The 51,523-nt window shown below is 37.9% G+C and overlaps 5 protein-coding genes across 11 annotated transcripts; 2 read left to right on the forward strand and 3 right to left on the reverse strand.

Annotated features, from left to right (window-relative positions):
- Window positions 1–8,587: 8,587 nt before the first annotated feature.
- Window positions 8,588–11,941, reverse strand: LOC127413274 (NF-kappa-B-activating protein-like). The gene is made up of 8 exons (XM_051650268.1): window positions 11,244–11,941; window positions 11,019–11,099; window positions 10,165–10,229; window positions 9,930–10,028; window positions 9,803–9,842; window positions 9,525–9,713; window positions 9,273–9,422; window positions 8,588–9,149 (listed from the first exon to the last, which is right to left on the reverse strand). Exons 1-8 carry the CDS (start codon window positions 11,567–11,569, stop codon window positions 8,975–8,977), a joined length of 1,125 nt encoding a protein of 374 aa, XP_051506228.1. The 5' UTR covers window positions 11,570–11,941; the 3' UTR covers window positions 8,588–8,974.
- Window positions 11,942–14,263: 2,322 nt separating this feature from the next.
- On the forward strand, window positions 14,264–18,129 carry LOC127413269 (transcriptional regulator Kaiso-like). Of its 2 annotated transcripts, none has more exons than XM_051650258.1 (2): window positions 14,264–14,948; window positions 15,640–18,129. In XM_051650258.1, exon 2 carries the CDS (start codon window positions 15,642–15,644, stop codon window positions 17,583–17,585), a length of 1,944 nt encoding a protein of 647 aa, XP_051506218.1. In that variant the 5' UTR covers window positions 14,264–14,948; window positions 15,640–15,641; the 3' UTR covers window positions 17,586–18,129. The 2 variants fall into 2 exon arrangements, with proteins under 2 accessions (XP_051506218.1, XP_051506220.1); XM_051650260.1 differs by lacking the exon at window positions 14,264–14,948 and adding an exon at window positions 14,958–15,463.
- A 593-nt stretch (window positions 18,130–18,722) lies between these two features.
- Window positions 18,723–33,208, reverse strand: LOC127413275 (transmembrane protein 255A-like). Of its 4 annotated transcripts, none has more exons than XM_051650272.1 (11): window positions 32,976–33,208; window positions 31,343–31,688; window positions 30,676–30,818; window positions 30,043–30,105; window positions 24,818–24,907; window positions 24,659–24,724; window positions 24,433–24,521; window positions 24,164–24,235; window positions 23,556–23,718; window positions 20,890–21,033; window positions 18,723–20,542 (listed from the first exon to the last, which is right to left on the reverse strand). In XM_051650272.1, exons 2-11 carry the CDS (start codon window positions 31,395–31,397, stop codon window positions 20,399–20,401), a joined length of 1,029 nt encoding a protein of 342 aa, XP_051506232.1. In that variant the 5' UTR covers window positions 31,398–31,688; window positions 32,976–33,208; the 3' UTR covers window positions 18,723–20,398. The 4 variants fall into 4 exon arrangements, with proteins under 4 accessions (XP_051506232.1, XP_051506230.1, XP_051506229.1 ...); XM_051650270.1 differs by having other exon boundaries at window positions 18,723–20,554; XM_051650269.1 differs by lacking the exons at window positions 31,343–31,688; window positions 32,976–33,208 and having other exon boundaries at window positions 18,723–20,554; window positions 30,676–31,329.
- A 1,807-nt stretch (window positions 33,209–35,015) lies between these two features.
- Window positions 35,016–42,402, forward strand: LOC127412783 (protein ATP1B4-like). Its single transcript, XM_051649420.1, has 8 exons — window positions 35,016–35,515; window positions 36,413–36,635; window positions 38,723–38,851; window positions 39,065–39,178; window positions 39,518–39,717; window positions 39,944–40,000; window positions 40,159–40,251; window positions 40,345–42,402. Exons 1-8 carry the CDS (start codon window positions 35,450–35,452, stop codon window positions 40,504–40,506), a joined length of 1,044 nt encoding a protein of 347 aa, XP_051505380.1. The 5' UTR covers window positions 35,016–35,449; the 3' UTR covers window positions 40,507–42,402.
- Window positions 42,066–50,562, reverse strand: LOC127412784 (lysosome-associated membrane glycoprotein 2-like). 3 transcript variants are annotated; one of them, XM_051649422.1, is made up of 6 exons: window positions 50,300–50,561; window positions 48,496–48,914; window positions 48,227–48,358; window positions 48,055–48,109; window positions 47,787–47,957; window positions 42,066–43,209 (listed from the first exon to the last, which is right to left on the reverse strand). In XM_051649422.1, the coding sequence occupies exons 1-6, from the start codon at window positions 50,343–50,345 to the stop codon at window positions 43,067–43,069; spliced, it is 966 nt and encodes a 321-aa protein (XP_051505382.1). In that variant the 5' UTR covers window positions 50,346–50,561; the 3' UTR covers window positions 42,066–43,066. The 3 variants fall into 3 exon arrangements, with proteins under 3 accessions (XP_051505382.1, XP_051505381.1, XP_051505383.1); XM_051649421.1 differs by lacking the exon at window positions 42,066–43,209 and adding an exon at window positions 43,371–43,766 and having other exon boundaries at window positions 50,300–50,562; XM_051649423.1 differs by lacking the exon at window positions 42,066–43,209 and adding an exon at window positions 43,970–45,857 and having other exon boundaries at window positions 50,300–50,554.
- Window positions 50,563–51,523: the final 961 nt, after the last annotated feature.

A 51,523-nucleotide genomic window follows, 5' to 3' on the forward strand; every position in this document is an offset into this window, starting at 1 on the left:
GATGGGGGCCAGCTGGTTAGCACAGGATCTAAGACATGCAGGTGAAATGCCATCTGGGCCCTGTGCTTTCCTTTTCCTTATTTTTCGAAAGCCGTGGCTCACATCATCTTCACAGATCTTAAGTGCAGGTTGAGTAGCAGGAGGGGGGAGGAGGGGGGGTTGCAGGAGGTGTTGGTGTTTGTGTGAAGTGAAGGTCAGAGTGGGTGTGGGGTGTGAGATTGGGCCTTTCAAATCTACAGTAGAACACATTCAGGTCATCAGCCAGTTGTTGGTCCACCACAGGGTTGGGGGTTGGAGTCCTGTAATTCGTAAGTTGTTTCATGCCACTCTACACTGATGCAGGGTCGTTAGCTGAAAACTTGTTTTTCAGCTTCTCAGAGTTTCTTCTTTTAGTCACTCTGATTCCCTTATTCAGTGTGTTCCTGGCCTGATTGTACAAGACTTTATCCCCAACTCTGTAAGCATCCTCTTTGGCCTGACGAAGCTGCCTGAGTTCCGCTGTAAACCACGGTTTGTCGTTGTTAAATGTTAAATAGGTCCTAGCAGGAATGCACATATCCTCACAGAAACTGATATAATGATATTACTGATGTAACAGTATCTGTGAGCTCGTCCAGGTCTGTGGCTGCAGCCTAAAAAACACTCCAATCAGTGAAGTCAAAGCAGGCTTGTAGTTCCAGCTCTGCTTCGTTGGTCCATCTCTTTACAGTCCTTACTACAGGCTTAGCAGATTTTAATTTCTGTCTGTAGGTTGGAAGAAGATGAAACAGACAGTGATCAGATAGTCCCAAAGCTGCTCTAGGAACAGAGCGATATGCATCCTTTATTGTTGTGTAGCAGTGATCCAGTATATTTCTGTCTCTGGTTGGGCATGTAATGTGCTGCTTGTATTTGGGCAGTTTACATGTGAGATTTGCTTTGTTAAAATCCCCAAGAATAATAATAACTGAGTCTGGGTATTGTTGTTCCGTGTCTGTGATTTGATCAGCCAGCTGTTGCAGCGTGGCATTCAAACGCGTTTGGCGCGATATACACACTCACCAGAATAAACGAGGAAAACTCCCGCAGCGAGTAGAAAGGCTTACAGTTAATAAAGAGTGCTTCAAAATTAGGACAGCACATCTTCTTTAACATTATTACATCTGTACACCAACTTTCATTGATGTAAAAACTTTCCTCTCGTTTTCCCCGTTATAGTCTCTATTGTTTTTGTAATCAAAATTAGCCTACATTTATTTATAATAGTTTTGAATGATATATAAAGTTTTCAATTCAAATAAATATAAAAGCTTTTATATTTTAAATAAATGTAGGCTTTTAAAATTAATAAGCTTATGTGTGTTCTTGTTGTGTTAGATGAACCGGCAAATCTCACCGATCTGCAAAATCGAGATGCAGTTCACACGAGAAGTCGAACACACCTAATCATAAACTCGGGATCAAACTCTGAATTGATAGAGAAAGTTGGTAACAAGCGTCTTGATGCCACAGTAACCCTAATGAAGTCTGCTTGGATTTGGTCAGTTTTGTCAAACTAAAACCAATCCTGGAATCCAGAATTTGTTCAGCTTTTTTTGTGATACATGGCACAGCTTTCCGAATACACCCTTCATCTACAATTGGTCAAATAAAGAGATAGTCCCGCCCCCAACTCACGCCATTGGTTGAGTAATGTTGTTGGGGCGGGTCTAGTCTAAGCTTGTCTAAGCACAGGAATTTTGTTGTTACTGTTTACAGTTTCCAAAAAAATTTACCTACTTATGGCTTGCTTATAGTTGTATCTTCATTTTAAACTGGGATAGGAGAAAGTATTTTAACACCGAAAAAAGTTAAAACTTCAGTTTGTTATTTTTCTCACATTTTCTCCCCATTTTGGAATACCCAATTTCCAATGCCCTCTAAATCCTCGTGGTGGCGTAGTGAATCGCCTCAATCCGGGTGGCGGAGGACAAATCTCAGTTGCCTCTGGGTCTGAAACCATCAATCAGCGCATCTTATCATGTGGCTTGTTGAGCGCATTACCACTGAGACATAGGACATGAGGAGGCTTTTAGCTATTCTCCAATCATCCATGCACAACTCACCACACGTCCCACCGAGAGCGAAAACCACACATTATAGCAACCACGAGGAGGTTAACCCAACGTGACTCTACCCTCCCTAGCAACCGGGCCAATTTGGTTGCTTAGGAGACCTGGCTGGAGTCACTCAGCACCCTCTGGATTCCAACTTGCGACTCCAGGAGTGGTATTCAGCGTCAATACTCGCTGACATACTTCAGTTTTAACCAAACTGGACGTGCTAAAGTAGCAGTATAAAACGTATCCTCCTAAGAGCCACAAGGCGGCACTGCAATATCAGAGGCGAAGTTTTCAGATAAGGAATTGAATTATGCAAGTTGTTGGAACTTGATTTTGTGACAGATTAATGTCACATTGAGTAAATCAGAAGTTAAAGGCTTAATTAAAGGAGTGGTAAAAGGGAAATGGAATAAGGAAGTTAAGGGATGACATCTGTACAATATTCAAAGTCAAGTTGGATATGAGAGGATTATATATGGAAATAGACCTTTTTCACACTGGGGGTTTTGGAATGCGGAAGTAAACGATTGCAGGGTAAACTTCGACAGCGGTGAATGGGAGTGAATTGGAGATCACAACAAATATTATTTTCACTTACCCATTTGCTCCAATACAAAAAATAAAATTCCATTAATACGTTTGAATGATTTCCAGAAGACGAATAAAATAGAGAGCGATGGATTAAGACTGTAAAATGGGAGAAGATGCCACATTTACTGTCATTCAGCAGCTGTAATCGAAACCCCCTCGCAGCTGTGGTAATGAGATTTTTGTGGTAAAACTAATTCCAGGGTAATGTAACACAAAGCATAATGTTAAACATTTACACTCAATATTTTTAAAATTGACGCTGCTAAATAAGGCGGAAACGCGTCATCACAGTCCGTGAAAAAGGTTTATAGAAGGGACTACACAATATTAACAAGACTCCGGATTGGACACTCTGCTCTCAAGCAATCATTGTATAACATTGTTAAACTTCAATCTGATTGCTGCAATAAATGTGGTCTTTCTGAAACAGTTGAACATGTGCTGTTAAATTGTGTTGATATGACAGAGAAAGATTTCAGCTAATAAGAATTAAAGTCAGTGGGTATTAAATGTGAGTCTGTTCAGAATCTGCTGAATAATTCTTCAAAAGTGTATAATGCTCTTTTAATTTATCTTAAGAAAACAAATTTGTATGGTAGGATTTAGTCGATTGGGTGTTTTTTCTCCCTTAGGCCTACATCAATGCTCCACACTCAACCTAGATGTCGGAAATGCACCAAAATCTGGTTTGCTAACCGCCATAAAACCAGAAGATGATTTCGTGACCGTCCTCCTAATGGCAGACATTTTGGCCCATATAGACGTCAATTTTGGAAGAATTTGTGCGAACCTTTAAGTAACCCCTGTCACCTGTCACCGCAGTTTCTCTCTGTTTTTATGCTCATATATATCAGCACAATTATGTGGTATGAAATATTGCCCGGTTTCGCTATTATGACAGTTTGTCTGATCATTCCTTGTGTCGCGACTGCTCAGATACAGAAGTTCACACACGGTGGGAAGGTGATTGAAGATGATTATCGTTGATTTAGGCTGACTTTTCTCTCTTATGTCACGGAGCTTGTGTTTTTCTGAATCGTTCAATAGTTAGAAAGTTTGGAATTACATCAAACGTGTCTGACTCCTCTGCATGCCCCTGTTCACTGTATCTGCAATGCACCTACTCCTTTTTCTATCAGGAAAAGAGGATTGCACGGATCCCTTATCACTGGTATTTGATGGAGAGGTACAAAAGCGTGTCTGGGTCTGGCGTATATTACCAATCCAAGGTAGAAACTTGCATTTATCGGTATTGACAATATTCGAACTAAAATAGGTGTTTTAATATGCCTTTTTTACAGGGACTTGGAAACATCAAGTGAAGATCCATCCAGTTTCCCGTGCAAAATTGATTTGAAATGTACATTTTGTTCAGCAGTCTATTAAAATGTCTTTAAATGATACATTTGCTAACTGTAGTCAGTCATCTTAGTTAACATTTTCAAGATTCTTTATACAATCATTACTTTGTACTGTTTTGATCAGCGTAATCCATAATGGTAGTTTCCATAACTTGACACTTTTGATACTCAGTAGAGCAGAACAATTCATTTTCTGAACAGTCCTAAAATCAAATCAATTCACTTTATCGTCACTGCACCATATACACATAAATATGGAAGCCCATTTCTGCCACATGCTAAATCATAATGAGATTAAAGTCAAAATTATGATATAAAAGACAAAATTATGTGATGCTAAATCACAATGAGATAAATCAAAATTATAAGATGCTAACTCATATTTATGAGATACAAAATCATAATTATGAGATTAAAAAGTCAAAATTATCAGAAGAATCAAAATGAGCTTTATTGCCAAGTATGCTCTCTCTCTCACTCTCTCTCTCTCTCTCTCACACACACACACACAAGGAATTTGTCATGGTGACAGAAGCTACCAGTGCAAAGAGAATGCAACCATATATACAGTACATACATACAAACATATACATTTAAACATATATCCATATAGTGACATAAAAACAGATAAATGAAAAGAGAAATATACACTAGAGCAATAATGTTGTTCGAATACATACAGTTATATGCAGGTGATGTATTGAAGAAGAGGTATGATATGTTAAAAAAATATAAATGAAAGATAGCTATAAGTTGGAATGGATGGAATGAATATTGCACATGGTTATACCGACAAAAGGAAAGTATCTGGGGGCAGTTTTAACTGTTCATTAGGGGGATGGCCTAAAGGAAAAAACTGTTCCTGTGCCTGGCTGTTCTGGTGCTCAGTGCTCTGTAGCGCCGGACAGAGGGCAACAGTTCGAAAAGGAAGTGTGCTGGGTGAATGGGGTCAAGAGTGATTTTACTTACTCTGGATGTGTACAGTTCTAGCAGGGTCGGTAGGGGAGCGCCAATAATCCTCCCAGCAGCCTGAACTGTGCTTTGAGTTCTTTTGATGTCTGACTTGGTAAATGAACCAAACCAAACAGTTATAGAAGTGCAGAGGACAGACTCTATGACTGCTGAGTAGAACTGTATCAGCAGTGCCTATGGCAGGTTGAACTTCCTCAGCTGGCAAAGGAAGTACAACCTCTGCTGGGCCTTTTTCAAAATTGAGCTGGTGATCCACTGACAGATAGAGGTGGGAACAGAGAGCTGGGTTAATTATTATATAAAAAGTCAAATTTATGAGATACAAAGTAATAATTTTGAGATAAAAAGTCAATTATTATATAAAGTCATACTTATGAGATAATAAAAACTGTTCCAGGCACAGGAACAGTTTTTTCCTTCTCATCAAAATTATGAGATAAAAAATATAAATTATGAGAAAAAAAATATCAAAGTGATTTAGTATTTCATAATCATGATTTAGTAACTCATAATTATGACTGAGTATATCAATATCATGACTTAGCATCTCATAATTATGATTTATTATCTCATATTTATGATTTATTATCTCATAATTATGACTCAATAATAATGACTAATCAAATCACTTTTTTTTTTTATGTGGCAGAAATGGGCTTCTTTATAAACAAATGGTGAAAATCTCCACTACACTGCAGTCATGTAAAGACAGAAGAAAGTGAAATACACGCAATGTCCATAGTACAACATATACACGTTATGTACAAGTTAAACATTCAAATAATACCGGTACATTGACAATGGACAACTGAAGTGAGATAATGGAATGCTTTAAATTATACGCAGTATACATATAACATGCAGTTGACCATTTCCTGTGACAGTAGGATTCTATAACCATGCATTTTGTACTGAAGTAAAAACACTCTTTATTTTACAGAGAATCCTTCTTTGAATGCACCAAGTAAGAAGTAATCATGGACAAAAAGAAAAATTTTGCATCTAGTCACAGGACCCATTAATTTGTAAAAATCAATGACCTAGATCTTTTATTCAAAGCACAATGCTTACAACACACATATTAAATGGACATCTTGAGTTATGTGCCATGCATGGCATGTTCCTTGCAGGGCTCAAATCAGCTCATTTCTACTTTCTGGGCCTGAGTTTCAACCACTGTGGCACACTACCAGCATACAAGGTGGTTTTAAGGTTGAAACATTTCAGCACTGTTATTCATGTACTTGTGATATTACTTTTTCTTGAGAAGCCTTACCAGCAAGCTAACAGGCTGAGATTTGGATGCAGTGATTTCAGAGCAGCCCCATTTAAGTACTTCAGTGGTGTAAAGTAACGAATTACAAATACTTCGTTACTGTGCTTAAGTATCTTTTTTCAGCATTTTTACTTTCTTGAGTATTTAAATTTGTTGCAACTTTTACTTCTACATTTTTTAGCCAAATAAAATGTTTTACTCTAATACAGAACCTCTCGTTACTCGTTACCCGAATTTAAAAAAGTTTGTTTCATTATTTGCAAAAAGAGAGCAGAGAGCAGCTAATAAACAGAGAGCAGCTAATAAACAGAGCGCAGTGTGTTTGATTGACAGCAGCCAGCGCGAGCATACAGACACTCAGCGCATGCGCTCATGATGGAGTCTATGTCAGACCAGCGAGGCGCGCTTTTATGCAGGACTTTAGCAAATGTCTGAACTTAAATAAACCTAAACACACTTCTAAACGCACAGATACGATGTAATGTACGCTAGCTGTGTACAAACATTACGGTCTAAATGTATTAATCGCTGTATATAAGCCACAGAATACGAGGAACACAGAAACAATGGAGGACTCTTCTAAGATGTTGTGGAATAATGACAACAGGTGCTGCTTTCAAACTCGCACATGATGTGTGCTTATTATTGCGTGTGATGTAAAGAGCGCTCATGTCGAGTTGCACCCGTCCATGATTTCCCGGGATCGTCCCGGTTTTTGGCCGTCTGTCCTGAAAAATATAAATTCCAATCACGATGTCCCGAAATTTGACAAATTACCTGACACGTTTACCCTTATGAACACTTGTTGTTTATGTGCACAGTATTCAAGAAGACTGGTCAAACGTGTTCTGCTAAACCGCTCTCTCAGACGAATCTTTAGAAAGTCCGATTCATTTCAGTAAGTCGGTTCGTTTGGACAATTCATGTGTATGAAGGTCACCAAAACCTTCTCTCCCTCTCATATGAAGTATTGGGAAGTTCGATTCATTTTAGTGAATCGGTTTGTTCGGATGATTCATTTACATTAACCGTATTAAAGGACGATTCATTTGAGTTTCACGCAGAATACCCTATTTTTACGTTTACTTATTTGCTAAGAATATTTCGTTAAATTCTGCTGTTCACCACTGTTTTCGACTCATTTATATAAATGGATGTGTTTACATGATCTCTTCATATACTGTTTATTACTGATGGAACTTGACTGGTCTGCAAATGCCCAGACCTGAAACCAACTGAACATATTTGGGGTGAATTGGAACGCCGGCTGTGTCAGCACCCATCAACCAACATGCCTGACATCACTGACGCTCGTGTCTTAATGGAAGTAAATCTCTGCAGCCATGTTATTACAGATAGTATAGTAGAAAGCCTTCCCAGAAGAGTGAAAGCTGCAATTGCAACCAAGGAGTTGATGCCTATGATTTTAAAATTAAATGTTCAAGCACATTTGGTGGCCACATAGTATATATATATCAGGCCAAGTACTTACTTGGCTAAATTTGTTACAATACTACTGATTTCAGTAGGCAGTGTCCATGTTGTGACTTAAGCATGCTGAGAGATTAAAATGAGTTCAAATTAAAATGAGTAAAAACTTGTTTTAGTGTGAGCTGCTGTTGTACTATTTGTGGTTTTAAACAACATTTAGTAAAAAATAGAAGTATAAATGTAATTACCTTTAAGAAATAGTTCACAAAAAAATGAAAATTCTCTCATCGTTTACTCACCCTCATGCCATCTCAGATGTGTATGACTTTCTTTCTTCTGCAGAACACAAATTAAGATTTTTGTAAGAAAATCTCAGATCTTTATGTCCTCACGATGCAAGTGAATGGTGGCCAGAACTTCTAAGATCCAAAAAACACAAAGGCAGCATAAAAGTAATACATAAAACCAGTGGTTTTGTCAGTCTTCTGAAGTAATCTAATCTGTTTTGGGTGAGAACAGACCAAAATAAAACTCCTTTTTCCTTTTCCATGTGTAATCAATCTGTAAATCACGATCGTGCCTAGAGACTGCAATAGCAAGATGTACAGTAAAAAAGAAGCTACATTTTGGTCTGGTCTCACCCAAAATTAATTAGATCACTTCAGAAGACATTGATTAAACCACTGGAGTTTTATGGATTACCTTTTTTCTGCCTTTATGAGCTTTTTGGACCTTAAAAGTTTTGGTCACCATTCACTTGCATTGTAAGGACCTACAGATCTGAAATATTTTCTAAAAATCTTTGTGTTCTGCAGAAGACATCTGGGATGGCATGACGGTGAGTAAATGATGAAAGAATTTTCATTTTTGGGTGAACTAACCATTTTAATAAATTACACAGTTTATTCAAAACAATGGAGGTAAATTCAAACATTTAATAAAAGCACCAGCATGACAGAAAAAGAGGATCACATGACAACTGTTTAATTAAATGCAAAAAAAAAAAAAAAAAAAAAACACATACCATTGTAAGTACTGCAATGGTAAATTTTAGTTTTACTGAATTCTACTGATTACAATCAATTCCCTTTTTTCTGAAATGTACACAACAACTATAGTTCACAAACCCCTCAGTGTACATTATACAGCATGATGTACCAAGCAGATAAAACTGAATACAGTCTGTCTCTTAACTATATTTTATAGTTGTCTTCTGCATCTTAAAGAAAAACAGATTAGTAATTACAATTAGGCAGGACCGTCTACTTCTCATCTTTGCCTTTAGTCTTTCTGTACACCATTTCCCTGAAGCTGGAAAGGATTTTACTCTCCCTCTTTCTCCTTTCCTCCTGGTTGAAAGATGCAAGTGCTCTCTTCTCATCAGCACTGTAGATCTGGTTTTCCTTTCTCAAACGCACAGCCTCCATACGTCGATGCCTGAGGGTGTAAAACATTTAATAAGCATAGCACACAAATATGTACATGATCTACCTGGTCTTTTATAAAACTGGTCTTCTTCTGAAAGATTAATTTGTATATATGCAAAAAACAACTTCACACCTGCTTCCACTCATGACAAAGCCAGACTTCTCAAACTCTGCAATCTCATTGCTAGTCAGACCGATTTCACCTCTTCTTGGAATACGTTTCCCAGCTTTGACAAACTCTGCCATGGCTGCACCTTCACCTGGAAGCAAAGCGTGGCCAAAACTAAGGAAAAAATGAGAGGGGAGAATGTTTTACAGTTAAGAAAAACACTTTTAAATGACCATTAACATCAAGTAGCAGAGTGGAGGAAGACAAAATACTCACTCTAAAGGTTTATCATCTTGGGATAGGTGAGTGAGAGGAGCTTCAGGTCCAACAACATGTTCTCCAACACCAGTTTTCTCCACCCATGAGACTTCATTGATGTCTTCTTCCTCTTCATCTGACTGTTCACTGCTGGAGCTACTGGACTCCTTGTGACTCTTCTTCATCTTCTTCTTCTTTGATTTCCTTCTGTGAGGACAAAATTATGACATGTTCCAGGACTTCTAATTCAATGGAGTACGCTTACTGCAGATGAAGGAAAAAAAAAAGATTAATACTTTTTACTTTTCTTCCTTCTTTTCTTCTTTTTCATCTCTTCTGCAAAACAAACAGGTAAACTCTTTATAGCTTTTTACATCTCGTGAAAATACAATTACATCTTGGGACAAAAGAAATAACCCAAACCTTCAGAATCACTTTCGGACTCGCTGTCCTCTGAATGTTTCCTGTGTTTCCGCTTCTTTGATTTCTTTTTCTTCTTCTTCTTCTTTTTCTTCTTTTCCTCTGTGACCATAAAATCAATCATTTGGATTATTAATTGATCAAACTCAAGTTATGTTCAATAAACAGTGTGTGTCTGTGTGCATTTTAATGTGTGATTGAGATACAAGCATGACATTGATATTAAAGAATAATTTACCCTCTGAACTTGAAACAGATCTCCCATTCTTCACGTCCCCTTCAACAGGAGTGTGTTCATCTGAGCTATTGAGAGATTAGATAAAAAAAAACATTTAAGCAATACACATAAAACAATGAATGCATTACTAAAGACTTTTCTAGGTCATTGTACATGTACAATATAAAATGATTTTGTGACTCATGGTTTAAAAATAAATTCACCCAAAAATGAAAATTCTCCCATCATCTACTTACCCTCATCCCACCCAAGATGTGTATGACTTTCTTTCTTCTACAAAACACAAACAAAGATTTTTAGAAGAATATCTCATCCCTGTAGGTCCTCACAATTCAAGTGAATGGTGATGAGACCTTTGAAACTCCAAAAATCAGATAAAGGCAGCATAAAAGTAATCCATATGACTCAAGTGGTTCAATTTATGTCTTCAGTAGCAATATAGTAGGTGTGGGGGAGAAACAGATCAAAATTTAAGTCCTTTTTGACCATGAATGTGAAAGTAGAGATTTATAGTAAAAAAAAAAAAAAAAAAGGACTTAAATATTGATCTGCTTCTCACCCAGAGTGATTGCATCATTTCAGAAGACATATATTAAACCACTGGAGTCATATGGATTACTTTTATGCTGCCTTTATCTGATTTCTGGAGCTTCAAAGGTCTGATCACCATTCACTTGTATTGTGAGGACATACAGAGATGGAATATTCTTCTAAAAATCTTCATTTGTGGTCTGCAGAAGAAAGAAAGTCATACACATCTGACTGGGATGACATGAAAGTGAGTAAATGATGAGAGAAATTTCATTTTCTGGTGAACTATCCCTTTAATATACACATTGGATTGTTTAACTTACTCAGGTTCTCTGACTCTTGGAGAATACCCCCAGACCTCAGGACATCCCAGTTCACCAATTCTCTCACGTTCTTGCAGGCGCCTTAATAGAGAAAATAGAAAGATAATATTTTTTATTATTATTAATTTATAAGCACTGTCCTACCTCATACCACATCAAATATCATGTATCATGAGGATCATGTATGCATTCACATGATGACCCTCCAGAAACCAAAGAACTCACCTCGCGATGAAGGCGTCTTGCCTCTGTCTTTGGGCATCATCTCTCTTCTCAAAGTAATCAGACCTTGAACCTGCACCGTGTTCTCTGTCTCTCTGATCAAACCAATTTAACCGATCTCGTTCCCTGGACCTCGACCGACTACGGGAATTCCCCATATGGAATCGGTTTCGGTTCCTCTCTTTGTCCGAGTATCGCGCTTTGTGGTCATCATCGTGTTCGTATCTGGAGTTTTTCAGCTCGCGGTCCGGTGAGTGGCTGCTGGAACGACTGTGGCGGCGTCTCTTCGGGCTCGCGTTGTTTGAATATTTATCTTCCAACTCGGGCATTCTCACAGACAGTCTAATTAACTATAAAGCTTACATTTAAAGCAGTTCACCTTTCCTATACCTTGTAAACACACAAAACGACGTGTGTTATTTACATGTTGTGGGTAATGTCGCAGTTCCCCAAAAGGGACACTAGCGAGATGTCATCTAGAGAACTATGATTTCGAAAGAGTCAAAAATGGTCCTTTATGTTGAGACTCACCACGACCGAATTAAACAATACATGCAGGTCATAGAAACTAAATCTAAATCCAACTTGGGTTTACGTTTCCAGAACCCCTCTGATCTCAGACGTTTCATCTAGGTCTGTTCTTCTATTGTAGCTAAAAATGAGACATTGTGAGAAAAGCGACCTCTGGAGACCAGGGGTAAACTTACGTTAAAATATGTACGAAATATTTGTCACCAAAATGGAACACTAAATATTATTAAGTGCGTGATCAATATTTTAATGTAAGAAAAAAAGAAAATATTACCTATGATCATAGATTAATAGACAACATACACTCACTAAGCACTTTATCAGGAACACAATGGTCCTAATAAAATGCCTGACATGGTTTTCTGCTGTTGTAGCCCATCCGCCTCAAGATTCGTTGTGTTGTACATTCTGAGATGCTATTCTGCTCACTACAATTGTACAGAGTGGTTATCTGAGTTACCGTAGCCTTTCTGTCAGCTCGAACCAGTCTGGCCATTCTCCGTTGACCTCTCTCATCAACAAGACGTTTCTGTCCACAGAACTGCCCTTCACTGGATGTTTTTTGTATTTGACACCATTAGAGCCACAAGTGGCTCTTTGTTAAAAATCAAGTGGCTAGCTATGATCGTTTAAAACTTTCTAGTGATAATTTTCCAACAGAAAGTGTGGGTGCGATTGCAAAGCTTGAAGTGATATATTACAAGAAATTAGACACAAAGACGCGCGTTTGATGAAACGTGATTATATTTTTAAGAATAGACAAAAGAAAAGCCGTCAGTGCTTGAGTCTGATTCACTTTCTGTTCAGGAGCATGCAGCGGGACCCTGTGTCGTGGAACAAGCGCATGTAAAGAGTTATCACTCCCTTTTCTCTGTTTCATTCAACTGAAAACTGTTTGCAAGAATAATGTAGTCTATGAGAATGCTGCAAATGATCTCCGATCATCTCGTGAGGTGCTGTGAGTTTCGCTTTATATCCACGGAGCGGTTCGCTCTTACACATTGTGAACGCAACTCTGCAGGTTCAGGCATTTATAGGCTACAGGTATCTTTGTATTAAAAAAACAAAGACGAAAGTGATTAAATTATAAAGTAATACAAGACAATTCACCTTGAACCTAAAATTGAGTTCTATTTTCTTTTCTTTAGGCAGCATTAACTGTATTAACAAATGCAATACAAACACATTCGATAAGAACACATTGGGCAGCATTTTTGGGAACACAAGGGAATTTATTAGGCTGATTTGTTATTATGATGATTATTATAATTATCTTTACATTTATAATTGTCTTTAGTTCTTAATTTGTAGGCTATAACTTTTCACCTGTTGCCGCCTACTGATGCTTGCGTGATGGCAAATGGGGCTGTTGGAGACAGTAAATGTTTGGATTTGGGGAGGTGGTTATATATAAGATTTTTTTAATCACTTCGTTATTTTAATTGCTTTTTTCGTTTCGTTTAAAGTGCAATTTGAATTTAGAAATGTCTTTTAAGTTTTTCGTGTTTCCATAAATTAATTAAATTTTTAAAGCAAAATCAATAAAGCAAAAATATTCACCGACCTTTAGTTTGACCATATAATCGGATATCGCAATATTTTAAATGCGATTATCATTAAAATATTTTTTTACATATCCCCCAGCCCAAAAGGGAAGTGAACTTTTTCATGAACAATTGTAAAAAGTAATTTTATGGAGACCTGCACAAACACGTGTACTCAATTCCATATTGCAACATGTTACCAATTAATTTTTGCATATTTGTTTGTTTTTGAGTAGTTTGTGGGCAATATAAACATTTTATTTGATTGGAAAAACTTTTGAAAATAGTAAATCATTCGTTTGTGGTATGGCTCATTCGAAATGCATCAACCAATAATAATAATAATAGAAAAAAACAAACAAACAAAACAAAAAAAAATTGGCTCCTTAGTGAAAAAAGTTCCAGACCACTACTCTAGAGACTGTTGTGTGAAAATCCCAGGAGATTACAGAAATACTCAAACCAGCCCATTTGGCAAACATGCCACAGTCGAAATCACTGAGATAAAATGTTTTCCCCATTTTGATGGTTGATGTGAACATTAACTGAAGCGCCTGACCTGTATCTGCATGATTTTATGCATTGCACTGCTGGCTAAAATGTCCATACATTTGGGGTAAAAAGGCCCCCAGGGGGATTAAAGTGATATCGTGCAAATATAGGGACAGAAGTTATAGGGCAAAATTTGTCGAGGATTAACCATTTCCTGTTAATTTCAATCACATTTGGCATTTCATAAAATCTCATTCAATAATTTTATAAACAAATGAATCTCCATTGTGATTGGATCACTCAATGTGAGCCCATATTCGCCACACTTAAGATTTTTTTATTATTATTGATTGGTTGGTGGGTGATGGGGCTTTAACCGCTGTAATAGGGGGGCTTTTTACCACAAATAATATACTTTCACTTATTAGACAGTTATTAAAACTTTTGATTTAATCACCTTGAACAATACTGAAAATTTTAAGTATTTTGTCCAAAAATCAATGTGATCATTTCAGGGATTCTCATTAGGAACATACATTTGCAACATTTGAAAAATATTAGACCAAATTACCTCAAATTCAAACTTGATCTCATGGATCAAGAATATTTTGCAGTGTATAGTGACAAACAGGTGTTAAGGAGGTTTTTTGTTGCAGTTTAGAGTTTTAGGAGAAAATAAAATAAAAGTGCCTTTTACCGCGGGGGCCTTTAGCCCCGTTGTACCCCTACATACTATATACTGCGACAAAATGTTAATAATGAATAAATTCATTATTTATACATTTCTGATTTTACAGTACACGTCTAAAATGTAATATGTTGCTGTAGCAACTATGAGACTGTTTATATTTACTATCTGAAATAACCAGCGAACTAATGTGAACAAACAGACGTTTGGCATCACGGAGCTCTAAAGGTTGGCATTGTTGGTTTGTCAATTGGTATTCATCACACGTACTCACTGGCAGACTGTTGTTTTGCGACTCCTGTCGGCTGGTGCGCGAGGCGCAGCGCGAGACTCTTCCATCTCACACAAGGAACTCTAACTCGTTGTGTTGTCCACTGCAACCGACACACATTATCGCTGTCATTATTGCCTTTCAGCAAAGTGAATCGTGGATTTTAACGGGTCGCTCTGCAGGTATATGACTCCGGGAATTAAATTCCAATAATGGAGGATATTAACAATTAAATACATTCTTTTGAACCAACATATGCGTTGCTGTGCATCACATAGTCAGATAGGCCGCGACCTGCCGCCAAACCAGGAAGGAGAGTTGAATTGAGCCATTTGTTTTTGTTTTTAGACTGGCCGCTGCCCATCGTGTCCTAACAGTTCTGATTGGCATCATCAATAATCTGTTTCCCCACAGAAATAGCATTTGGTTCATGACGCCAAACTAGACTAACAGCATTATCTTTATGCCACTTTGCAAGCTGCATAGCCTCTTTTGAATATCTTTTGTTATTGCAAAGCTAGCTAGCTAGCGTGCTTTTGATTCCCGTGTTCATGCGGTTTCCAGATTTTGTTGCTCTGAATTTAGAACGATTTAGAAACTGGGAACGACATATCAACATTTGTGTCTTTTTCTCGCAAACAACTGTACATCTTATCCCAAAAGCAGAGAATCAGCCTTTTATATCATTGCTTGACAGGTAGACAGCTAAAAGTTTGTAACAGCAATATTTATGTAAAAAGCTTTGTATGATGTGAAGTAATAGCCCAAATGTTCATTATATTTGAAAGCATTGTTTCTTAATAGATTTTTTTATTTTTATTTTTATTAATGCAAATATGGGGAAATCATTTAAGACTTCCCTTTTCTCCACAGGGATGTCGAAACTAAAGCTGATATCTGCAGAGGACACTCAATACACCACATCACTTTTGAAGTCCATCAATGAGCAGCGAAACAGTGGTTTATTTTGTGATGTCACCATAATTGTGCAGGAACGCAAGTTCAGGGCACACAAAGTTGTGCTGTCTGCTTCGAGCACCTATTTTCGCCAACTTTTCTCAGTTGCTGGACAACTTATAGAGTTAAACTTCATCAAGGCAGACATATTTGAGGTCATCTTGAATTACATATACACATCTAAAATATGCAGAGTTAGATCGGACAGACTTCAGGATCTCATTAGTGCCGGTCAGAATTTGGGTGTGAATTTTCTCTCCAATTTAGGAACGCCACTTGCACAAGTCAAGGGATTACCTGGCTTGTCCAAAGAAGGAGACAACAGTGTTAACTGCACTGAGAAAAATGGTTCTGAAACAGAGAATATGCCAATCATTACTGAGACATTCTCACTTTCTGCTGAAGAGTTCAACATGGCAAGCAGTAATGCAGAAAAGGAAGTGGACTCGGACAATGATGACATTCTTTTCGTCTCAAAAACAGAAGCCTCACAAGCTCAGAAGATCAAGATATCAGAAGTTAATGAGGGAGAGCCAGAGGCTAAAAAACAAAAAGTCACAAATGAAGAAGTAATTGGCTCAAAAGATTCAGCAGACCAAGAGAGAAAAGACAAGCCTCCCTCTGAATGTACAGGACCAAAAAATATGTCACTCCAAAACAACCTTCAGCCCCAGCCAGACATAGTGCTTCTCTCAAGCCCTGTGATGTCCCCAGATGCCAGTAGCAATGTTCTCACTTCACCTGTAAGAACCAGCTCAACCAGTGAACCCACAACCCCTGCATGCATGAACAGCCTCACTCCAGAGCCTCACAACACCTCACTGCCTCTAGAAAACAATGAGGTGCTTGGTGTGCAAAAGAAAGCAATTCTTCTAGAGCCGTCGCCAGACAAAATCAGACTGTCGGATGTGAGATCAACCTATAGCACAAATAATGGAACAGGAACCGGAATAAACGTGGTCCAAGCAGTTTCAGCAAAAACGACAATAACTTCAGACAAAGCCTCAGAAATCGATTCGTTATCAACGGGGTGTAAAGTGTATGCCAACATAGGTGAGAACACCTATGACATCGTCCCACTAAAGGATGACCCAGGGGAGGGAGCTGCTCCTGGTCGAAAATCGCAGATACCACCTAGTGCCAGCAATGCGTCCGGTAACTCGCCTCAAGGGAAGAAGAGATTAAAGCTGGATCAGGAGGATCACTACGAAATTGTCATGGATGGAAAAACTTTCTATGTGTGCATTGTGTGTAAGCGTCCCTATGTGTGCCGGACAAGTCTCAAGCGTCACTTTAACACTCACTCGTGGGAAAGAAAGTATCCGTGCCATTACTGCAGCAAGGTTTTTGCCCTGGCAGAATACAGAACCAAACATGAAATCAGTCACACAGGGGAAAGACGGTACCAGTGTTTACTGTGCAATGAAATGTTTCTCAATTATCAGGTTTTGTCAGGTCACTGCAAGCAAGTTCACAACCAAGACCCTTCAGGACGGAAGCAGAAAGATGACACGGGCAACAACTTGTATCGGCTACTGCCTTGTAAAACAGTGCAGTTCAAACCGTATTCCTTTGTATCTGAGGAATCGGTGGGGATTCCAGTGATCAACGAGGATGGAACTGTTCAACATTTAAACCCCAATGAAGAGCACTTTACAAGTGAGGAGCTTCCAGCTAGCCAAAGCAAGGCACTGGCCTGGAGTGACATCTTTGCAGAACCTGAGGCAACTACCAGGCCAGAAGCTCTTGCTCAGACACCTCCACGAGGACCACCACCGCAAAGAGCACTGCCACAACCGGTCAACCAAATAAATGCTGAAGGCACGACAGAATTTGAGTTTGTTATACCAGAGATGTACTGAGCAAGCTTGTTTGCTGCTCTGGCTCAGGTGCCTTGTTTGGGGAGGGGGGGGGTTGATTCTCTGGACCAGTTGATTGAAGACTAAACTCCAGTATCCCATCAACTCAAAAAAGTAGTTTCAAAGTGCTTTTTGTTCTTGTTAATGTACATTTAGAATCATGTAATACTTAGCATTGCAGTTCAGTTTCAACTCAGCTCGAATCTTAATAATGCTTGGTCAGATAACACATGGTTAATTAAATAGATATAGGTTAATACATATTTTATGTACAGCTACATTAGACCTGTTGAGCTAATTTAGCATTTTCTGTTCCGTTCTGAGAACAGTACAACAATGTTGTTTGTTAATAGTAGGGAACAAGTACAGACAATTTGCAAATACAGTTTGTTATATTTTTTTTTACAGTTACGTAACTTTAATGTGTAAATGGTTTTTGGGAGAGTGTTACGTAAATAAGCCCAAGTCCAAAAGTAACAGTGTTATACCTAAATCATCATACTGACAAAAAGAGATGGAAATTATTTTTTTTTTCTAGTCTACTTCTTATCGTAGTTATTAATGATTGTTTGGCATTAGACGGATACATGTTAATGGCAGGTTTTTGGTCCTGCAGTAAGAAAGAGTTTGAATGTTCGTATTTATAGTTTTTGCTGATTGTTATTAAGTTTTAAGAAGGATGGAGTAAATATGTGAAATGCTTTTTTCATTTGTTTATTAATTATGTTTTAAAATGTATATGCTGGCCATATATTCTCACAAAATTTCTCTGACAGCATAAACATGGGGACCTGAGGAAAATAATTTGTCTCTCCTCTGATCATGTCTAGACAAAAGCAGAAATGTTCAAGCTAATCAAATATTGGTAGCACATAGGACCTCTCCTTTTCAATTAAATATTTTGTACATATATTTTTTATTATTATTTTTTCAGCATAGTTTTGTCAGATCATAGCTTAGCTGTGTGAAAAATCTTGGAAGACAATTAAGATTCCTTCGGTTTGTCAGAACACAAGTGCTCTAACACTGTAATCATGTACATAATAGGACTAAAGACCTTCATTTTAACCATTTCTCCATTTCTTGAAACCTATTTATTATTAGGTCTTAGTGTGATATAGAATGAAATAAAACTTTAAAGAAAGTACACGTGTATTTCTTTTATTTGTAGAAGCATCATGTTAATGATTATTATTTTTCAGTGTCAGTCTCCTACTTTGATGATGACCACCCATTAATCATATAAACATTCCTGCTCAAGTCCCCTCCATATCAGTGTGGATTTAGTAAAGCAACATATTGTAATGCAGCAGTTCATGAATATAATTCGTTTTGTGCGGATTCTACACGATGCAGGATAGAATGGATTCAAATGGTAGAATGTCAAATGACAAATATTTAACAATACAGGTTTGTGATAATTAAAAAGCAAAAAAGACATCCTTTCCAACTATACATTAGAGATGATTAAATACTGTAAATGTTTCACATTTTAATATCAAAGATAAACAATGCCATCACTGATTATGGTCAAAAATTAACAATCAAGACAAAGGTCCACTTTATGAGTTCTCTTTACATCATTTGACTGTACTCTATAACCATTTGCTGCACCCAAATGTCAACTAGGGAGTAACAAAATTACAGAATTGTAATATTATCTCTACTCATTTAGCTTCAGTAAAGGACAATGTTCTTGATATAAAGTACAGTGTACAGACTTATTATTCACCGTGAAGAAACAGATGAAAATGAATAATACTAGAAGTCTTGAGACTTAATTCTTTTGCGTTACAAGAAGGCAGTTTGATATTTCGGTATATTTACAGCATTGCACACAAACTTTTCTCATATTTGCAATGTGGAGAGAATGTTGAATGTTTTTGTTATTTCATAGTGACAATTAAGTGTATTAAAATCTATTTAAGTTTATATAATGTTTACTTATAAAGCTAAGCCTCTTTTTTACATTTGGTAAGTCCTGGCATTTCTACACAGAAACAACAGCAACACAAAAAGACAGATGTTTGAGATGTACAGGTTTTTAAGAGCATATAACTTTGCATAAATCAAGCAAAGGATATTTTGCCACAAAAGATTATTTGAATTTGTGACTTGATCGTATTTAAGCAGTCAGGAAAAAAGTAAGATTCAGCCTTAATATATGTACAGTTCTTTGCGATCTAGCTGCCCAAAACAGTTAAGAGTAACTCAAGTAATAATCTAGAACTGTGTGTATACAGTCAATTCTAAAGACAATAAAGTGCAAATCAATTGCAAGATATGCCACTAGAGCAGAGGCAATGCAAAACAGACACATTGTGCCACTGTGGAAGGGAGATGTTCACATTATTGAGTTAGACAGAGGATGGAAGAATCACAGATCACAAGGAGATCCACAGAGTTGCCGAGCCAGGTGGAAGTATACTGAAAGCAGACACATTTTAAGGCTTATCTGTGAACAGTCTTGTTCTCATGTTTGTTTCAAAGTATAGGCCCCTTGAATAGAGGCTAAAAGACATGAATATTTTACAGGTTTGTTGACTTGAACAACTCTTGTCAAGGTTTAATGTTGCATATTACATCGGCTCTGTCGTGATGAATGCCTGTGGTTAATGTTGTAGTCTTTCTAAACTGTTTTTCCTCAATAACCTGCAGCACAGATAAGGCCACTCAATTTCGAAAGCCTCATCTGCAACAGTTGTTCATTCAGAACAATGATTGTTTAATGATTTGTTACATTTAAATCCAAAATGCCCGCATGCCAGCTATCTCTTTGCAGCAAAATGAGTTCCGTTGTTCCTCAGGCTGGTCCTTTAGGGGCTGTATGGTGGGGGCTTCTCATCAGGTGGGTAATAAGGAGGAGAATAACGAGGTGGGACCATATTTGGCCACATGTGACTGGCTCCAGACTGGGAGTCATCAGACAGGCCTAAAGAGTCATGGAACATGCTGGCACCCTGTGAAGACACCTAACATTTCATAGCATATATTGTCAAAGTGGTATACTACAATTTATATTCATAAAAAGCTATTTCTACCTGATCTAACCCTTAAAATTAGTTTTGTTGGCGTAACCTAATTTAGTCAGGTTGATTCATGTTAAATAACATTTTTGACCTGAATCACACCAGTGAATTTAGATGTTAGCACATGAAGTAAGTTTTTTTCAGTGTCCACACACAAACTAGAGGTGGGAGGTATGTGCACAGTGTGACTTATAAATATAAAATGTATCCAGTAATACCCACGTGAAGCATGCAACACTGGTTAACTGTGTTAAAAGTCCATAGTGAATGCAAATTACCTGAAGGTCATAGGCAGTGTATGGAGGTAAGCATGGGGCAGTGTTGTAAAAAGAGCTGTTGGAGGTGGTGGGGCCAGTAGTCTGTGGTGGTGGAGGTACAGGAAGAGGTTCTGGCTCACAGGAATCTGGCGCTGCTGCAGGCATCTCCAAAAAAAAGTGAAAGACCCAATAAATGGCACAGGAATCATACAGAATACCATATGCACAGTAATCAACATTCTGTATACTATGTATTGCATTGTGTTTATTTTCAATCTATCTATCTATCTGTCTATCCATCTATCTATCTATCCATCTATCTGTCTGTCCATCCATCCGTCCGTCCATCTATCTTAGTTAGGGAGGCTTTTGCAATGTATCCAGATTCTAAATGTCTGGAGGAGGCCCTTTTGACCCTACTATATCTTAGTCTTACTTGTAATGATTTTGAATTTAATGGGAAATATTATTTACAAATATACGGTACAGCGATAGGGAAAAAATTTGACCCGGCGTATGCAAATATTTATATGTGGAGGTGGGAAGAAACAGCTTTTCAGAAGTGTCAATGTTTACCATTAATATACTTTAGATATCTTGATATTTTTGGTATTTGGCATCACCCCATAGAAGAATTCCATACATTTATATCTATTTTGAACAGTCACCATCCTTCAATTAAAATTAAATATGAGTTACAAGAGGAGAGATTGCAGTTTTTGAATACAGAGGGTTTTTTTTTTTTTATAATCGGGGATGAGGGGAATAAAACTTTGGCTACTAAAGTCTTCTTTTAAATCGACTGATACTCATGCTTTACTGGAGAAATCCAGTTGCCATCCCAGGCACACTTTTAGAGGTATAATTAAATCACAATTAATTCGATTTAAAAGAATATGCTCGAAGGAGGAACATATGTTATAAGCAATTGGAAGTTTGTTTAGGGCATTTCGACCCAGAGGTGATGCATATGGCTCCCTTAGATCTGAATAGGAAAAAAGAAACAAATAGGAATTTAATTCCATTTGTGTATAAAAAAATGTAAGACAATTTTGAGAAGTAACAACATAAAAATTTAAATTCTAAAGAATTTAGAGTAATATCAGCTTTTAGGAGAAATAGAAATCTCAAAGATTTCTGTTCCATTCGACATTTAAGTGTACTAATTCTCCTACTGAGAAATATTTTAGGACGTTTGATTATATTTTTAATTTATATTCTAAAATAGGTTATCCGATTAGACAATATTTTACAGATGAGGACAGGAATATAGTGTATGTACTTAAATGTAGGGACAGGGTTGGGAAGTAACGGAATACGTGTAACGGGATTACGTATTTAAAATACAAAATAAAAGTAACTGTATTCCACTACAGTAACAATTTAAATCATTGATATTTAGAATACAGTTACATTCAAAAAGTATTTTGATTACTGAAGAGATTACTTTGCATTTTATTGTCATTTGTTTCATTTAATATTTAGTCCTTTCAGATGGAAAACATTTATACATATAAATGATGCGATCCAAAGTGCATTTGAACAGCGGTGAAACACTTTCTTATGATGTGTTACATTCATACGAGCAGACAGAGAAGTAAGTTTGAAGTAAGTTTGGAGCAGAAGAAATAGAAATAAACCTTGTGTAAATTGTCAGCTTTACGCTAAGCTAAAATGCTATTTCTAGCCATTTTACATGCGCATGTTACCAGGCACGATCATATTTGTTTATCAACAAAATTCATAATTTCTGTTTTTCTAGTAAGACCTTTGATATTAGGGCAAAAATTTTATTCTTGATAATAATTTTTGTATTGTTTTCCTGTAAAAATATCTAAAAATCTTTAAAACAAGATCAATTTGATTTATCTTTTTTTAGAAACAACACTGCATAAGATATTTATGTTTTTCCGAGAATGTATTTTTAACGTGTATTTTGTCTTACTGTACTGGCAGAGATTTTATAGTCAAAACAAGTGAAAAAATCTACCAGTGCTGAAGAAGTAATCCAAGGTATTTAGAATCCGTTACTCACCTTGAATAATCTAACGGAATACGTTACAAATGACATTTTACAGCATGTATTCTGTAATCTGTAGTGGAATACATTTCAAAAGTAACCCTCCCAACCCTGTGTAGGGAATGTGGTAGGTTGTATGTGGGCAAAACAGGGAAGCATCCCTCAAGATAGGATCAAACAGCACATCTATAATATAAGAAAGAAAAGTGGTTCCATGATACTTCATTAACATTTTATTGAATATTGAACATGCCCTATACATTGCAGGTTTTCAATCTAGTTTTAGGTGGATGGCGTTACAGTGTTGAGAGTTTGAGTTGTTTTAGCAATAATTTTAAGAGATTAATTTTTGACTATAACCCTCAACCCATCAGGCTAATCATAAACAAAATTCTAAAAGGCATCCTTTGGAGATTGGTGGTGGTATTGTTATATGGGGTGGGTTTTGATGATGGAATCTAATCCCTTATCCTTGATCCTTGATTTTTCTTGCGCTAAGGGAAAGGGTTTGGAAAATTTAAGAAAATCCATGTTGCCAGTGCTCAATCCAATTTAGAAATTGGAGGATTGTTTAATCTATCTATCTATCTATCTATCTGTCTGTCTGTCTGTCTGTCTGTCTGTCTACATGAAGGAAAAAGTGGTTTTCTACGCATTTCAAGCTTACCATGTCCTTGAAGCCCCCCAGCACTGCTGCTGTGATGATGCCCAGAAACAGGGCAACAATGTTGAGGATAGTAGCAGACCACAGCAGGTGGTAAAGGTGCACAACATCCTGGCAGCTCCGCACCTCTGTGTATTCGTGGTAACCACCCCGCAGCTCCACTCGACTACGTTGGTTAAGAGAGAGTCCAAAGAAAAGCATTATTGCAAAATATACATAAAAAGACACATTGGTGATAGGCAGAGCAACAAAAAAGGTAAAGCATGACATGAGAAACAGCGATTCATGCAATAAAATAAAACAAAAACATCCGCATACCAGTGCACATCACTCTTAAGAAGAGCATGAAATGGATAAATATATCCAATCCCCGTTTTTAAACTCACTGTCCTTAAAGATTCTGCGCTTTACTCTTAAACAAAATTGTTGGTGTCTCTTTGCTCACCTCTATAAGAGGAACCAGAGAATGGAAAATAAAGGGTTCTCTCATTTCATCAGTAATGTAACTGTACATAAAGTACAGTCACTGTACACAGCCAAACTCAGTAGTGTAACAACAACAAAAGATGGGCTGTCAACGACAGTGAGGGACTAAAAGTAGAAAGACCTACTTCCAAATCATGGAGGATTTCCTAAATTTTTTCAAAACATCTTTATTCTGAAGTCCCATAAGAGGATGTTCTCTGAAACATAAATAAACACAAACGTTCTTTCGAACAGAGCTGAATTTAACGGGGAAAAAGCACACACCATACAAGCAAATAGAAACCATAAGTTAAAAAAGGTCAAACAAACATAGCATTTTTTTTAGATCTGCCCCTTTTGCAAAAGATATCCTAAGAGGGAGTATTCCAAATGGGACTTGCTCAAATACACATACTTGCCACAGTTGTAAAGGTCACAGCAGTAGCAGGTGTTGCTCTTCACACGCATGTTACAGGAGACCCGAGATGCAGTTTGACAGTGGACCTGTGAGACAGATGTGCATTCTAAATTACATCCCACTATACTGGTACATTCAGGGTTTTACTTTCCTTCAAATTGAGAGGAAATGGGTTACGATACTGTAGGTTAAAAAGGGCACATCAGGGTAGCAACCGACTCACTTCAAAATCAAGTGAGGTTCCACTGGAATAATATTCACATCGGCCAGCATATAGAGGTCTGAGGTCCTTTGAAACAAAAAATACAGTCTGCCATGATAGAGCTTCAGCAGCAATTAGTATCTTTGAATATGTATCGATACATGGTATGGAAGAACTTACTATATGTCTTGCAGCAAAAACTCCGTCCACAATAGCACAACAGAAGGCAGCCACCACTCCGAAGCTGATGAAGACAATGGAGGCCACCAGCTGTAGGCAAAACAGCAATGTCAACTGCTCAAAAGGCTGCACAGGACCTATTCACCTGCTCTAATAGCTTAACGCATGTGTACTCACACCTGGGCTACTACGCCTATATACGATTTCCTGACTAATGTCTACAGCCACAGTCTGAACTTGCTGTGTCTAGCATGTATAGGTGTTAGTCAGTAGACGTTAACAATAGACGATGCATCTGTTTGCACTTACGCAGTTAATTAAGAATGTAAATTCTAAGACTTTAGTCATTAATCTTACAGTTAATACAATATATTTTTGTTTAAACATTGGCCCCTAACACTTACTTAGTTTACTAATTTTAAACCATGACTTGTACTGCACATAAATAACTAATATTGGCATTATATTTATGTTGCTTAGCCAGAGGGGAACTGGCCCCCACAGTGAGCCTGGTTTCTCCCAAGGTTATTTTTCTCCATTAACCAACATCTTATGGAGTTTGGTGTTCCTTGCCACAGTCACCTTAAGCTTGCTCACTGGGGGTCTAAATATAAATATAATTATTTTCTATTATTTATTTTAAGGCACAATTTTCAATCATGCTTTCTTTCTTTTTTTAAACCGCACTACTATGACTCGAAGACATTACTATATTACAGCCTTTTCTGTTGAAGCATGATTTTCTGTAAAGCTGCCTTGAAATGATGTGTGTTGTGAAAAGCGCTATACAAATAAAAATGACTTGACTAGTCAGGGGACATAGTGTTGTCTGGTAAGACCTTTACAGGCAGTGCTTTCCCTGCCATTTCACCACCTCCCATAGGATTTGAATACATGTCGCTCCATTCTGTCTGCAATACAAGACACTTTGCAACTAAGAGGCCTTGGTGTTATGGCATTGTACACAGAAAAACAACAAAAAACATTTTGCTGCCCATATTTGATACATATGTTAAAATATTGAAATCTTTCCTAAATCCTCTCTCTTCAGTGGGGTTCAAAAGTCTGAGACAACTTTTCTATTAAAATACAACATTTTTCATTACAAATTATATCATCAGAATAAAGATCTCAGTAAAAAAATTAAAGAAATAATTCACCCCAAAAATGAAAATTCTCTCATTATTTACTCATCCTCATGCCATACCAGACCAGTTTGACTTTCTTTCTTCTGTAGAACACAAACAAATATTTTTTTAAGAAGAATATATCAGCTCTGTATATGCATTCAATGCAATGGTGCCCAGAATTGTGAAGGTCCAAAAAGCAAATAAATGCAGCATAAAAGTAATCCACATGACTCCAGTGGTTAAATCCATGTCTTCAGAAGCAATATGATATGTGTGGATGAGAAAGAGATTCATATTTAAATCATTTTTACCATAAATCTCCACTTTGACATTCTTCTTCTTTTGTTTTTGGCAATTTGGATTTTTTGTGCATACTACTGGGGAGGAAGGACAATTTACAGAAAAAAAAAAAAAGACTAATTACTTATAATTATTGATTTGTTTCTCACCCACTTCTATCATATCGCTTCTGAAGACATGGATTAAACCACTGGAGTCGTATGGATTACTTTTATGCTGCCTTTATGTCCTTTATAGAACTTCAAATTTCACCACACTCTTCTCTATGTAACAATACTACTTTTGAATTCCATGCTATTACTACAATGCAACCCACAAAAATACATGTTGTTGTCATCTAACGCCCTCCAGGTCCACTTTCTCGAGGAGTTGGATGTCCTGCTGTCCTCCTTCCCGGAGGAAGTGAATCTTGGTGATTTCAACATACACCACGACAAGCCCCAGGCCACTGAACTGAATACTCTTCTGGCCTCATTTGACTTGGAAAGACTACACACCACAGCCACTCACAGATCGGGCAACCAGCTGGACCTCATTTTTACACGTAACTGTACCATCTCAAATATTCTTGTTACTCCCTTACATGTCTCTGATCACTACTTTGCTCAATTCCACAAGACTCTCCCATCTACATTAAAACAGACTCCACCTTTGGTTTCCTTTCGCCGTAACCTCCATTCTCTTTCACCCTCTCACCTTTCCACTGCTGCCTCTACCTCTCTTCCTACACCAAATGTATTTTCCATGCTTGATGTAAACACTGCCACAGACACACTAAGCTCTACTTTAACAACCTGTCTAGACAACATCTGTCCTCTCTCCTCTAGGCCAGCACGTGCTACACCACCCAGCCCCTGGCTCTATGACGTCCTTCGTGAACATCGGACTGACCTCAGGGCAGCTGAGAGGAGATGGCAGAAATCAAAAGATCCAGCAAATCTAGGTAAGTATCAGTCTCTGCTTGCAACTTTTTCAGATAACATTAAATCTGCAAAAACCTCCTATTACCAGAACAAGATCAACAGCACCACAGACACTCGCAGCTTGTTTAAAACATTCAGCACACTTCTCTGCCCTCCCCCTCCACCACCTAACACATCACTGACAGCAGATGTCTTCGCCACATTTTTTACTAATAAGGTTACAACCATCAGCAATACATTCTCAGCACCACACCCTGTCAAACACCCATCTCCTGTATGCAACTCTTCTGTCTCTATGTTCTCTCCTCTGACTGACACTGAGGTCTCTAAACTCCTCCTCTCCAACCACCCCACCACCTGTTCCCTTGACCCCATTCCTTCTCACCTTCTCCAGGCCATCTCTCCATCCATCCTACCTGCACTCACACACATAATTAACACATCTCTACTTACAGGCACTTTTCCCACTACATTTAAGCAGGCTCGAGTAACCCCGCTGCTGAAGAAACCGGCACTTAACCCCACACAAATAGAACACTACAGACCAGTCTCTCTCATCCCATTCATGGCAAAAACAGTTGAAAGGGCAGTTTTCAATCAAATCTCTGCCTATCTCTCACAGAACAAGCTGCTGGATGACAATCAGTCAGGCTTCAAAAGTGGACACTCCACCGAGTCTGCCCTGCTGTCTGTCACTGAGTCGCTGAGACAGGCGAAAGCTGAATCCAGATCAAACGTCCTGATTCTGCTGGACCTTTCTGCAGCCTTTGACACAGTCAACCATCAGATCTTACTCTCCACCCTCTCTTCGCTGGGCATCACAGGAACTGTACTTGACTGGTTTAATTTCTATCTCTCAGGTAGGTCCTTCAAGGTAGCCTGGAGAGGTGCCAAGCCACATCAGCTACTTACTGGGGTACCTCAGGGATCAGTGCTTGGGCCACCTCTCTTCTCTTTATACACAACATCACTGGGACCCATCATTCAGACACACGGTTTCTCTTACCACTGCTATGCTGATGACACACAGCTCTACTTGTCTTTCCAGCCCAATGACACCACAGTGACTGCTTGAAACTCTGCCTGCCTGGCAGACATCTCGGCCTGGATGAAGGAACACCACCTGCAACTCAACCCAGCCAAGACCGAACTCCTTGTCTTTCCAACCAACCCTGCTGTTGAACACAACATCACCGTGCAGCTGGGTGCTACTACAGTAACGCCTTCCAAAACAGTCAGAAATCTAGGGGTAACCATCGATAACAAACTAAATTTCACAGACCACATCTCAAAGACTGCAAGATCTTGTAGATTTACACTCTACAATATCAGGAAGATAAGACCCTTCCTCTCTGAACATGCCACACAACTTCTTGTTCAGTCACTTGTCATAACTAGACTGGACTACTGTAACGCTCTCATTGCAGGCCTCCCTGCATGTGCAATTAGACCCCTGCAAATGATCCAGAATGCATCAGCACGTCTGGTCTTTAATGAACCAAAGAGAGCGCATGTTACACCACTCCTTGTCTCTCTCCACTGGCTGCCGGTTGATGCACATATCAAATTCAAGGCTTTGATGCTGGCATACCGAACAGTCACTGGGTCTGCTCTAGCATACCTAAAATCATTTCTGCAGAGCTACGCGCCCACTAGAAGTCTGCGGTCTAAATGACTAAAAACACATCTTTTCCATGAGCACTTAACCAGTCACTAATTTAAATTAAAAAATTAAAAAAACATATTCTTGTTGCACTTGTTTTGAATACTATTCTGATGCAAGTGAAACTTTGTAATATGGCACTTTTTCATACCACTGTCTCCGTAAGATGATTCGCTTATATTTTCCTCTTTTGTAAGTCACTTTGGATAAAAGCGTCTACCAAATGAATAAATGTAAATATAAATAAATGTTCAAAGTTCTGGCCACCATTCACTTGCATTGAATGGACATACAGAGCTGAAATAATCATCTAAAAATCTTCGTTTGTCTTCAGCTGAAAGTCATACACATCTGGGATGGCATGAGGGTGTATAAATGATGAAAGAATTTTCATTTTTGGGTGACCTATCCATTTAAAAGAATTTTTAGAATTTCTTAGTATTTAGTCCCCTTTTGCTTTAATGATAGCATGCACTCAAGCTGGTATGGACTCAATATGTACAAAACCTAATATTCTATGTTATCCCAGTATAATTTCAGAATGTTCCAAAGAAAAAAATCTGACCTTTTGTACAAAGATGTTAACATGATCATTGTCACAAAGTAGCGTACACTTGATCAGTGACCAAGAAAACATGCAAAATCTTAAATATTTCTTCTTCATTTTACATAATATCTTTTCTTTGTATAAAACCGATCAAAATTCTAAAACATTCAGTTTATTTCCAGGTTTAAATGATTTCAGATTTTCATAGTGGTCTCAGACTTTTGGTCCCCTCTGTTTATATTCTAATCATACACTCCAAGGGTGGTGTGTGTATCCTGGATTTGCCCACCAGTAAGTGTCCCTGTGTGTCTATGATCTGGTCAGCCATGCTGTCCTCATTCATTCATTATTTTGATTGTGGGACCTCCTATTCCCTCCACACTGCAATAGCTTCTGAACGTTCCTGCCTGGACATCCATCCCACTCCCCTTACACTGAGCTATTTCAGCACGCCCTGCACCATGCCCTGCTATTTGAGCTAAAACCTGTGAGCCATTTCTGCCATTATGAAACCACTGAAAACAAGAAGCTCATTCTTGAAAATGTGTTTGTGCTCTCAAAAGAGAGTTAGATTTTTATTTCTTATTTTTTTTATGTCAACTGGACAGTGGAATGCAAAAGCACAGAAACTGATATGAGCAGTGTAACGAAAGACTCCTTACCATCTGCCTCTTATTCTCTATCAAATGGGCGCCAATGATTCCGAGAAAGGACCCAAAGCCAAGCTGAAAATATCACAGGATGCAACACTGTCACTATAGTTGTGCAAAAGGCAAACCTATTTAAAAGCTCTTAGATAAGAATTACATTTTTAAGGAATTAAGACTCAATTAAGATTTGACATAAAAGCTGTTCGTTCCCACTCAGTACTATTGTTGTTGTTTTTAAGGTATGGTCAACGGTCAAATTATGAGCTATAAATGAAATCTAACCATTTCACTGTCATATAGCATTTCAAACAGCCAATCCCTAATTAATACCAGGAAACACCTGTTACATGTTCTTGGTTGTTAATTAACCTTGCATGTTCCTCTTGGAGTGGGAACAGTATGAGATTTGCTCTTGATGAATAATGAATGGAATGAGCTTCCTCAAATCTGACATACAGTAATGAGGTAATGGGCCATCATTTACCACTGTGGTGAGAATAAATGGAGAAAAAATAAATAAATAAACGGTGAGAGGCTTTTCCCTCCCCTCAATACAAAAAAAAAAAAAAAAAAAACATTAATAGACTGACACAGTGGTTTGCACTCTGTTCTAAACACAGCTATAAACATTACTGGCACACTTACAATGACTCCTGGATAGTAGCCACCAACGGTGATGTTTTGTGTCCTAGTGGTAGCGGCCAGCCCAAAGACCAGGATAAGTATAGACACAACAAGGAGCATTGCTGTTACTATGATGGACTTTCTTTTCCTCCTTTTAAATGAGCCTGTGAAAGACAATGATGTAGGAAGATGCCACACGACAACACGCCTTTTCCTTTGCCAACATTTGAATCTCCATTCTTTCATTTGAGACACTAAAATCACATTCATTTTGTGGAAAAGCAAACATAAAGGTGTTATTTAATGGTGTAAACAGCGTATTTGACCTCTTGCATGTTCATAGTGTCTGCAGCTGCAATGGCACTGCCACAACCCAGAAACCCAGATAAATGTAGGTGATGTAATATGACGTTTTTCTATCACTAAACAAAACAGGCTGTATAAAATAATATTCCATATATGGTTGATTGATAGTGTCTATTTTAATCTAAATAACCAATCAATCTTACATCTACATTCGTTGGGTATATGCAGGGATGTAGGTTACGGGACGCTTATTTCTCTTTCCTGATAGCCTACTGTAATAAGTACTATAAATAACCTTGTTAATCAAATACAGGTATTACGTTCAAATTTAAATTCAAGCGTAAATGGTGGGCGTAGTGAATGCCATTGACCTTGTACTTACCCATCGTGTCTGAAATAGGTATACCGCTGCCTTGCGCATTCAAACCCGCTGGCATTTTAAAATGAGGATATGCAGCATTAGCTGCAGTTATGACTTCAATTCAAAAACAAAGAACCTAGTCGACGAGACAAAGATGTCTTCCCTCAAAGTTAACGAATGGAAAATCTTGGCTTGCCGTGGCATTCTCTGACACCATGCGTCCCCCGTGTTGCCGTGGTTCTCTCATCAGCATCGGTGTGTGTTCATAAATCCTCTGGCCAGCATCCCTTCTCCCAAACGAGAGCCGCTGCGCCGCACGGAGCACCGCAGTGCGCATGCGCAACGCAGAACAGCTCGCTGTCTTTTCCTGTGGGTCAGAGATATGTTTGTTTGAAAACTGCTTACAAATACTTGCATACCATTCGTTGTACTGTATACATTTAAGATCTTTGCTAGAACTGTACAAGTACTGACACTCTCCTAAAGAGAAAATCACGTTCTTAAAGGTATATTCTGGGTTCAATAAAAATTAAGCTCAATCGATAGCATCTGTGGCATAATATTGATTACCAAAAATTATTTGATTACATATAATATTGATTACAAAAATTATTTTGATTTGCCCCTCATTTTCTTAAAAAAAGAAGAAGAAGAAGAAGCACAAATCTAGGTTCCAGATGCACTTTCAATAGAAGTGAATGAAGCCAATCTGTTAAATTTTTATGTATTTATATATATATTTATATTAATCCCCTTTTCTCCCATTTTGGAATGCCCAATTCCCACTACTTAGTAGGTCCTCGTGGTGGCGCGGTTACTCACCTCAGTCCGGGTGGCGGAGGACAAGTCTCAGTTGCCTCCACTTCTGAGACCGTCAATCCGCGCATCTTATCACGAGGCTCACTGTGCATGACACCACGGAGACTCCCAGCATGTGGAGGCTCACGCTACTCTCCGCGATCCACGCACAACTTACCACGTGCCCCTTTGAGAGCGAGAACCACTAATCATGACCACGAGGAGGTTACCCCATGTGACTCTACCCTCCCTAACAACCGGTCCAATTTGGTTGCTTAGGAGACCTGGCTGGAGTCACTCAGCACATCCTGGATTTGAACTCGTGACTCCAGGGGTGGTAGTCAGTGTCAATACTGGCTGAGCTATCCAGGCCCCCCCAATATGTAAACATTAAAGTCAGGGACTAAATACAATTATTTTGTATTTGATTTTTTTTTTGGTTCGTTCTGAGTAAAAAAAAACTGTATTTTTCATTACGGTTCAGAAGTTTCGTAGCCTTCTTTCCAAATGGTTAGAACCAAATAAAAGAATGGTTAATAATGTTATTTTTAAAATGACAGTACACTGCTAAGGGGTGGGTGAAATACCAATTGCAGCGTCGCCAGATCTCACAAGAGAAGCAAGGAATCTGGTCTGGAAAAACAAGCTCAAAATTAGCCACTTGCCTCAAAATAACTTGAGTTCCGGTTTTCGGTTACGTTCTGCTAAAAATATCGTTTGTTTTGGGTTTTCGTTTTCGTTCCTTTAACTGTTTTTAGTCCCAGATTAAAATACTCTCTGTTTTAAAAGTATAGCCGCAAGACTTAAACAATATGCATGTTACCATGATTTTATTGCGATAAAATCGCTTACTAACCTTCTCTGTGTAAAGTTAGATCCAATTTTACAGCTTCGTTGCCATGATGATGTAATGTCAACAAACCCTAAAACGACTGTAAAAATTACGATTTAAACAACTTTTCAGCTCAAATCATCATCAGCACGCAGGGTCACTTCTTAAACATGAACTAGCTGAGGCCATGGAAGTGGAACAGGAAGGACTAGTAGAACATCAGCCTCTGGAGCAGGATGACCTCAACTTTGAGAAATGGAAGCCCAAGCCAAAGCCCAAGAGGACACTGCATGGGAAAATCGATGACCTAAACACATACCTGTGGAATGCAGAGACTAAGGAGTTTATGGATCGCTAAGGGAGGAGTTGGAGTGAGTATCAATACTGAGCTGTACATGAACGTACATCAGAAGTTTCAACATGAGTTTTAACCAAAAAATTAATGTTAGTGCTTTTGAAAAATGATAAGCTTCCCATTTCTGCCTTTAAACCCTCCAACAATTGTCCATTTTAAGTGTCTTGCTGTAACGTCGATTTTTGCCTCTTTTATTTTTTTTATTTTTTTTCCAGGAAAGCGAAGGACGAATCGAAATAAATTTTTGTGGTAATCAACATTACTGATGACAAATACTGATGATTGCTTATAGTGTGAGTGGGCACAATCCAAAAATGACTTAAAAGTCTCGACAATCCGAATCAATGTGAAAGTAATGGAAGTTCATAAAACAAAAGTTTACAAATCTTCTCCCTATTTTATTACTGAATTCAGATCACTCATAAAATCCCTTAATCTTATAAAGAATAATAATAAGAAAGTTGGTAAATTTGTTCAGACCCTGCCTGAAATTGCTGTACAATATTTTTTAATAAAAAAAGCAATGAACGTGCGCCACCATCTGGCTAGTGTGTAAACAAATAAAAAAAAGTGTGAAAATAAAAAAATCAGAGGTTTGCATTTCTGCGGCGAAATAAGTTTTTCCCGCCAATTCCCTTTAAAATGTTTTGGAGATGTAGGCTTTTGAGTATTTTATTCACGCGCTTGAGATGCCATTGACAGATACAATTTGGCAGTCCTCATTTTCAGCCTTGTGGTCTCCACGAACTTAACGTTTATTTAAAAATTCCTGTTATAACACACATGAATATAATAATTGCTGAAGTGATGCAGGGACCAAAAAGATGAGATTAAACACCATGAGCCAAAGTGATGTAACGTTTACAGTTGGTGTTGTTACACATTCTACTTACACTATTCTCTTGTTGCCTGAAAGTGTGGCTGAACTGCTACCAGCAGAGTTTAAGTTCGTTCAGATAAGCAAATGTAATCAAATTAAACTTAGCCCATAACTTTCAAACAAACAACCACATATGCTAAGTAGCCGGCGGCAATCAATCTGGGTCTACAGCGATAAATAGCCAACATTTAGCCTAACAAGCTATATACTTTTGTAACAAAGTAAATGATTGAATTTGCTCGGCTATAGCTTCAGTCCTGGATGGTCTTTCTTTGAATGACCAAAGAAAGCAAAAAAGAACCAGACAAGACCGAATTTTCCATGACGCATTCTTTTCAGGTAAAAAAAAAAACAAAAAAAACAGCGGGTTCACAGAGCTCAACGTGACATGTGTACAAATATAAAGCTTTCGACAGTTATCTTAATTTATTACACTTTTGCCAATTACAAACACCAAAGCTGGCCCATATGTCAGAATTTAGCGTCTCTTTTACGTATTACGTAATGCGCGTGCATAGTCTCTCCACATCTACAGCCCAGCGAGTCAGTGGTGATTGTTTAGTAAAAGACTTCTGCGTCCTAAACCTCACAGTTCTAATGTGGTTGCTGATGCAGTTTGTAGTGATTGACAACGGCAAATGTAGTTCAGAACAGAAACTTTAATGCACATAGCTTGTTTCAGCAGACAATGAGACTGTGTGGTGTGCGTGTGCAGAATTCCACACAACACCAAAGGAAGCTGCTGCCAAAAGATTAAAAAAAAAAAAGCCCTCCACTTTGTATCCCACCCCCGCTTTCTCCCTCCAGCTCAGCTCCATTCACTATGATGCTCGACTCGTAACAAGAAGCTCCCTCGCGCCCGACATCCGTTGTAAGGGCGAAAACTCAATGAAATTCAAGTCATCTTCTTGACCAAAATTAACATCCATTCTACCAGCGTTAAGAGAACGTCAAGATATCGCCTCACTTCATACAGCAAGAGATAATTTTTGGGGAACTTTGAGTATAAGGTTTTATTTTATTTTTGTATTTTTCTTTAAAAACCTTTTTCTTTACAGAAAAAAAATCAAAATATTCTAGGCCTCTCTCTTTTCGTCCTCTCTTTCTCTTTCAAAAAAAGTCTGAGCAACTATTCCCCACAATATTTTTCGTTCTCGGACTGCTTCACACTTTATTCGAGGACGGAAATCTCGCAGTAAATCGCTTGGACGGCTCGTATATGTGATTGGTTTAACAAGTACCTTTATTCTTCAGTGAGAGATCATGGAGCGCGACTCTACCGAGGGAGGGGCAGAAGACCTGCTCCTGGAAGACAAAGTTTCAAAACTGGCAAGTCTCTGTTCCTCTCAACCAACTACTCAGTGATATAACAAGAATGCACCAATCTAATGTGCACTTTTATCTTGCTAGACGTGGTGCACTCTACTAGAACAGACAAATGTGCCTTGACTTGTGCCATCTCAATTGTAGGTCAGATGTCTTGTACCATTTTTCAAATTCAGTACTGTTACTGTGAAGATTGTGCCACCTATGTCAGTGACATAGACTTAATTGAAATGATTGTACATTGAAAAAAAAAGTGCTTAATGTGTTAACATCTTGATTCAAGTCAAAACCTGAATACATTAGGATACACTAACAAAACAAATTCATCAAGTAGAAATAGATCCTTAAAAATTCAATAATATCAAAAAATGATAAAAAAATAAAAATAAAAATAAATAAATAAATAAATAAAGGTCAATATACATAAGGGTTTCCTTTCTGGCTCCTTTCCAGTGCGGTTTTCAGTATCCACTTTAAAGTTTTTAAAAGTATATTTTACGCATGTCTTGATATTGAGAATGAGTGTGTAACATCTGGCTGGAGAATGACCCTGCCGATCTTGTGCAGCTGTGAGAGGTTAGATCTCCCATCATGGGTCAGTGAGTGTGTGGGTCCTCTCTGCCTTCAGTCCTCCCATTCGTCAGTGGGAATGGGATTGTGAAACGTCTTTCATTCACACTGAATGGGATCCTGCTCTTGCTTGTCGCTGTTTCGACCATAAAAACTTGTCTTCTATTTGATAAACCTTTTGTAAGATCATTGGAGAACTTGCTGTAAATTGAAATGTGTTTTTAAATGTTACTTGCTCTGGTCTCTCCCGTCTAGCTTGATAGTTTCAACAGATGTGATTAATAGAAGTGTATTTGTGAATACTAATTTAACTTTCCACTTTCTCATTAGCGTGCAGGGTCACTTCATAAAAATGAACTAGCTGAGGCCATGGAAGTGGAACAGGAAGGACTAGTAGAACATCAGCCTCTGGAGCAGGATGACCTCAACTTTGAGAAATGGAAGCCCAAGCCAAAGCCCAAGAGGACACTGCATGAGAAAATCGATGACCTAAAGACATACCTGTGGAATGCAGAGACTAAGGAGTTTATGGGTCGCTCAGGGAAGAGTTGGAGTGAGTATCAATACTGAGCTGTATATGAATGTACACCAAAAGTTTAAATCGCTAAACAAAGGGTACTTGTGTATGGGTGAGCGAGTGCATCCAAATTTTACTTGGACTGTAAACAAAGTGTTTAATTAGTGATGTTCTGTCTTGTCGTAGAAGCACAGGCAAGTGAGACCATTGCTTATTGTTTTTGCTCATTATTTTCCATTTTTAGTGGAGTTATTTGTAGCGGGAATGAGTTGAGGGGGTGAGGAGAAGACAAGAGGGGGCCAGAACTGTGCCTGTTTGGTCTGTTGCCACTGCTAACTCAAGAGAGAAAGTGTGTGTGTGTGTGTGTATATATATGTACACACTGTCACTGTGGGTGCATGTGTGTGTGCGCATGTCCAAACTTAGTGTTTACATAGGTGCACAATAGCTTAGAGACATCTTGACAAAAACAGACCGCCTGGGGAATGGTCCTCAGTGGGAGAGCGAATGTCACAGTCCCTTTGCTGGCCTGGGATCACATTCCAGTTACCCCTACCGTGCTTTCCTCTCCCACTTTCCCAAAGCCCCCTTGACCCCCAGATCTCCTCCAACAAGCTCTCAGATCCACAGTGCGATCTAACATGTAGCGCGGTGCAAGTGTTTTTTGTCCATTCTCAGAACTTTCTTGGCAGCAGTCATTTCCTAAAGGGGTCCGACGAGTCAGCGATGACAGAGCAGCCAATCAATGGTGCTAGCAGGCTGTTGCTAAGCAACATACTAAATTCCCACCGGGATGAGTACTCTGAACAGTAATATGAAAATGTCCTGGGGCATAGCATGGAAAAATGTCAATGCACTGATCCCATTTTGCGCCTGTATTGAGTGCAGACATTGTGTTTGTCGCAATTAAACATCTCCACTCTTTACATGGACATGATATGATGGGGAATGTGCTGTCAAGGTGGTTTAAATAAACAGCCGTAGTCTTCCTTAGAGCAGGGAGGGGCTGTTGGAGTGTTATGATGCGTGCCCCATGAAAGGAGAGTGCAGAGGCCTCACAATACCAGAATGGGGTGATCGGGCTCCTTGGAGCTGGCCGTGGCTCTGTATGGCTGCAAAAGATCGTCACTATGATGGCAACCGGAGGTTCCTGAGTGAAAGGGGCGGCTGGAAGAATTTTCACTAGGCTCAAACAGAAAGGCCTTTGTGGCTGGGGGACTGCAACTAGTCCCTGTGAAATTGTTTGCACAGCAAAAGCCATTTAATTTGAGGACACGTCCCATTTGATCAGCTGTTAATGGACTCTTAATTGAAAATTAAAGGACAATGGCTACTCTTCATATTTGTCAGGTCTCATATGCTAAGTTTCATTAACATTATTTTCCTGAACACCATAACTAAGAGGTTAGCCCATTGAGGTTGGTTTAGTGATTCTTACAATTGTTGTACTATTGAAAGTTTATTTGAATGGTTAGTTGAATGGAAACTGCATACATACCCTCGCTGAGCACTTTATTAGGAACACCTGTACACCTATTTATTCATGTGATTATCTAATCAACCTATCGTGTGGCAGCAGTGCAATGCATAAAATCATGTAGATACAGGTCAGGAGCTTCAGTTAATGTTCACATCAACCATCAGAACGGGGAAAAAAATTTGATCTCAGTGATTTCGTCTGTGGCATGATTGTTGGTAACAGACTATTTCTGTAACTGCTGATCTCCTAGGAGTCTCTAGAGTTTATTCAGAATGGTGTCAAAAACAAAAAACATCCAGTGAATGGCAGTTCTGCGGACGGAAACGCCTTGTTGATGAGAGAGGTCAACAGAGAATGGCCAGGGCTGTATTTCCCAAAAGCATTGCAAGTTTAAATTAATCATAGAGGCCATCGGCGCCAATGGTTTCTACGATCTACTTAGGCTTACGATGCTTTTGGGAAATGCAGCCCAGACTGGTTTGAGCTGAAAGAAAGGCTACGGTAACTCAGAAAACCACTCTGTACAATTGTAGTGAGAAAAATAGCACAACACATCGAACCTTGAGGTGAATGGGCTACAACAGCAGAAGGGCATTTTATGTATTTATTCACTTTTATACTGTCTCTTTTTTTTTTTTTTCAGGCCTTATTCTGCTCTTCTACTCAGCATTATACATTTTCCTGGCAGCCATGTTTGCTGGCTGTATGTGCTGCCTGATGTGGTCAATAAGCCCCTATGCTCCCACCTACAATGACAGAGTGATGCCACCAGGTATAGGAATGATCCTCATTTATTTTGCAAACGTTCAAAAGAGTTTGAAAAACAAAAGTTTTTACAAATTATTTGGTATATTTTGGAAATGATTGAAATTGTGTAATTACATCCCAATACATGAGCTTGCTATTATCATTCTTGTATATTCTTGTTGTTTATAGGTATCAGAAAACAGTACCCCTAACCCCAATGTTCTGTTTTGACCGGCAGGTATGACAATGTCCCCTCATGTAGATGTAGCTCATGGGTTTGACATTGCTTTTAACGCCTCAGACCGTAGCTCATGGAAGAAGTATGCAAAATCACTGGAAGCCTATCTAAAACGTAAGTCCTGTGTGAGTTATTGAGTCTGGTCCTTCTGTCTTTAAAAGGGAAGATATGTTTTCTGTACAATAGGCATGGATTCAAATTAGTCTTGCATCCTCTTTACCAAATCCTTCTGTCTATAGAAATACTGACAAGGAGGGAAACCCTTTTGTGCTCTCAATGTAACTACTCAGTGCTGCGAGGGCCCCACTTTTTGTGTTAGCCTGTAAGTTGTAGAGGCCAGGCTGGGCGACAGCCATTGTTTGGTTAATTTATGGTCTCCCTCTTTCTCTCTCTCTCTCTCTCTCTTTCATTTTCCACCCCTTTATTACTGTTTCCCGCCACTGCCGTGTGAAGCCTATGACGATGCAGTTCAGGAGAGGCGAAACATTTTATGCGAAGGAAATACGTATTTCATGCAGGATGACTTGGAGGAGAGTGCTGAGCGAAAGGCATGCCAGTTTAAGAGGTCCTGGCTGGGGGAGTGCTCCGGCCTACAGGATCGAGATTTTGGCTACTCAAAGGGAAAACCCTGCATTCTCCTTAAAATGAATCGGGTAAGATTATAATAGTGTGAAATATAGAAAATGGTTGAAAATTTCCCCCAAAGGAAAAACAAAACGAAACAGAGCACAAACCTAGCATGAACGCTCTGGTGCCATCTTGTGGCCATCTTGTCCCTCAAGTGTGCAATCTGTTATGTAATTAGGCCAATCTTATTGGTTAGCTAGGTAGTATGTCAACTCTTTACATTTTTTATTTTTATTATTATTATTCTGACAGATTCTTGGGTACCTGGCTGGTCAAGGCACTGCAGTAAATGTTTCATGTGGAGTAAAGGTAAAAATTAACCTAACATAATCAGTTTGTACTGTATAAGAAGTTATACTATAACTCAGTTGTGCAGCATGATCAAACAATATAAAAATACTGTGTAACCCAATTTCGTTTGTCATTAAACAATAACAGTCTTCGATCTTTCTGCAATGTTTTTCCAGAAAGGGTCAACTGAAGGCCTCGGAGAAGTTGAGTTCTTTCCCAAAAATATCTTTAACTTGCGTTACTACCCCTACTATGGGAAACTGAGACATGTAAGCGATCATATTTCGTATGTTCTTATTAGAATTCCACATTAATGACAATGATGGTAACATTGGGATGTTTTTTCACCATTTTAAAAACAGGTAAACTACTCTTCACCACTGGTGGCTGTGCGCTTCCCTAGAGTCCAGTATGACACCCAACTACATGTTCAATGCAAACTAAACGGCAAGGGCATCATCAACGATTCAGCAACTGACCGTTTCTTGGGTAGCGTGTCTTTCACTTTAGAAGTGGGTGCATAGGATTGCATTAGACATAGAGAAATTGATATTACAAATTCTCAGAATATGTTCTAGGTAATGAAATAGACCAGTGTGCTGTCTTTACCCCTCTGATTATGCCTCTGGCAACCAATGCACTATACATGTCAGAGCAGTGATACTACTATACACTTCCTTTTCAAACAAGGAATCTACCAGTAAGTAAAGATCGAGCTGAATATGCAGTGCATTCATAGGTCACATTCAGTAATGTAACAGTGAGTACCCAGTAAACAGAGACTGACAGGGCTGAAATGTCATTATAGAATACAATGAAAGTATGAAAAGACATCAAGATGTGAAGATCAAATAATAGCTATTGAGGCATAATCACTCAAACATACAGTCTACAGTAAGAAGTAGGCAAAACAATTCTCCAGATCAGTATAAACTTTAGAATTAACATGAATTAAACATTTTCAATAAGTTCTTTTGGTAAGTCAGATGTGTATATAACATTAAAAAAATGTTTTAATGATTTTTCTCTAAGTTACTGTCTGTTAAATTCCCCCTCTTTTGTGCAAATCGACTGCACAAGAGAAAACAGGAAAGGTTATTTCTGCCAAGAGCCAGTTAGTAACGTAATATCCTTTTGCTTGCTCATTTAATGGAATAACAATCGGATGAGGTTTAGAATCATTAATTCTATTGTACATTTTGGACTAAACATTTTTTCTTTCGTCTTCTTCTTTTGGATGTACAACTAAATTATGATTCCAGAGACAAATGTATTTTACTGAAAAGTGGGACGTCATGCCCTTTTCATCATTTTCACAGAGATTCATAATTAAATACAAGTTGATCCTCTTAATTAGGCAATCATGCAACCAATACTGTACTTCATTAAAACTTATTGAAATATTTCAGAGAATTAATCTTCTCTATAGCATGAAAATATCTGTTCAGTTACCTGTAAGAAGGATTTCAACAGTATTATTTATTAATTGTATTTGAATATGTTGTCACGGTACAAATATTTACAGAGTGTAATGGTGAGATGGAAATTGGTAACTGCACATCTTTGTTACTCAGTAAATACAATGGAATATCCAATGGCTGACAAAGATTTGCTAGCTCATGTTTTTAAAAACACTCATGTTCTAGCATAAACAATAAAGATGGATGAGAATTAACGGAATCAAACCTTTCTGCTCAGTTTTCCATTCCATTTCAATTAGATGTACATCATTTAAACAGAAAAGTCACCACTATACTACATCTTCCATGCAGTCAAGTGTGTTTTAGGTGATACAGATATTACTCTCGGTAATATGCACACTTAAGCGAGAAGCTTCAAGAGAGGCACAATTCTGGTGACTTGTGTCATATGTAACTTTTATAGCAGCAGCCCTGCTCCAAGTCCATCAGCACAAGATAGAGGTTTACAAGTCATGTGAACAGTGCTGTTTGCTGATGGTTAACAAAGCCAGTTATAAGATAAATATAAATCTACTCGGAAAATTTCTCCATTCCAAAACCACAGATTGAAAAGGGAAAGAGAGAGAGAGCGAGGATTAAAAAAAAAAAAGAAATGGGAAGACTTGTACAAAAACAGAAAAGCCATTTTATTGAAATTTTTTCCACTTTGAACCAACATTCTTAACCTGACAGAGAAAAGTCCTATAAAAGGAACAATGTGCAACTAAAATGCAATATTCAATTATCTTTTTTGGGGAGTAGACTAAATCTACTCCAAACAGTAGCTTTGTTCTTAGAAACTGTATTTGAACATTGTATGCATGTGTCCAGACTAAATCCACAAATTCATGTAGGGTTTTGTGGCTAACAGGCATTTTATACCACTTTCAACAGAGGGGATCTAAAGAAAGGAAAAGAAAAAAAAAAAACCCCACACCTCAAATTAAAATGCTGGTAAATGTCACAAAAATAGTGTCCCTTTATAATAAATGTGCTAGGAGTAAGACAGTGTGACTTATTAGCTGTTTGATTAAGAAATGTGCCAGGAACCTCTTCATCCCATATTTCAGCAACAAACTGATCCACAAGAGTACATTTACTGAACTAATAGCATATACATTCAAATGTTTAATAAACTCTAACAAGAGATTCCAAAGTCTAAATTTTGCCAATCGTTCTTAATGCAATATATACACAAAGTCACATCAACCAGAATTTTGAGCATCCTCACAGTGAGAAAATATACCAACTCCCATAGAGGATTTTTTTCCCCATGCATTTAACATACAGTGCAATGCCAGTGGTTATTTGGATGGCCTGTGTTTACATTAAGTTAATCATGCCTGTTCACATTGCGTTGGAGTGTGATTAAGCAGAAATATCCCACATCATCCATTAAAAAGGTTAAATTGTATACAGGAAATTAGAGCTCAGAGATATAATTGTTCAATGTGCAGACAGCAATCAAACATGTTAGAAATTAGAGTCATTAACAGTAAGCACTGGCAGGTAAGGAGCGTCTAGCAGTTTGCAGGGGAAAGAGGAACCAACAGGAGAGAGAGCAAATATATGGCAAAAGACAAGCCAGGGTTAGAAGTAAGAGGCAATGGCAGCAGCCTGGGTGTTATACAGACTGGTAACCAGTGTGACTCTTTTTCCGGCCAATCAGGTAAGAGATAAGCACTAGGATGATTAGGAAGCTAAGAGCCACACCCACAGCAATGGGCACGAGAAAACTCAAATCAGAATCCAGAAAGCACTCCTCCGCTGGGAGAAAAGGGAGAGAAAAAGGGATGTGAGGCAACTATGGGGAAAAAAAAAAATAATAATAGTACGGTGAGACACTCAAAAGCAGTGATATAATTTAGGCCTAGCACACTGAAATTGAAAGTGACATGACACAGAACAGATACAACAATTTACACAGATCAAATTAGAATAATGTATTAGAGCATACAGGCCAACATTAAATCACACAACGTCACTGGTACATAATGCATTGGCAAGGGAAATATTGGTTATTCAAACAATATTTTTAGTTAAATCCTTTCAAAATCATGTGCACATAAACCAAATTAATTTAAAATAAATTTAGCAAGGTTTGCAAGATTGTCCAGCACTTCCTGGTAATTGACATTCTCACTTTTCTAACAATAATTTGTGTTATTATTACAGCTAATCAAATTGCTCGTAGCCAGTGGTTTGACTTCTCTTTCTTCCAATCAGATAGGCCAATAACACAATAACAACTAGGACAGCCAGGGCAATTCCGACCGCTATAGGGACAATGAAGTTATCAGGCTCATCTGCAAGGCAATCCTCAGCTGAAAATAAAGAAAATGAGTGAGGGAACACAAGAGAAAACTAATAAAGGGGGAAATGTATCATAAAACTCCACTCAAAAAAAATGTATGCTATATTTGAAACCTAACTGGGACAATACAATAAAACTGTATTAACATAACTCTAAACACCTTCATGGTAGTTTTTGCAAAGGACTGAAAAGATGGCACATACCAGTTCAATGTATACACAATCATCTTTCTTCATTTATTGCAGCTAAAAGCCCATTAAAATGTTGACAAAGCAGTCTTTTCAATTGCAAAACAACAAAGTTTTAGGGCAGTCAGAAAAAGTCCCTTTACACAATTCACTCAACTCAGAAAACATCTTAAATGAAAATCAAATAAAAATCCAACTTCATTGAACAAGTTATATTTTGTTACTGATTGGATGGCAAGCAAAGTAATTTCAATAAGCAAGGCACACATTTACCAGTGACCTGTCTTGAGAATGAAGTGTCTTGGTTATAGTGCAGAGGAAAAAAGGAAAAGAAAACTGCAAATTACAACAGATTCTGTGCAGGTGTTGCATAGCTTAAATTAGAATAGTGCATGAACAGTGAAAACTTCACTGGAAAAGTAAAAAACAAAAAACAAACAAAACTGAAAGCCATGCCAATAATCAGGCAAAAACTATAATATGTGATAAGAATATCAATGACTACAAGAAAAAGCAAAGAATATTATTCTGAAAAGCCAAACTAAATCAACCCAATCCATGTAACATGAAAAAAAACCTGCATATGCATTCAAAATTATTCACAGCCACTACAACTCTAGACTACAGAGGGTGCAAAGAGATGCGAAATTCCTCATTTAACAAATACAACTTCACAGTTTGCGATAAACGGCATGTATAATTCAGACTAGAATAGTTATCTGGAAGTTAATGAGAAGAGTAACTGATATGAAGGCTGATCCATTCTTAATCTGTAGTATTCCCTTTAAAAAATAAAGTGGTTACCAAATACCCCACCAAAAGTATTTAGTAACATGATTTAAATGCTTGTAAGCATTTCTTTGCTTTGCTGGCAGTCAAAAATACCACTGCACTTTTATTACATCAGTCTGCCTTTTTGAAATGCTTGTGAGCGTTTAACGTCATAAGCATTTATTTTCTGGTTCTAGAATTTCAATTGTTTAAAAGGGCTGTCACTCTGTTTTGGCCAGCATGTTTAGAAGATTTCTCAATGTAGCAATTTCCCCACACAGCTGCTATGAACATAGGCCTGCTTACATAATACAAAACCACCTGATTTCAATAAATGTGAGGTGATGATCTCTGTCCCATCACTACATTACAGAGTAACTAACTCTGAGATGACTTAATATTTAACCTAAACACAGCAAAACAGGTGAATACAAAGCGATTGTAGTTTTGAGCAGTGTCTAACACAATTTGTATGCAAGTAATATAGCTGATGAGCATGAATTAAAAAAAAAAAAAAAAAAAAAAAAAAAAAGGCAGTGTGAACAATTTAATGGTCTCCATGACCTAGGGTTATGGAAAGAAATTGCATTTTTGCTTGAAGTCATTAAGAGTAAAATGGTACCAAGACTGATGACTGTAACACTAATTTGCATTCAAGAGCTCCGATAACATAATTACAGGCTCAAAGGCCAAAAAAAATAAACCCCATGCACTTCCCAAAACAAAACTGTGAAAGCAACACAAACAAAAACATGACAAACACAGGAGTAAAGGGAATAGGGAGCCCTGGTCCTGGAATGCCACTGTATATTTAGATTTTAAATGTTTTGCAGTTTAAGGGCTGGTGGATTTATTGACCACACAAGGACAAAAGACTTTTACTTCTGTGGCCACAAATCTGTTGCCAATTGAGATTGCACAAATACCCACAATTTTTTCAATGGTCCAGGAACAGGCTGTGTCCCTTGAAACACTCAACAATTTGATTGTGATTTTGGTGCATTACAGCGTCTGATATCCAACATAGGTCCTTCGTCGACCAATCACGTATGCAATCACAACAATGAAAATCAAACCGGCCAGAGCGGCACCAACAATGATTGGGATTAAGAGGCTGGTGTCATCCATTGAACATTCATGGGCTGCAGACAGAGAGAACATTAATGAACATAAGATGAGGCTGCCATCTTCTCAACATTAGCACCACTGCAGATATCCTGATAAAATTTCACAGACAAACTATAAAACACACAGTCTGATAAGACTGGGCCATTTCTTTAGGTCTTCACATATTTGATACTTTGAACAATAATGTAAGGAGCTTTTCAAATCAAACATTATTTTCAAAACTATAGACACGCTTTCAAGGTTCTTTAGGTAATTATCATTTGCTCTCCCTAAAGTTTATAATCAAAGATGTTGTGCATTCACTGTGCAAGTTTTTTCCAGTTTAAATGATTTATTTTCGGCACATGATCTTAAATATTGTAAACCCTAAGGCTAGTATAACTAATCTGCTTTACATCTCTGTCGGGTGTAATTAACTGGTGACCTTTTCTCTCTAATAAGAGACCATATAGAGCAACTTTATTTACACTAATTAAGTGCCTAAAAGATTGACACCCAGAACGATATACACTGCCCCTGATTTGTAGCTTTTAAACTGATTTATTACTGCATGCATTTATAGTTGATTTCATGCACTTAATGTCACTGCACTTGAATTTCTACTTAAAAGGTAAAGTATGAAACTTTGTCAACATACATTCTGCTATTCCAGTCTGTTGATTGACAACTATAAGTAAGCCATTCATTGGCTTACCTCACCCAAAAGTATAAACAAAGAGCCTCCCAGGTACGATCAAAAACTGATGTTTAGATTGAGCGGCCTGCTCAGCTCCACCCATCTCTTTCTAGCCCAAACTATAGCATGAATTAGGGGAGTGGCTACTTGTTCATCCGGGGGAATATGAACATCCATGGCAGATATGTAGAGGAAAATTTCGAAGCCTTGTTAAAAACAGTGAACATTGGTGTCGCATTTACAAGGTGGAGGACACACGCACACCACCAATGAGGAGATCACTCTGAGAAACGGGAGCGACAATAACGAGATCGCCATGCAAGTCGCTAATACTCCACCACCTTTCCCCAGTCAACAACAGCGATCTTGACTAAGGCGTTAAAATGGTCAGAAACGGCGCTGTCATTATGCTTACTTGTTACCAGAAGAAACATCCTACCTCGTGCTGGATGCTTCGCACCGCAAGCTGCCGTCCAATTCAGCGAGGTTATTGAATTGTGTGGTTGTTATTGTGGCGTTGTTCATTAAGAGGTTAAACATTTATCACCTTTTATTTAGTATGGCCAATTTGTTCAGAGGAAATCAGAGAGTATGAAAGGGCGTGATGAGTCCAAGGGGAAAAGATTTTGTATTCCGTTTTGTGCCAACAGCAGCACAGAAATTATACTTCACCTTTAAATGATTTCAATAATGTACCTTTGTCCATCTACAATGTCTTTTTTCTTCCTAAATACTTCATTTTTGTCCAATGGTAACATACTTCTGAGAAGCCGTGAGATGCATTAGATGTAGTAGTGTCAGAGAAACGCAGCCAGATTAATTACAGCACTAAAGAACGAGGTCCAATTACAAACCAATACAATCACCTGTGAAAATATTCAAGGAATTTTAAAGTTAATACGGCAGTAGTAATTATTCACTTCAGTTGGCTATCCATTAACAAATTAAATCTGAATTCAAACATTTAGCGGAATTGGCTCTGAAAATAGTCAGAGCAGAAATATACATTTTTCAAAAATGGTGGCCATTCAGATCAGCTCTGCTTTGTGTTGCCACAAGCACAGAAAGTTGTCAAGACCTAAAACTGCTCTTCACATTTATACACGTGGTGTAATTTCTCAGATACCTTCTTTTGTTCTTTAGAATACAATTATCAAGCATGCCTTCCTTGTGGAATTTTATTCACCCCCATTTCTGATTATATTCTTACAACAGCTTACCTTTTACAGCATTATACTTTGCATTACAACGTTTGACAAATACATACCTGTGCTAAATGTGTCCTTCTGGACTGCAAAAGGTTGCACTTGTAGCTCAAATGTGTTGATGGTAAGCTTGTCTGAAATTTTGTAACTCTGCTCTTTCTTGCACATGTAGGAGCTGCCAACAGATGCCTCCCACAGACTCAGATTAGTATTGGATTCATTAAAAATGCCTTCTGTTGGGGTCACACAAATAAGGACAGAAAATTATTAGAGAACAGAAAGAGAAGAGGAATTATCATAAGATGGTTTCTCATGCTAAAAACAGCTTACCATTTCCAAGATCAATAGAGAGCATCAAAGCATGCAGGTGGAATTTTTGTGAAACCTGGTAGATACAAAACATGGCAAATATAGTAAGATGACAAAAATCTGCCAATCCAGAACATTTACCACCATTTTGACTCAAATATCCCATTGGTTGAAATCCACTCTTAATACTTACATTTGTGAAAACAAACTGAACTGTGATTTTTTCCGACTTCAGCATAAGAGAAGAGTTATTGTCACCACTTCCACAGGTTCCACTTGCTGTGGTTACATTAGGGTCAAGATTAATAGTCTGAAGGCTGGCATTCTACACAATAAGAAAAACATAGATTGTTATACAAATGCAAGAACAACTCAAACAACAAATTTGCAGTGCAAAAATTACAACTTCCAATTTTTGCATTCTTCTAAAACAAACCACATCCAAACCATTTTCAAACATACCACACTTGTTTTGAAGCTGAACTGGAGGCCCATCTTTGCCAAAAGACAGGCTGAGGAATTGGCAAAATGCCGGACACTGTAGTTTCCAACAGTTGGGTTGAGGACTGGTGGAGTGGTTGGAGTCGGAGTCGTTGTCGGGGCTGTTGTAGCATTAGTGTGCTCAGTAGTTGGCGCTTCAGTGGTAGAATTGGTTGTATTGTGAATGGTGGTAGTTGGCGCATCTGTAGTAGAATTGGTTGTATTGTGAGATGAAGTAGTTGGAGCTCCTGTGGTTACATTGGTATGAATGGTAGTTATAGTAGCTGTTGTTGTACTGGCATGAGTGGAGTGAGTTGGAGAACTAGTCGTGTTAATCTCTGTGACTGGGGTGATTACGCTAGTAGAGAGAAGTACTGTTGTTTTCTGAGCATACACAATACCTAGGCAGGGAGGAAGCAGAATGTTAGACAAATGCATCCATTTCATCATGCCTCACATCACTGTGGGGTTTCCATTTAGACTAGGAGTTAAAAAAAAAAAAACTGCCTTTTATCTTTTAAAACAATCCACTGCAAGGAATGAGGTTGCAAGGAATTCTCAAACTTTGAAAGCGAGGTCTGATGAATGATATTTCCAATATTCAAACTTCATTATATCACTATGAAACAATGCATAACATCCATCATCCTTTATGAATGACATCTTGATTTGTTATTAATCCAAATGTGAAAGGATGTTTAAGCAAACCACTGTCTGTAAACCACCTGCATGCAAAAGGAAATAAAAACAGCAATCCAAGCACATTCCAGGAGCCTTGACTTCCTGACTGACTGGCAGGCTTGTAACAGTAAACTAACACCCTGTATTATTGAATTTTACCTGCTGAACTTGTCTGAGATTTAATGGATTTGAGATCATTCACACTGGATGACTGTCTACTGTGGCCTGTAGTTTAATGAAATTATTAACCTGATGTGCTCAGCAAAGAGTGTCTATCACATGATTATGAATGAGGGTGTCAGACACACCCAGGGAACAAGCCATTCAAGATCACGTTTATTTAAATGTCAACTGAGAGATGATCAATCTATGGCTTTGTACTTCATTTTTGCGAACCATGGTTTAATTGAACAAAAACACCAATGTAAAAAAAAAAATTATAATAAATAAATAAATAAATGCACTGATGTTAAAGTCTATGCTCATAAATAAACATAACACACCATTCTGTCACAATTTATTAATAATCGACTAATATCAGACCGATTAACTGGCTTTATTGCGGTTCTACCTAGCATGCATCTAAAGACCTAGTGCACCAACCTAGACTGCATAAATTTGAACGTGTTTTGATGCCCACAAATGCTCTCTAGGTAGGCAGCTCACTGGGTTTCGAGACAAGGCCAGAGTCTATCCCCAAGTGAATTTTGAAATTTAACATGTCTTTGAGCATGTTAAACATGTTTTGTTTTAACTTGAACCTGCAAACGCCAGTTTACTATGAATCTACCAAGCAAACATACAGTTGTATGATGACGCTCCCGCTTAAATTACATATATATTAAAATGAATGTACATCGTTTCACATAACTTTTAATTGTTTTGATGCATTAAAACAAGTTAAAAGAGAGTAAAATATTTATCCCACAAGCGGACACTCTCCGATTACCTAACGCGCTTCTACTGGCCTACGTACCGATTAATGCTAATGCTAACACGTTCTCGTGTTCCTGTGGGCCTACGCAAACCCCCCCTAAAATAAACTTCACTTTTTGCAACATGAAGCCCTCTATAATATGACACTTAACAACATGGTCGTACATACCACTCAGCAGAATCAAGAACAGGGTCAAACAACCGCGGAGAGCCATGGTGACGTGTGGATGGTTTCTCTAAGCAGGCAGACAGCGAAAGACGCCCGGACCGAGTGTATAAATGACCCGGTTCAGCAGCACTGTAAGCTCGACCTCAAACCTGCGCTCATATAAGTCATATGACAGGCCAGAACTCTCCTCCTCCTCCTGCACATGTGCTTGACGTCGAGTTGACAGTTCATTTGCTGATCAAACCTGGCTGTAATTAAATCAGCCCCAGAAGTGCTTTTATTCCTGTATTAGTGCGCAGTTAATAAGAGGCATCACAGTTCAAAATCACAGTTCTCACAAAACAAGTGAGTCATTAAGGTGTGCGTGTGAAATGCAGTTTTTATAAGCACATCAAGACTATTATAAAAACCTCAGTAGATCAGACAATGTTGATTCATACCACATAGGTGCATATAGCCAGTGTTGGGTGTATCCAATTACAACGTAATTAGTTACTGTAATCTAATTACTTTTTAGTAAAAAATAAATAAAAAAAGTAGTGCATTACATTTTAAATTCTTGTAATCAGATAATAGTTACTGACTTTCATTTAATATAATTACTTTTAAGTACATTATTGTTGACTTTTTGTAATATATTATTTATGTTGAATACATGAATTGTGGTCCCGTAACAAAAAGAAATATAGACATTATTTTGAATTTGTCGAGTGGAAAAGTGTTTTAGAAAGTAACTTAAAAAGAAAGTAATTAGTAATGTGATTACTTTTCTGGAGAAGTAATTAGTAAAGTAATAGGATTACAATTTTTGAGAAATAATTGGTCATTTGTAGTGGATTCCAATTTTTAAGTAACTTACTCATCACTGATCATAACAGAGGTTTTGTTTTTAAGATATGCTTGCAAGTCCAAAAGTCAAATATCACGTGCAATTTCTCAAAAAAAAAAAAAATAAAAAAAAAAAAATAAAACTTTAAGCACAAGAAATGAAGTGCATATACAATTCAGACAGTAAGAACATAAAATAATACAAAATCGCAGAACAGAAAATCAGTGCTTGAAGTGGAAAAAAAGTGCAGGTACTCTCCTTCTTAGTATTAAACTTGATTTTTGATCAAATATACACTGAGACTGTTTTTGTTCGCAACATATGTTCATTTAAAAATAAGTGAATAATCTTGGGATTTATAAACTGAACTGGGCCCAAACTTTTTTATCCGTATT

This window comes from Myxocyprinus asiaticus, chromosome 22, assembly GCF_019703515.2.
Source record: "Myxocyprinus asiaticus isolate MX2 ecotype Aquarium Trade chromosome 22, UBuf_Myxa_2, whole genome shotgun sequence".
Lineage (NCBI taxonomy): Eukaryota > Metazoa > Chordata > Actinopteri > Cypriniformes > Catostomidae > Myxocyprinus > Myxocyprinus asiaticus.

Bases quoted from the DNA above. Each gene is read 5' to 3' on its own strand.
- LOC127413274 (XM_051650268.1), bottom strand. From the start codon at position 11,569: ATGCCCGAGTTGGAAGATAAATATTCAAACAACGCGAGCCCGAAGAGA. The intron at 10,029-10,164 runs GTAAATTATTCT...TTATGGTCACAG, and splicing joins ATCTGTTTCAAGTTCAGAGG to AGGAAAAGAAGAAAAAGAAG. The intron at 9,423-9,524 runs GTGAGTATTTTG...TTTTTTCCTTAG, and splicing joins CAAGATGATAAACCTTTAGA to TTTTGGCCACGCTTTGCTTC.
- LOC127413269 (XM_051650258.1), top strand. From the start codon at position 15,642: ATGTCGAAACTAAAGCTGATATCTGCAGAGGACACTCAATACACCACA.
- LOC127413275 (XM_051650269.1), bottom strand. From the start codon at position 30,924: ATGAATGTGATTTTAGTGTCTCAAATGAAAGAATGGAGATTCAAATGT. The intron at 24,236-24,432 runs GTATGTGTATTT...TTTATGTTTCAG, and splicing joins GACCTTTACAACTGTGGCAA to AGAACATCCTCTTATGGGAC. The intron at 23,719-24,163 runs GTAGGTCTTTCT...TAACCAACGTAG, and splicing joins AAATCCTCCATGATTTGGAA to TCGAGTGGAGCTGCGGGGTG.
- LOC127412783 (XM_051649420.1), top strand. From the start codon at position 35,450: ATGGAGCGCGACTCTACCGAGGGAGGGGCAGAAGACCTGCTCCTGGAA. The intron at 35,516-36,412 runs GCAAGTCTCTGT...CTTTCTCATTAG, and splicing joins AAGACAAAGTTTCAAAACTG to CGTGCAGGGTCACTTCATAA. The intron at 36,636-38,722 runs GTGAGTATCAAT...TTTTTTTTTCAG, and splicing joins TCGCTCAGGGAAGAGTTGGA to GCCTTATTCTGCTCTTCTAC.
- LOC127412784 (XM_051649421.1), bottom strand. From the start codon at position 50,345: ATGGCTCTCCGCGGTTGTTTGACCCTGTTCTTGATTCTGCTGAGTG. The intron at 48,915-50,299 runs GTATGTACGACC...CTCCCTGCCTAG, and splicing joins GTTCTTGATTCTGCTGAGTG to GTATTGTGTATGCTCAGAAA. The intron at 48,110-48,226 runs GTAAGTATTAAG...TGTATCTACCAG, and splicing joins TTCAGTTTGTTTTCACAAAT to GTTTCACAAAAATTCCACCT.